This window comes from Pongo pygmaeus, chromosome 1, assembly GCF_028885625.2.
Source record: "Pongo pygmaeus isolate AG05252 chromosome 1, NHGRI_mPonPyg2-v2.0_pri, whole genome shotgun sequence".
Classification (NCBI taxonomy): Eukaryota; Metazoa; Chordata; class Mammalia; order Primates; family Hominidae; genus Pongo; species Pongo pygmaeus.
Genome location: NC_072373.2, coordinates 49,753,585 through 49,825,673, shown reverse-complemented (window position 1 = coordinate 49,825,673; position 72,089 = coordinate 49,753,585). Strand labels below are relative to the sequence as shown.

General features: G+C 36.9%; 1 pseudogene; it reads left to right on the top strand.

Moving 5' to 3' along the window:
- The first annotated feature begins 25,876 nt into the window (after window positions 1-25,876).
- Window positions 25,877-52,641, top strand: LOC129036294 (2-iminobutanoate/2-iminopropanoate deaminase-like; annotated as a pseudogene).
- Window positions 52,642-72,089: the final 19,448 nt, after the last annotated feature.

Here is a 72,089-nt window from a genome sequence, read left to right as displayed (position 1 = left end):
ATGTTGGATAATATTATAAAGAAAAGACTATAAAGACTCAAAATTGATCTACAGATTCATTGCAATTCCAATGAAAATCCAAGCTGGCTACATGGTTTATTTGTGCATTTTTGGAGGAAGGGTAAATATTGGAAAGCTGTTTAATGTAATGGAAAGACAAAGGTACTAGAATAGCCAAAATAATTTTGAAAAAGAAAAACAAAGTTAAGGACTCACAATACCTAGTTTCAAGACTTACTATAAGTCAAAAGTAATAAAGATAATGTGTTATTGGTAAAAAGATATACACAATGGTCAGCAGTAAAGAAGTCTAGAAATAAATCCACATATATATAGCCAACTGGCTTTTTAGAAAAGGACAAAGGCAATTCCATGATGTTAGAAAAGCCGCACATCCTAATGAAAAGGATATAAGCCTGGACATAAACCTGTATGCAAATGTTTATAGCAGCTTTATTAAAAATGAACAAAAAAAGCCATTCTTCAACTTGTGAATGAATAAACAAACCATGTGATATCTATATAATGGAAACTGTTTGGCAATAAAATGGGACAAACTTGATCCACACAAAAACATGGATGAATCTTAAATGCATTTTCTAAGGCAAAACAATAGAAACTGAAAGCAAATTCGTGGTTGGCAAAAAGGTTGGATGTGGAGAGGGGCCGATTGCAAAGAGGCAGAATGAGAGATGGTGATGAAGAAAATGTTGCAAATTATGACTGTGATGATGGAAACACGAGTCTACAGATTTACCAAAAAACCACAGAACTGTCCATCACAAACAATGATATTTTTTACCATATGTCAGTTAGGGAAAATCAACAGGAAATAGGTTGAATCCAAAATGGAATAACCATAACAATTGAACATCACCAGTAATAAGATATATCAACAGCCTGTTTTTCCTGATAGATTCACTGGGAAGGGCACGCTGTATCTGTGCTATTCTTACCAAAAATGCGTAACCTCAATCAAATCATGGGAAAACATCAGGTAAACCCAAAACGACGTTATGTTTTACGTAATATCTGACCAGTGCGTTTCAAAAGTGTCAAGATCACAAAACACAAAGACTAACAAGCTCTCACAGATTATTGGAGACTAAGGAGAAAAAACAATTAACCACAATGTGAGATCCTGGGTTGGATCTCAGAAAACTAAAAACAAAGATGATAGTGGAAAAACTGATGAAATCTGAATAAAGTCCACAGTTTAGTTAATAGCATTGTTACTAATTATAATTTCTTTATTTTGATAATTTTTCTAACTTTATATGAAAGGTTAAAATCAGACGAATCTGGGCAAAATGTATGCAGGAACTTTGTGTACTATTTTTGCAAACCTGTAAGACTACAATTATTTCAAATTATTATGTTTTTATTTAAAAAATTTAAATATATTCTGAGGCTGTACTTAGTTTTACCTTAATGTTCACTAGACTTCAGTACCAACACAATTGGCATATTGATATATATATAATTGTTCTGAGGAAAGCTTGTTTGATTTGGTGATTTTCTGTATTTTTACTAAGAAATGGAAGTATTTCCATTTCAAGTAAATTGGTACAAGAGCCAAATTCAGTGAAAATGATATTAATTTTCCCCCAGAAACCACTAGCGCCTCAGAAGAGTAGACAAAAGCTTGGGAAGTCTTTTGAGAGCTTCCTAAAATCAGACTTTTATAATGGCACAAATGCTTTGGATAAGGATTCTTTGTATCCTTTCTCAAAGGACTTTTTGATTATTCAATTAGGGAAGTGAGGGCAAGCATTTTTTTGGAGAAGTCACAGTGTACATTTACAACACAGCTTTCAACATCATTGGTAGGAATTTGTAATCTTGAAAAATGCATGGAAGTCTCAATGCACTTGATAAAGGTCTTTGGGAGACAATATAATGGAATTATTAACACAGTCCAATCAGAGTCTATCTCTTACTTATGGGCATGTATGTGTACTGTGGCAAATATTTTGGTATCCTGGGTATCTTTAGTTCAATCCCCAGAATATTAAACAATTCCCAGGCTTCGATTTTCTGTAAATGTTCAAGATCATCTAATAGCAATGATGTGAACTGCTCTGACAGACAGGTAATAAAAACTATGCTAATGAATTTGTAGTATAAAATCTCTCTAGGTGGTCTTTATTCTTGTTGAATCTTTAACTCATTTTCCTAAATATTTAAACAAGTCACTTTTATAACTCTACAGACCCTACTAAGAAATTGGCATCTCTGACCTGATCTGCAGATATTCTTGAGCTTCTTTATCTTTATTGGGTTGGCCTGTTATATTATGTTATGCAGAAATGACCAGTATTTCTATTAACAGCTACTCCTTTAATTATTCTCCCACGCATTGATGAAAGTCACTAGTGAAATCTTTCTCTGGCCTTCAAAGTGTTATATTTGGTTTTGTGTAGAAAGATTGTTGAAGAGTATCAATTTCAAGTTCACATTATAATGATCAGGCCAAGTAGTATTTTTTTAAATCTCCAAAATTAGAAATGCCCATCTCTTACATTACAAGCAGCCACATTCTCATAAGGCTCTTAAGATCAACGATGAGACATGAGCAAGGAGAGGTAAGGCATTTCAATTATATCAGAACTGTTTTAATGCCTTAGCTTTAAGGGCCCCCCAATCAGCAAGTACCACAACGTGCGTCTTTTTGGTGACTCCTATTTTATCTCCTTTGCCTAGAAAGGATATCTACACATGAATTTAGAAAACAGGATAGGCCTCAATCACTTCAGCTACACACAAACCAAATTCTTTTAAGCACAGAGTCTCAAAAGTTTCTGAGTGGAGATCTTATGCAACTGTTGGTTTAAAATGCACTAAAGAATTTATACTTTCATTTTCTGGAGCGTTCTTTTTAATTGAGATCTTATGCTTGATACTAGAATACCTACTGGGATAGAAAAAAAAAAAGATTGAAAAGCAAACACTGAATCACTATACTTTTTTACATGAAATACATATCAAGATTAATTATAACTTAAAAACTTCATCTGCAACTGCAGCAACTCAGAGAAATAGGATACTAACAGCATCACTGATTCCAGCATAGACAGCATAACAATAATTCTAGAGAAAATCGAGTGCGGTAGAAGGCAATCCTCATTAGCTATTTGTCATGGCAGGTTACATCCCATGCTGTCAGGTCTCCTTGAATACTCACTTACAATTGAAACCCAGAAGTTGCCCAGCAAAAGGGAGAACATGTTCAGCTTTATAAAGGTAACTTCCATTTGCAAACAATAAACCCCAATCATATAATACTTAGCAGGATTTTACTATAAATTCAATTCTAATTATATTCAATGCAAGATTCAATTTTGTTTCATATTGCATGTTGTTTGTTTTTCACTTAAATTAGAGCCTGTGCTCCCAGGGATGTTATATCTTCAGTAATCTCATACCTCAAAATGGCTACTTCTAACCATCTCAGCTTCAGCAAATCTCTTGAACTCTTTCTTGAATGATCGATCTTCAGCAAATGCATAACACCTGCTAAGAAGACTTTTTTCTTCTAATATTTAAATCCAAATATTCAATTTATTTAAAAGAGAACTTTATATGTGCCTAATTATTTACCCTCAAATTACCAAAGAGAAAAAATGGTAAAGGTTATTTACTCATCAGGAAAGCTTTTGAGTCACCAATACATTTTCAGAAAACTTTTAATGATGTTTAATACACGAAAATGCTTTTTTTGTGAAACTTCAAAACCCGGTTCACATGAAACTACCCTATGATTAAAATAATCTCTAAACTTGTAAGCAAGAATCTATTTAACCCACAAGTCTATTTCTTTTCTCCCTATTTTCTAATCAAATTCTAAAATGTTGTGCAAAGATACAGTGGAAATATCTACTGTTTTGAGAGCAGTCTCATTCAATAACGTGCAGACCTACAATACCCCTCTCGTATGCATTTCGAACTTAGAAAAATCTGACTTCTGAACCAATAGTTCCAGTTCAAATTTTGAGATAAACAATACTAATCCCTGGACTTTAAAACCTAGTATTTAGGAAATGTGGGTGAACTAATGGAATTAACCCAAATGTATAAAGAAACTTGAAAGATGCTGATGGAGACCCCTAAAGTAGAGGTCACATACGTATGCAGGCACTCCATTTCTGAGCCTTCTTAATTAATCTACTATTTTCTCCAGAGCTGGGATTTTCTACTTTTAATGCAATAGCAAAATAACAATTCAGCATGTTCCCAGAGTACAAACAAGGATTGTGCTGATGTAATATTTACAACTGCATCTTCTCTGTGTTCTTCTTTTATCTCTTCCTCAGCTCTGGGTCTTTTATCAGTCAGTCAGCTAAGGTCAGACTCACCTCAATGGCTCAGCACACCAGTCTTGTTTCCATTACCTTTGGAGGCAGAAAATCTGAATCTTTACAATGCTGACCTTACTGTTTTACAAGCTATTGATTATGGCTATCAAATTTCAGCAGTTCACTGGGGTCAGTCTCTGGAAAAAGAAAAGGCAGAAAGAGAAGCCACATTCCTCTCCCTCTTCTGACTGCACTGACTTCTCCATTAGTTAGATTTTGGTGTAATTAGAATGAATCACTGCCAGACGCAGCTCCTGTCTATTCTAGACCGCCACTCTTGATTCACCTAGATTTTTGGCCATACATCAGAGAACACATCTGGTATGTAATGAGGAATGTACAGAGTGGAAAGGGGAGGTCAGCGAGAAGCGAATGGGCCCTCTCTAGGAATGATTATAGAGTTACTGACACACAAATAAATGGCATGTATCACAATCCACAACTCTTAGGAAGTGTAAATCTCATATTTGACATACCCTTTGGCAAGAGATAGACTTTATGAATCTTTTTCACATCAGTAGAGCAGTTTTATACAAGGATACCCTGTCCTGACATAATTCTCAACCTCAAATGCTTTTCTTATCAGGAATACATTTTTTCACTGTAATTTTTTTCAATACATTAGGCCTTCAATATAATAATCGTTACACCACAGTACTTTTGCCTCATATATTATTTTCTCCCCTTGACTACTTTCTTTCTAATCTTGTGATTCTTTTACTAATATTGCCATTTATTGAATGCTCACAATATTCTGGCACTGTGCTAAGTGATTTATTTAGTTATCTCATTTAAACCTCAACAATACTGAGATAGTTCTGTTATTGTCTTTGCTTCATGGATGAGAAGGCTGAGATAAAGCAAGCTTAAGTGATTTTGATGACGATCACATAAAAATTAAGTGGTAGAAATCAGACTTGAACCCAGGAAATATGTCTCTGAACCTATAAGCTTAACCACTGCGCCAGATTGGCTCCTTTTCATTAAAGAAACAAGTGAATGAACCAGCCAACTACCCACCCACCAACTCTGTGCCTGTCTCTTTGCTTGATACTGAGAATACAAAGGTGACTCTCTCATTGTCCCAATTCTTAAGTACATCACAGAATAACAGCATGTGCCAAAATAGCTTCATTATAAGAATATAACTAGAATAAAATAGCTAATATTTGTCACTCAATATATGCCAGATACTGTTTGAAATACTTGACCTACCTTATCTAATATAAACCTGATAACTCCAAGGTAGGTATTATTGTGATCCCCATTTCATAGATAAGAAAAGCCAAACACAGGAAAGTGTGGATGCTTGGAAAAGACAGCCAGCTATGATGGGGTAGATCTGAGATACAAAGTCAGGTGGAAAGAGCCACAAGATATGCAGATAGTGGGCAACATTTTGTAAAGGAAAATGTGTCTCTTCAGTTAAAAAAAAAAAATCAGGGAAGTCTTCGTAGCAGCGATGGCATTTGATCAAGACCTTGAATCATAAGAAAAGGCAATAAAATGAGCTAAGACATTAATGTAGAAAAACCTAGGGCAAATACTGAGAATAGTAAATAGTTCAGAGGAAACCATGACTGAGTGTATGATTAATAAAGACCATACTATGTATATTTCCATCCTCATAGTATCCTTGAATCATTGCTACAATGTAACAAAATGGTAAGTGGGCTACAGAATTTAAGTTGTAACTCACCTACAAAAACAGAGGGAAACATGCTTTTAAAAAACTATTAAACACATTTTTCACATTAGAGCTTGATTCTAACATGCATTTTAGTGACATGGCCATCCAGTGTCTTCCAATCATTGTCATTGTCACTGGTATACTCTTGGGACAGATTTTCTTGCCTCAGTTTTTATTATGCACCATATCAGTCAAGGTCCCAACAAAAAATAAATGGCACAGTCAAAATGGGATGGCTTGAGAAGAGTTTGTTTTCATAAAAACTATTATAAAGTTGTGAGTAGAGTGTGGAGGCACCACTAGGGATAGTGCAGAAACCTGGAACTAACAGCAATGGAGTATTCCATCCCCCCTTGCATAAAGGCATGAGGAAAGGGAGAGGTGAAGAGCCCAAAATGAAGAAGAGCTAGTAGACGAGGCAACCCTGAGGACAACAGTGTCCTTCAGTGGAAGGAAAGAGATACTTGAAAGGAGCCAAGGGAATAAGGGAACACCTGATTTTTCCCCCACCTTTAAACCTAAGTGTTGGGGACTGGACTTCCTATTGGCCCAAGCGAACCAGAAACCATATGGCATAAGCACCATGGTTGTTGTCTCTGTAAGTCAGCAGGTCAGAAGGGCAGAAGAAAGATATTAGTACATCTACATACAATTTTGTTCTGCACATTGTCAACTTTTCAGGAATAAATGATTTAAATCATCATTAAAATATGCCCCTGACTCAGATGGAATCTTTTAGATTGTTACAAAATATCACTTGAACTTAGTAAATACACCTTAACAAATGACTTTTTATACTTTCAGAGTAAATATATGCCCCAGGTACTAGGATATTCAAGTAATTATGTTGTAAATCCTCATTCAGACAAAAGAAACTCCAAGAAGAGTCATTTGATATTTATTTTAACGGTTTGAAGGGTTTTTGAAATAGGTTGAAACAGTTTTACATGAAAACTTCCATTTAGGTCAGTGAATTAGAAACTTGGTTACACATTGAAATCACCTGGGAAGCTTTGACAATTACTGATGCCTGGGACCCAGGCCTGGAAAGTCTGTTCTAACTGGTCTGAATTCCAGCCTGGGCAACAGAAGTTCTAGATGTTCCCCAGTAGAGTCTAATGTGCAATCAAGACTGAGAGCCACTGATTTAGTCCATAATGATAACTAACAGGTGGTCTTTTTATCAGCCTTTTACAATATGATCTTATTGTTCCTGTTTACTCAGTAAGACATTTGTCCTCTTCAAAATTAATCATAAGGCAATTAACCGTATGGTTAGTTAACTGAACCATTTAATAAATTAAAATCACTACATGAACCTTGCCAGTTTCCCTTTATTTACCCTCCATGTCAACATCATCTGAATCAAGCAATTATATTGTACATGGATAGCCTACATTTTATCTTAAAGTTGCTAAGGAAACAAGTTATATATTTATATAATGCTAATCTGAAGAGGAACCAGTAAATGTTATTGCAAATATTAACATTTATTTTGTAGTTTTTTCTTTTGAAAAACTCAGGGGCAGGCAGATCTCACAAAATGTTTTATTGACTATAGGAGCATTTTTCCTGCATTGACAATGCAGTCCCATGTAGCACACTTCATCACTGCTAGATAAGGTTCCATATAAGAGAAAAAGCAGCAGTCCAGCGTAGAAGTTAGAAGCTGGACTCTGAGTTTGAATCTGACTCCATCGCTTTCTAGCCATGCAATTTTTGCCAAGTCACTTTTCTGCTTTTGTAAAGCTAAAATAATAATGCTCACCTCACAGGGTTATTAAGAGAGTTACCGGAGTTGATATGGGTAAAAGCACACAGCACAGTATCTAGCCCATACGAAGAGTTACATGTGTTAGCCATTATTAACAGCCATGCAACCTGGGGTGACTTATGTGCTAGGAAAATGTCTTTTTCTCCAATAGAAATTTCCTCTCAGTGATATATCAGTTTACCAATTAGGCTTTAGTTAACATGCAAAGGTCATTCATACAGCTAATTCTTGGCTTTAGAAAGTATATGAAAAAAATCAATAAATACACAATTAAAAAGAAAAGGAATTAGAGTTTTCATATTTCCATTTCCATCTCTCTTAGGAGCCTTCTTGATAAATACTCATTGATACTGCAATCAATAAAGGGAAGGATTTGGAGATCACACCTGCCAAAAAAAAGGCAGAAAATGGGGAGAAAGTTCACCTAAGTTCTCTGCAATGTAAAAGAATAACGTTAATTTCTAATCAAATATTTAGTTGAATGAGGGTGATTCAAAAATTGCCTTGGTTATAATGAGCTGAAGGTTTTCTCTTTGACAGGGGACAAGTTCCTGCCCCATCTGCATTCAGGTGGTTTATGTTGTTCTTACCTAATGAGATATAAGATATCTCCTAAATATTGACACATTAGAGGCATGCTTCACTCAGCATGAAGGTTTGAGACATCAAGGATACCTTGAGCATCCTCAGATTCCAGCAACTTGTCAGACAAATTAGCACCTTTTCAACCAAGGGTAAAATTGAGTTTCACATTTCTTCCTGGTGGGGGGAAAAGAACGAAGGAGAAAATCACTCTGGTTTCATACTTTCTTTGTTAAGACAAATACAGAGAGCCTTATCATCTCTGTACAGCTCTCCCTGACCTCCTGATTTTTAATTCATTGGTTTCAAATGATCCTTGACAGTTAAGATCCTTTTGTCAACGCCTCTGTGCTTACTGCAGAAGACAGACACTGTGGCTTTTATTAGTCAAGCTATTTCTCTTTTTATGAATTTAACAAACTACTCTTAAAGAAAAATTAACCTTTTGTTAACAGATGCTGAAAAATAGATTTTAAATTTTTAAAAATTTTACAGGCATTTAAAAAATTTACTTGAGTCCAGTTTATGAGCCGAGTTAACCACTTTAAGAAGTGAGAAGATGACACTAACAGCTTTAAAATTCCTCTGGGGAAGCTTCAGAAAACTGCTATCCTGTAATTCTGAATAAAATGTACCATGTTTGTTCTTCCTTTCTTTTTCCTACAAATAACCTTTAATTTCATGAGGTGGAAAGAAATACATGAAAAATGCCTTGAAAAATATTGTTTGTTATTGTCATTGTTGTAAAACCATATCTTTATCTTTCTAGAGCTTAATATTATTGAACCCCCAAGCTCCAGAAGAACTTTAAAAAAATTTCCCCCAGAAAAAGAATCTCTTTGTGGCAAATTAACCCCCAAACATCCAACAATTAATGAACTTAAAAAAAAAATCCAACTACTGGGTATCTACCCAAAGGAAAAGAAATGATTATATCAAAAATACATTTGTACTCATATGTTTATTGCAGTACTATTTGCAATAGCAAAGACATGGAACCAACCTAACATTAACAGATTACTGGGTTTTTAAAATGTGGTATAAATACACAAAGGAATTGTACTCAGTCATAAAAGAGAATGTGATCATGTCTTTGGCAGCAACATGGACAGAACTGGAGGCCATTAAGTGAAATAGGTCAGAAACAGAAAGTCAAATACTGCATGTTCTTATTTATAAGTGGGATCTAAATAATGTGTACACATGACTATAGAGTGTGGAATAATAGACACTGGAAACACAGAAGAGTGGAGAGGAGGGGTGAGAAATTACCTAAAGGGTACAATGTACACTGTTCATATGATGGTTACACTAAAAGCCCAGACTTCACCACTAGTTAATATACCTATGTAACAAAACTGCAGTTGTACCCCCTAAATATATACAAATTTTTAAAAAGCTGGCATAAACAGGGAGGACATGACAGGTGGTGTTTCTCTGACACACAGTTTGGTCAGTTTGCTCTGGGGGAAGAAGAATGAGTAGTCACTACAATCAGTATCTATTCTCATGAAAATACTTTTTTCAGTGGGACCCAAAACTATCAAAGCTAGTAGGATAATGGACAAAACACAGAAGAGGCCAAAGAGATGATAGAAGAAAAATCACAGAATTAGAGAACTAGAAGACATCTGAGACTTCATCTGAGAGATCATCTCCTCTAGTTCCCTCATTTTTCAGACAGTAGGAAACTAGATCCATTTAGTGGCTTTCCCATAGTCACATTCTTACTTCAGCTGCCAAAACAATATCATTTCATTTATCAGCAATGCTTCTGGGATTGGCAGCAACAACAAGGACACCACTAGTTGCAGTAAAACAGTATATGTACATCAGTGGTGGGTGTTCCAAACCACAGACCCTGGCAGAGAAGACAAGCAGTCTCAGGGCACCAGAGCATGCAACAGCTCTGTCAAGGAGGGCTCCTCAGTGAAGGAGGAGGATGGAGGGCCTCTTTGCTGCCTGCAGCTTCTGGAGTATCCGTGAGCTACTTTAAAGACATACAGTACTTAGAAGACAGCTACTTCATTGCCCAGGAAATTTAACTGTATTCTTGCCATTTTTCTGCCCTCCTATTGAGTTCCCTGATTGATTCAACCTGTGAACCCAGGTGTTATTCAGATGATAAAATATAGCATTAGGAGAGATCACTTGAGAAATTTAATTCATCACACAGATGCTGGAAATGATTGACTTTTTTGTACTCTTAAAAAGGAGTTGTATATAGAAAGACCATTACCAACCACTACAAAAACACACTTAAGTACACAGACCAATGACACTATAAAGCAACCACACAAACAATAACCAAAATACGGTTACAATAATATACAGCTAACATATTTTTTTAGCTGCATAATAACCAGCTAACACAAAACAACAGGATGAAATCCACCCATATCAATACTAACCTTGAATGTAAATGGGCTAAATGCCCCATTTAAAAGGTACAGAGTTGCAAGCTGGATAAAGAAGCAAGACCCAATGGTATGCTGCCTGCAAGAAACCCATCTTGCATGCAATGACACCCATCGGCTCAAAATAAAGGGGTGGAGAAAAATCTACCAAGCAAATGGAAAACAGAAAAAAGCAAGGGTTGCAATCTTAATGTCAGACAAAACAGACTTTACACCAAAAAAGGTTAAAAACTACAATGCATTACATAATGGTAAAGGGTTCAATTCACCAAGAAGACCTGACTGTCCTAAGTATATATGCACCCAACACAGGAGCACCCAGATTCATAAAGCAAGTTCTTAGAGACCTTCAAAAAGACTTAGACTCCCACACAATAATAGAGGGAGACTTCAATGCCCTACAGAGAGTATTAGACAGACTATCAAAACAGAAAATTAACAAAGATATTCAAGACCTAAATTCAGCACTGTATCAAATGGATCTGATAGACACCTAGAGAACTCTCCACCCAAAAAACAACAGAATATACATTCTTCTCATTGATGCATGGCACATACTCAAAAATCAACCACATAATCAGACATAAAACACTCCTCAGCAAATGCAAAAGAACTGAAATCATAACAGCCACTCTGTTGGACCACAGTGCAATAAAATTAGAAATCAAGACTAAGAAATTTACTCAAAATCATGTAATTACATAGAAATTGAATTACTTGCTCCTGATTGACTTCTGAGTAAATAATGCAATTTAGGCAGAAATCAAGAAGTTCTTTGAAACTAATGAGAACAAAGATACAAATACCAGAATTCCTGGGATGCTGCCAAGGCAGTGTCAAGAGGAAAATTTATAGCATAAATGCCCACATCAAAAAGTTAGAAAGATCTCAAGTTAACAACCTAACATCACAACTAAAAGGACTAGAGAAACAAGAGCAAATGAACCTTAAATCTAGCAGAAGACAAGAAATAACCAAAATTAGAGCTGAACTGAAGGAGACTGAGACACCAAAAAAACCATTCAAAAGATCAACAAATACAAGAGTTGTGGGGTTTTTTTTGAAACAAGTTAATAAAATAAGCCACTAGCTAGACTAATAAATAAGAAAAGACAGAAGGTCCAAATAAAAACAATTAGAAATGACAATTGGATATTACCACTGACTCCACAGAAATACAAATAATTGGCCGGGCATGGTGGCTTACGCCTGTAATCCCAAAACTTTTGGAGGCTGAGGTGGGTGGATCGCCTGAGGTCAGGAGTTCGAGACTAGCCTGGCTAACATGTGAAAACATGTCTTTACTAAAAACACAAAAATTAGCAGGTTGTGATGGTGGCCACTTGTAATCCCAGCTACTCAGGCGGAGGCTGCAGTGAGCCAGATCATGCCACTGCACTCCAGCCTGTGTGACTGAGCGAGACTCGGTTTCAAAAAAAAAAAGGAAAAAAGAAATACAAATAATCATCATCAGAGAATATTATGAACACTCTATGCACACAAACTAGAAAATCTGGAAGAAATGGTTAAATTCCTGGATACACATACCATCCCAAAACTGAGCCAGAAAGAAATTGAATCCCTGAACAGACCAATAATGAGCTCCAAAATCAAATCAGTAATGTATAGCCTATCAACCAACACAAGCCCAGGACCAGATGGATTCACTGCAAAATTCTACCAGATGTACAAAGAGCTGGTACCATTCCTACTGAAACTATTTCAAAAAATTAAAGAGAAGGGATTCCTCCCCAATTCATTCTACAAAGCCAGCATCATCCTGACACCAAAACTTGGCAAAGACATAACAAAAAAAGAAAACTTCATTCCAATAACCTTGATGAATATCAATGCAAAAATCCTCAACAAAATACTGGCAAACCAAATCCAGCAGCACATCAAAAAACATGTCCACCATGATGAAGTAGGCTTCATCACTGGGATGCAAGGTTGGTTCCACATATGCAAATCAATAAACATGATTCCTCAAATAAACAGAACTAAAGGCAAAAATGACATGATCATCTCAATAGATGCAGAGAAGGCTTTTGATAAAATTCAACTTCGTTTTATGTTAAAAACTCTCAATAAACTAGATACTGAAGGAACATACCTCAAAATAATAAGAGCCATCTATGACAAACTCACAGCCAACATCATCCTGAATGGGCAAAAGCTGGAAGCATTCCCCTGGAAAGCCAGCACAAAACAAGGATGCCCCCTCTCATATTCAACATGATATTGGAAGTCCTAGCCAGAGCAATCTGGCAAGACAAAGAAATAAAGTGCATCCAAATTAGAAGAGAGGGAGTCAAACTATCTGTTTGCAGACTACGTGATTCTATATCTAGAAAACCCGAGTCTCAACCCAAAAGCTCCTTAAGCTGATAAACAACTTTAGTAAAGGCTCAGTATACAAAATCAATGTACAAAAGTCACCAGCATTCCTACGCACCAAAAACCATCAAGCCAAGAGCCAACTCAAGAATGCAATCCCATTCACAACTGCCACAGAAAGAATAAAATGCCTAGGAATACAGCTAACCAGAGAGGTAAAGGATCTCTACAATGAGAACTACAAAACACTGCTCAAAGAAATCAGAGATGACACAAGCCAATGGAAAAACATTCCATGCTCATGAATAAAAAGAATCAATATCATTAAAATGGCCATACTGGCCAAAACAATTTATAGATTCAATGTTATTCCTATCAAACTACCAATAACATCCTTCATCGAACCAGAAAAAAAAACTATTTTAAAATTAATATGGAACCAAAAAAGAGCTCAAATAGCCAAGGCAATCCTAAGCAAAAAGAATAAAGCTGGAGGCATCATGCTACCCAACTTCAAACTATACTACAGGGCTATAGTAACCAAAACAGCATGATACTGGTTTTATAAAAAGAAAAGACAGACACATAGACCAATGGAACAGGATAGAGAGTCCAGAAATAAGGCCACACACCTACAAATCTGTTTTTTGACAAAGTTGACAAAAACAAGCAATGGAGAAATGACTCTCTATTCAATAAATGGTGCTGGGATAACTGGCAACTGTATGCAGAAGATTGAAATTGGACCCCTTCCTTACACCATATACAAAAATCTACTCAAGATGGATCAAAGACTTAAATATAAAACCCAAAAACTATAAAAACCCTGAAAGACAACCTAGGCAATACCATTCTGGACACACGAATAGGCAAAGATTTCATAACAAAGATGCCAAAAGCAATTGCAACAAAGGAAAAATTGACAAATTGTATCTAATTAAACTAAAGAGCTTCTGCACAGCAAAAGAAACTATCAACAGATTAAACAGACAACCTACAGAATGAAAGAAAATTTTTTCAAACTATACATCTAACAAAGGTCTAATATCCAGCATCTGTAAGAAACTTAAACAACTCTACAAGAAAAAAAAACAAAACAAAACATAAAAATGTGGTCAAGGACATGAACAGACACTTTTCAAAAGAAGACATACATGTGGCCAACCAGCATATGAAAGAAAGTACAAGATCACTGATCATTAAAGAAATGCAAATCAAAACCACAATAAGATACCATCTCACACCAGTCAAAATGGCTATTATTAAAAAGTCAAAAAATAACAGGTGCCCGCAAGGTTGTGGGAGAAAAAAGAATGCTTATACTCTGTTGGTGCAAGTGTAAATTAGGACAACCATTATGGAAAAGAGTATGGCAATTCTTCAAAGACCTAAAAACAGAAATATCATTTGACCTAGCAATTCCATTGCTAAGTATATACCCAAAGGGATATAAATTGTCCTGTCATAAAGACCCATGCACAAGTATGTTCAATGCAGCACTATTCACAATAGCAAAGACATGGAATCAACCTAAACACCCATTAATGGTAGATTGGATTTAAAAAAAATGTGATACATATACACCATGGAATACTATGCAGCCTTAAAAAAAGAATGAGATCATGTCGTTTTCAGGAACATTAATGGAGCTGGAGGACATTACCCTTATCAGACTTACACAGGAACAGAAACCAAATACCGCATGTTCTCACTTACTAGTGGGAGCTAAATGATGAGAACACATGGACTCATAGAGGGGAACAACACACACTGAGGCCTACTACTAGGGGGTGGAGGGTGGAAGGAGGGAGAGGATCATGAAGAATAATTAATGCATACTAGGCTTAATACCTGAGTGACAAAATAATCCGTACAACAAACCCCTGTTATGTGAATTTTCCATATACCACAAACCTGCACACATACCCCTGAGCTTAAAATAAAAGTTAAAAAAATTAAAAGGAGAATCTTAAACATGGAGTAAAAAGATTGTAATTTTTGTAATTTGCAATTCAAATGAAACCAACATGTACTGGGTGCCTACTTTATGCCAGGAATGGTGCTAAGAGTTGTCATTTAGAGTATTTTATGCCAACTGTAGAATAACACTGTGTCAGTCTTATTATTACCCAGAAGAAGTCTGGTGAAGTCCAGTAATACATCAAAAGTCATACACATAACAAGTCAGTGAACTGGAATTTTCTCCCCCAGATCTTCTACCGTGAGTCCAGAGCTTCTCTACCATCTTATACTGAAGAGGAATATGGAATAAACAAGAGTATATTAACTATGAAGTAAGGTAGTTCTGGATCCAAATCTGGGTTTGAAACTCACTAACCACAAGACCATGGGTTAGCAACTTAACCTCTCTATTTTCCTGTGTCCTCTTTATAAAATAGGGAAAATACAACCTATCTTAAAGAGCTGTTCTAAGGATTATATTACTTTAATTCTATGACTTATGGCAACTAATATAGCAAAATATCTGGCAGGTATATTTTGGGCCATTTTGTTAATTAGACTGAAAAACTCTAGCACTGAAAACAGTATTTAGCATTTAGTATGTGCTCAATAAATCTTTGTGAAACGAATGAAAATAAAATCATCTAGTACACAGTAAGAGCTCAATAAATGACAACTATTGTTATATAAAGGGTGGAGAAAATTTGCTTTGATGTCCTCCTGTTTGCAGAAGTATCTTCTCCTGACAATAAATAACTTAAAGGTTTTTGTTTTTTTTTTTTTTGAGACGGAGTCTTGCCCTGTCACCCAGGCTGCAGTGCGCTGGCATGATCTCGGCTCACTGCAAGCTCCACCTCCCAGGTTCATGCCATTCTCCTACCTCAGCCTCCTGAGTAGCTGGGATTACAGGCACCTGCCACCACTCCCGGCTAACGTTTTATTTTTTTATTTTTTTTATTTTTAGTAGAGACGTGGTGTCACCATGTTAGTCTGGATGGTCTTGATCTCCTGACCTCATGATCCACCCACCTTGGCCTCCCAAAGTGCTGGGATTACAGGCGTGAGCCACTGCGCCTGGCCAACTTAAAAGTTTTAAAATTAACTCTTTTCTAACAGACAGTCTTCAAATGGGGAAAAAATATCCTATTCTCAACATTTACCAAAAAGTGGAAGCAGGACAGAAGATTGTGTCTGAGTGGACAGTGAGGTGGTGAAATTGAAACTATTTTGCTAGTAATATGGTTATTCCAGATAGCATTTGGAAAGGTCCTAACAAACAAGAAATTTATAGCAAAATTAAGGATGATTTCTAGACACTGGAAAAAGCAATTGGAACAACGGGGCTTAAATCAATTCACAAAATCATTTAACAGAAGGGTAGTGGTGCAATATTGACCAACACACTCACCATTCATTCAGTCATTCATTCATCTACAATGCTAATTAATCTAGACCAACCCTACTTTACATGACACTGTTAGAACCTGAAAATGCAATATGAAAAGCACGGCTCTCTTATTAAATTATCCGGTAATCCAATAAGAGAGACAAGGAGCCAACAACACCTCAGCCATCTGGAAAAATGCAGGAAAGCTACCCCAGAGAAAGCAATGTACACACTAAATTTTGAAAGATAAGTAACTTTTCAAGGGAACAAACTAGGAGTTTGCACACTGGCAAAGAAATACATTATAAGAGAAGTCAGCATGTGCATACAACTACAAATAAGTCCAAAAGCTGAAAGCTAACATTGGAGGAGCTACTGGACAGAGATGAGTTTAACTAGTTATACAAGGTCTACACATAAACAGATGAGCCTATAGATATGGCTCATCTATATTAAGGAGGTAGTCTGCTGTACTCAGTCTACCAACCTAAATGTTAATCTCATTCAGAAACACCCTCAGAGACACACCCAGAACAACGTTAGATTAAATGTGTGATCACCCTGTGGTCCCGTTAAGTTAACACATAAGAGACAGACCAATGTGGATTGGAATAGTGAACTTAACCCACACCTTATATAGTGGGCAGTATTAGGATAGGAGTGGAGGCGCTTAGAGAGAACAGAAGGGATTGAGTCAAGGTAGAAGAGATCAACGACAGCAGCAAAACTCTAGAGGCTTAAGCAGAAGGTTTAAGATGAGCAGTGTTGACACACAGCAATTGGTAGGGTGATATCATCCATTTGAAAGTGAAATTTTAGAGTGATGGGCTGTGTGCCATGCTCTATAGATTTTGCTCTATACAGATGTGGGATACTTGACAAGGATTATTGTGATAACTAATTCAGGTTAAAGTTTTAGCACTACCCCAGTACATAGTAAGAAATACATAAATGATTTTGATTGGGATTTTTGGCCCCTTTCTTTTCTTCATCTCCTTTATTCCATCAGCTACCTAGCAACAGTCATTTTTCTTGGATTTTTCCTCTTTCTTAACCACTTTCTTTCCTTCTAAGATATCATTTCTTGTCTGAATCACTGTTAATATTGTCTTTAACCAGTTTCCATTTCTCGATCCACTCAAATTCATACTACCACCAGATTGATCTTCAAAATCATCACTCATTTTGAGTCATTTTTAAAACTCCTAACATTAAATCCCATTGCTTTTCACATCATTACATCGCATTTCAGCTCACTACTCTAAAATTTCACTCTCTAATGGGTGATACTACCCTATCTCTTGCTGTGTGCCAACACTGCTCATCTCAAGCCCTCTGCTTTAGCCTCTAGAGTTTTTCTGCTGTTGTTGATCTCTTCTACCTTGACTCAATTCCTCCTCTTCTCTCTAAGTACCTCCACTCCTATTCTAATATTGCCTACTCTTTAAGGCTAAAGTCAGGTTCACTATTCCAATCCACATTGGTCTGCCCCTTATGTGTTAAATTGACTGGACCACATGGTACCCACACATTTGATCTAACATTATTCTGGGTGTGTCTCTGAGGGGGATGAGATTAACATTTGGATTGGTAGACTGAGTACAGCAGATTGCCTTCCTAATTACTGATGAGCCTCATCCATTCAATTGAAGGCCCTAATAGAAGAAAAAGGTGAATAAGAAAGAATTCCTCCTGCCTGACTTGCTTGAGTTAAAAATTGGCCTTTTCTGGCTTGCAGAGTTAGACAGAAACATTGGCTCTTCTTGGATCTCGAGTCTGCCAGCTTCCAGCTCTCCTGGTTCTTCAGACTCTGACTGAAACTTTTACCACTGGCTCTCCTCCTGCATGCCCAGCTTGCCAACTGGAGATCTTTTTGGTTGTTGTTATAGACAACAGACTGGTCTTGAATGCCTGAGCTCAAGCGATCCTCTTGCCTCAGCCTCCTGAGTAGGTGTGCATCACTGCCCCTAGCCCTAAACTATAGATAGCTCTTAAAGACTTCATAGCCTCCATAATCATGTGAGCCAATTTCTTATTATAAATGTGTATGTATATATATATATATGTATACACACACATGCATGCACACACACACATTCTGTTGGTTCTGCTTCCCTTAGAAAACCCTAATATACATACCTTAATTAATGTTTAGCAAAATATATGTACTACTTCTCCAACAAGGTTATAAGCCCTTTGAGGCTGGAACCATTCTTATACTTCTTAGGATATTAATTAGCTCAGTGTTATTCATACATTTGGCACCAAAAAAAAAAAAACCAACTACATTGATTTACAATGATAATTTCAACAGTTGATATGTCAAAATAAAAGGGATTAAAAAGCTTTTAGACGGGAAAAAGCAAAGGCTAATTTTAGATAAAGTTGGCAGTTGATATTAGAATCCTATCAAGAGGGGTTAAAAATATTCTAATTTGGCTTCTGACCCAGTCGACCATGAGAAGTGCTATCCTAGTAAAATGCTTCTAAGATTATAATAACATTTCCTGTTTGAAATGGGTAAGAAGTAAATGTGCCTGGGAAAATTTTGACCCTTTTACTTTCTATTATACCTAGAATAAGTACATCAAGCAGTTACAGACATACTTCAAAGATATTGCAGGTTCAGTTCTACATCACCATAATAAAGTGAACACTGGGTAATAAAGTGAGTCAAACAATTTTTTTTGGTTTCCCAGTGCATATAAAATGATGTTTATACATACTGTATTCTATTAAGTCTGCATTTTTACTGGGCTAATCTTATAATTATGACATCATTATATTCAAAGTTGCTAATTGTTAAAAAAAAAAAAAAGAAAGGAAGGAAAAGAAAAGAAAGGAGAGGAGAGAGGAGGGAGGGGAGGGGAAGGGAAAGGGTTTAAGGAAAGGAAGAAGGAAGGAAGGAAGGAAGGAAAGAAGGAAGAAAGGAAGGAAGGAGACAAAACAAAAAACAAACAAACAACAAACAAACACAAAACAACAACAACAACAAAAAAAACATATGGTATACTATGTCTCACTCTGCTGCCCAGGCTGGAGTGCAGTCATGCAATCTCGGCTCACTGCAACCTCTGCCACCTGGGTTCGAGAGTCTCTTGTCTCAGCCTCCTGAGTAGCTGGGATTACAGGCACCCACCACCATACCCAGCTAATTTTTTTATTTTTAGTAGAGTTGAGGTTTCACCATGTTGGCCAGGCTGGTCTTGAACTCCTGACCTCAGGTGATCTGCAAGCCTCAGCCTCCCAAAGTGCTGAGATTACAGGTGTGAGCCACCATGCCTGGCCTGGTACAGCAATGTTAAAAAGTCATTATCCAACAACTAAATGTAAGGTGTCTTAGACTTGATCCTGGACCTGAAAATGGACATTAGTGAGACAAGCAGCAAATTTAATTGAGATCTGAAGATGAGTCATAGAATTAAATCAACATGAATTCCCTGATTTTGATAATTGTACTAGGCTTAAGTAAGATGTTAACATCTGGAAAAGCTAGGTAAAGGATATATGAGAATTCTTTGTACCATTTTTGCAACATTTGTATAAGTCTAAAATTATTTCAAACTTCAAAATGAAAAGTTAAAATTTAAAAAAATTAAATCACAGACAAAGCCATAGATATTTTAAGTGATCACATTAGACATTGCATAATTTAGACCACTCAATCCAGAGCTGCTCACCTCAGGGAGGTTAACCACAGCTGAATAAATTCATTAATATATTTTCCCTTAATTTGCCACATCCTACTTCGTGAGTCTGAAGTATTTGAGTTGAGTTCACTTCCAATCCCATAAAAAGGGAAGAGGAAACCTGTTTAAAGTGGGAAGCAATTGTACTCTAACTGGCTGCTGGGGGTGTGCTACCTCCAGGAAACAGAAAGCCCCACCCCTTTCTGTTTGCATATTCTAAGCACTTGCAAATAAAAAGCCACAGCAGTGTGAAAATTCCTGAGGAATTTCAAAATGTCATTATTGATAGGAAACCAAATAAAGAGAGTCATATCAGAAACATATAAGTAATTTCTTTTCCTATTGCCCTTCTTTGGTATCAACGCGTTTTAGCCATGCTATTTCTGGCTAGAAAATTTATAGCCAAAACCAGGATATTCATCTTCTCTTGGTTTCAGGTAACACAATCAGACTCCTAAAATATCATGTCATGCTGTCCATTATGTTCTATAAACCAACAATCAAACAGTTGAAATTTCTGTCCATCATTTTGTAGCATACAAAGTTTTCACAAGTTTTTTTTGCATGTTGTTGAAGGAATTAAATCAATGGTGGCACTAGAGAACTTCTCAAGCCTCTCCCCATCCCCTGCTCCCCCTCCTCTGTTTTAGAAGGCAGTAGGTGTTGTTTTATGGCATCTGCACTATCGACATTACAGCTCATCAACCCTCTGTCTGATCCTAACATTAGCCAGAAACACTTGGGTAGTGTTATATGTTTTAAAGAACAACATGAGATGATTTGTTAACTAGATCAAGAAATACAACCTCTTAAACTGTGGGTTCTTACTTGTGCTATTTTGACACAACCAATGCTACAAATTTCTATCCTGTGACAGAGTGCACTAGCTAATGGTCAATCTTAGAAAAATAAAGCATCAAGGGAAGTCTTCTAAGTGAAACCTTAGCAAAGGTTAATTATCTTTACAGTCATCTGTCCTATCATGATTTAAATGTGCTGGGTAGAGCTGGGGAAGATTACGTTTTGAGAAAATAAAGTAAAAGAGTCAAAGTTGCATTTTGAAAGATGGCAAAACGCTAAGGGTGTTACAAAATGCTTCATGGTTCTCACCTAGGTGTGGATATTGAGTAAGGTCAAGAGCTGTAAAACCTTTGCACACAGCTTTGTCTGTACTCAGATGAAGATAGTTAGAACAGCTGCAAGCAAATCATAAAATAAGGGAATCGGTCTTGGATGGCCTTGTATTATTCCTGCTCCACGCTTCCCAGAATGGCACCTTCTCTCACTGCAGAAGAGCTGTGCCTCTCTGTTCCCAGAGCCTTGCCCCTATCAAAACTAGGACGAATCTGATACCTGTATTTACTTCCCCACACGTATCCCTTTATACTAAGATGTTAAACTCTTCTAGATGTGTTAAGACTTTTAATTCTGTGAAATAAAAAGCTTTGCTTTCTTTTAAAACGGTGCCAGTATTTAGAGAGAAAAAAAAACCATAGTTCTGCTGAGAAATCAAGCATTCCTTTCTAACTTCAGAAGGCAAAGTAGACACGCATTGCTTCTTTTAGGGAACTAGAGGAGCAAAATCATAAAGAGACGCTCCCTAAATCCTTTTATGAAGCAAATCTTAACCCCTCCCTTTCCCTGTTATTCCCCAGTTCTTTTCTTCATACTAACTCGCCTCTCCAGGGGCCATCCGGACAAGAGTCTTGCTTCTCCTACAGCAGAGACTGTACGTTGTAACTCTCAGCTGCACCTTCATATTTTATCATACAGCTTTCCTTCTCTTTCAAATGCCCTAGAGCTCAATGAATCTATAGATCAAGGTAGGGAAAAAAGAAAGGGAAAACCTGGGATCTGCTCAAAAACTTCTGATTTGTGGGCAGAGGCTCCTAGGAGAAGATTTGTAAGACAGAGGCAGACAAGTTCACACCTCAGATCATAAAAAGGTATTTGAGGTCAAAGTAGCCCCTGTTGTGGAAGAGTAATATAAAAATTTTACCCAAAAAAGTACACACAAAATATACCTGAGTGGCAGTCGTGGTGGAAGTGAGGATGAAATAGAACAGGTTATTTGGAAAATGTTGTTGGATTATGAAGAAAAATCTACACAGTGACAATGTGACTGTGTAAAATTTTCACAATTTCGTTTTTTTATTTTGAAAAAATTGTAGAAATTATCTAATTCAGCTTCCCACACAAAGCGGGGTGGGGAATCTTATATTCTAATTAAAAACATTTACTTCAGAACTTGGGTAATGTTACATCATATAAAGAACAACAAGAGGTGGTTTGTTGGAGGAGAGGAGGTATAAGCCTTTTAGTAGCTGTGCATTCTCAGGCAAAAATTTATCTTCTCTGGGACTCCAAGAAAACGAGAGCTATTTGAACCCAGTTAGCCTTTAAGATTCTGTGGTGATTCCCACCAAATAGTGTTTAATTTACACTAATTTATAAGCTATTACAATGGCATTTATAAATTTCATTAAGTATATGTTAGACAATGTACATTTTAGTTCTATATAAAAACACCTTCATAGTTTAAAGTTCATTACTTTGAGTATCATTGTATACTTATATTGCAAAATCCACAATCAAAACAAAAATAATCTATATTGTAATGCTGTCTTATCAACACATTAATGACGTTGTGTCCATGACAATAAATGATGACGTTCACATTTCCAAGAGGCTCTTGGAGACCCCCCCACCCTGTGAGTTTGTGAATTTTCACCCAGCATTGTGATACCACCAACGTGGAGTCTCTCCTATTCCGTCTCCCCTCTGCCCTTTATCAAAGGGGCCACAGATCCACCAAAAAGAAAAAAAGAAAAAAGCCACACTTCGCTACAGAATGTCTCCTTTATTGAATATGTATCCTTTGTTGAAGAATGAAAAGCAGCAAGTTGTTCAGACAGATAAACAGGAAGAGAGAATAAAAAATCTACATGTGCGTGATATCGGACTTCCATTTTCATAGGATACTGACTGTAATTCACTCACAAAATAGCCTCTCCAATTCTAACTGAGCAAGTCTAGCTAAACATGGCAATTTTAAAGCTTTTTAAGGAGCTAATTAATTCATTTGTTGATTAAATACAAATAAGGTCCACTTTTATTTTCTTAGCCTCAGGCCTGGGCTCTCAGAAGGCTGGTAAGCCTGCATAATAACTTCATGTGAATTTAATTTTTTCAGGCTACTTTGAAACAGTTACATAACTAATTCATATTAGTCATCTCGGAGAAATCTCAGACCAAGTTTTCATGTGTAAAGAGGCACCCCTGCTAATCCTGCTTTCCTCTGGATCATAGCCTATGTGAAGGAGTTGAGAATTCTGCCACTATAGGTTGATGCTTGACCTTTGGGATTTTTCTGTGGATCTGCTACTGGTAAGTTAATATAAATTAGTGTACAACCAAAGTCTCAGAAATTTGAGCGCATTTATAAATTTGAAATTAAATTTAGTCTATAGAGAAAAATGAAGCTGATTTTGACTCACGTCTCATTTGGAAATGGCCTAATACCCTAGCAACCTCCTTCTGACTATCCTGCTTTCCCCTGATGTAGCCTGAGTTAACTCCAATTGGGGAGTAACATTTGGCCTTTCACACTGTAGTTGCTAATGAACAACTCACTCCAGATATATTGGGAAACTCAAAGAAGTCACGTTATGTAGTCAGTAAGTTGCCTTTGTCAATGAATAATTCTATAAGCATTGCAGACAACAATACAAAATGGCTTAGATAGTAACCTAGAATTCACCTGACTCAGCATAATCAGTGTAGCTTTTGAAAGGGAGAAATTGCTTTTACAAGCTCTATTACATTGAGAAAATTAGTCTTAGGGACTTTCTTCACTCTATCCTAAGCCAATCTTACTCTCTTATTTTCCCTTTTCTTTACTGCCCTGCTTTCTGTTCAGCCACTATCCAGGCCTATCTCCATGAATAGCAAAGCACTAAATTGGCAGAGAACAATGAACATACCTTGTAGGCCAAGCAAACTGGGAAATAACCTTATTCATTAGGTAAAAGCGCTACCTTTCCCCCTTGGAGAAAATTGTGCCATGACTCTATTATTCCAGCCTGCATTTCTAGCAAATATCTAAATCTAAAGCAATGTTCCTTCTCTGTGAGTTCTATGAATAAAAATATTTATTCTTTTTTTATACTATGACTAAAGAGTCTACGAGTTCAGTTTCAATTCACCTAGAATGTTCAGTGTTTTATACTGCATGAGAGCAGAATTTATTTAATATGTTTACAGCTGGGTAATAGTTTATAGCATAGGATGGAAATAGGAAATTGTATCCTATGCTTTTAGACAAGCACTTTGAAGCCAGAATCCATTCATTCAAGCACCGTAAAATGATAAACCAATATATCAATGCATCTTAGAGATGGACAGTGGGAGCTCCATATCCTGGGAGTATCCTGAGCTCCTGGAGAGATTCAGATGTGTTCCCATCTGCAGCCAACTTTCAAATACCTGGGGCAGACATCTAAGCCACTTTATTTATTAAGGTGTAACTGACCTGGACTAAGGAACCAAAACAGGCTTCCCTGAAGAAGTGATATTCACGATCTCAACAATGAATAGGAGTTAAAAGTAAAAGATGACAAAGGAGTGGTGGGGATTTCCAGATACAGAGAACAAGATCTGCAAAAGTCCTGTAGTGAGCAGGAACATGGCACATTCTTAGAGTCTGAGAGGAAGCCGGACCACAAAGAAGAAAAGTGATAGTTTCAAGAAGACAGTAGAGATACAGGTAGTGGCCAATGCATGGCTTTGTGGGACACCGCTCCCTGGGAATGAGGACACACTTGACTTATATCTTGTCTCTCCCTTATCATTGTGTTCCTTTGGACTTAGCAACCCAGCCATGAGCTGTTTTCATCGTAAATGATTAGAAATTCCAAAGGTCACTGCAGTAGTATTTGCCTTAGGTACCATATGTGACAGCTGAAGCTAAAAGGTGCTGGGCATCTGTATCCAGAAAAGCTGCTGGATGCCTCCAACTAATCATTGGACTTTAGTGCCATCTAAGAAGGCAAATCAGACACCAACTAGTGGGGGATAAGATTTCTGAGCTATTGGCTCATGTCTTTTCCCCAGCAGTTTTTCTTTTACCTCCAAGCAGTTTGGGCTCTGTGCTCTTTGCCTCAGGGAAGGGATATGGCAAGCAGGAGAAAAAAATAAAACCTAGGAAGGAATATGCCTTCTAAATATATATATCTTTAGGGAGACCTAAAGAACTAGATTTAGGCTAGTTAAATTTAATTTTAAGTAAATTAACTTGGATAAATTTTAAAATGTGGTCCTCAGCCACACTAGCCACATTCCAAGTGTTCAATAGTCACTTGTGGCTATTGGCTACTTGTATCGATCAGCACAGATATAGAACACTTTCATCATCATATATGCTATACTGGACAGTGCTGGACTACAGCAGAGACAAAATATTTGTGAGAAGCAGAGAGGCAAGAGGAAGACTTCTCTTCCAATAAACTATCAACTAGTATCTTTAAGATAGCAGGAAAAAGACATTTATGCTCCCTTCTCTCAGCAATCATCTTAAAACAACACCAAAAATGAGAAACTGAAATATAAATTCCATCATCGGTAAAACTATGAGCTGCCATATCCCCAAACCACAATACATGAGGAAAGTCAGCAAGGATCTATCATGTATGTGGGAAGACACCAAGAGAAGACATCTGTGGCTGCGATTGTCAAAGAAAGCCTACAGAACCTAGTGCTCAAAGTAGGTGATCTAAGCTGAAGGGTGAATACAATAAGCCCTGTCTTTGAATGAGAATTTGGGGGGACTGGTGGAGAGAACCTCTTAGGATCAATTTGGCAACGTGAAGAAGCTGAGAGTGTGGAGCTGAACAGGGACACACAGATGCTTTTCTTTGCTGAAGGGCACCTGCCAGTAGGCAGGGTATGAGGTGAGGGACTCTTTACAGAGAGCCTCCATGTAAGTGTAGATCTCCTTCAATGGTGGGGAAATCAGTTTAAGAACTCACTCAACCACATAAACTTGTGCCACAAGAAAATTTCTTAAGAACCACAGAGAGTACTGCTAGCTTAGGACACTGCCCCAGACCGTACCTACAAATCTAAAAAGATTTGGATCAGGAAGGATTCTTCTCATTTAAAGATTAATGATAAGAATGGGACAGGCAAAGATCTGTCTTTGTCCTTTCAGCCTGCTATAACAAAAATGTCTTAGACTGGATAACGTACAAACAACAGAATTTATTGCTCACAGTTCTGGAGTGTGAAAAGTCCAAGATGAAGGCTTTGGTGGATTCAGTGTCTGGTGAGGGCTCACCCACTGCTCGAATGATGGCTCTCTGGAGCCTCTTTTATAAGGGTACTAATCCCATTTATCAGGGTGGAGCCCCCATGACTTAATCACTTCCCAAAGGCCCTACCTGTTAATACTATCACACTAGGTATTAGGTTCCAACATATGAATTTTGGGAGGGACACCAACATTCAGACCATAGCAATATCTGCACACAGATAATACAAGAAAAAAAAATAAAGGTAAAAAAGGAGCAGAAAAAATAAATAGTGAAGAAAGAAAATACACCAGAAAAATGTTGCCATGTCACAGATGAAAATTGAGACCCAATGTATTTCTATTCACTAAGAACAAAAGAAAAAAAATACTTCTGGAAAACAAGAACTAAAGCAGGGTTCAGAAAAGACACATCAAGAAGATGAAAGATAAGCACTTAGAGCACTCAGGAAAAATTGGAAGGAAAACATTCATCACGTAAATGAAAGTCATGATGGAAACAAAAGGTAGAAGAATATGCACTGCATAGAACACTGTAGGGGCCGTGGGGTACCAAATGTTTTTTCTGAGACGGAGTCTTGCTCTGTCACCCAGGCTGGAGTACAGTGGTGCAATCTCGGCTCACTGCAACCTCCTCCTCCTGGGTTCAAGCAATTCTCCTGGCTCAGCCTCCCAAGTAGCTGGGACCACAGGCATGCACCACCATGCCCAGCTAATTTTTCATTTTTAGTAGAGATGAGGTTTCACCACGTTGGCCAGGCTAGTCTCAAACTCCTGACCTCAGGTGATCCGCCTGCCTCAGCCTCCCAAAGTGCTGGGTGAGCCACCATACCTGGCCACCAAATATTCCTTAAGTGTGAAAAATCAGATGGAAATAAAGACATCGTTTTTAAAAAATGGAGAGAAACAATCACTATGAGAGACAGAAGAGATAAATTATACATAATTAGTGTCACCAATAGAGAATAAAACAAACAGAAAAAGATACAAAAAATATAATTTGAGGAAAAATTTCTATGCTCAGGAAAATTATTAGTCAGAATTATTAATATTAATTATTGTTTATTAATAATTATTTTATTTATTAAATGAAAGATATTAAGTGACTTTTTTTTTGAGAAAGAGTCTCTCTCCATCGCCCAGGCTGGAGTGTAGTGGTGCAACATCAGCTCACTGCAACCTCCACCTCCCGGATTCAAGCAATTCTCCTACCTCAGCCTCTTGAGTAGCCTCTTGAGTGGGATTACAGGTGTACATCACCACGCCCAGCTAATTTTTGTAGTTTCAGTAGCAATGGGGTTTCACCATGTTGGCCCAGCTGGTCTCGAACTCCTGACCTCAAGTGAACTGCCCTCCTTAATGCATGTACAGTGTAGCAGATACTGTCGTGTCCCCTCTAATGTTCCTTGGGCCTCTCAGTGTTCTCTGACTTCCAACTGCCAGTGCCTGTCACATCTTCATGCCTGATGGCATCCCTCCAACACTGGAAGGCTGCTCTGCTCATGCACAAGGCAGGCCTAAAGTGTCAGGGAATTCACATTAATTATTAATAAAATATTGTATTATATCTTAATAGTGCTTAATAGAGCCAAATTAATCACCTCCCAAAGGCCCTACCTGTTACTACTATCACACTAGGTATTCGGTTCCAACATATGAATTTTGAGAAGGATACAAGCATGGTGACCATTGTTAATAATAATGTACTGTATTCTTAAAAATTGCTAAGATAGTAGATTTTTTAAGCATTCTCACCATAAAATAAATAATAAGCATGTGAGGTTATATATATTAGCTTAATTTAACCACTCCACAATGAATACACATTTTAAAATGTCGTGTTGTATATCATAAATACACACCATTTTTATTTGTCAACTTAAAAAATAATTTTTCAAAGACTTATAAAGTAATAATACGAAGGCAGTGTGATATTAGAGCAAGGATAGACCAAAAAAAAAATGAAACAGACAAGAGAAACCAGAGACAGACTAACACGTATGCTATAGCTGCTTAATTTATTATAAAATTAGCATTGCAGAGCAGCATAGAAAGAATGATGTGTTCAATTCATGGTGCTGGGTCAATTAGGTATTCTTATGGAAAACAATTAAAACTTGACAGCTAACTTAACAGCTAACCATATATTTTTAAAAAGTGATTTCAAATAGATTACAGACATGAATATGAAGGGCAAAACAATATATAAAACAAAATGTAGAATATTTTCAAGATTTTGGAGCAGAGAAATATTTATTTTAAATAGAACACAAAAATACCAGTATTAAAGAAAATTTAATAAATGACACCAGTTAAATAAAGAACATTTATTCATTTTAAAAAAAACAGTAAAAGAGTGTAAAAACACGCCACAAAGTTGGAGAACGTATTTATAACACGAATAACTTTTAAAAGTTCCTATCCAGAATATTTAAACAAATTGTATAAATTAATAAGAAAATAACAGACAACCTAATAGAAAAATTCTCCCCTCAACCCTCCACCAAAAAAAAAAAAAATCCCTTGTCAGGTACTTCTCAAAAGAAAAAATATCCCACTGGTCAGTTGACATGAAAACTTCATAAATGATCACTGATTTGAGACTTAAAACAACAATAAGGTAACACTACAGGTCCACAAGAATGGCTAAAATTAAAATGGCTGACAATACCAAGAGCTGAAGTAGAAGATATAGAGCAATAATTAATCTCATACTTTGCTTGTGGTACTTTGAAAACCAGTTTGGTTTTGTTGAAAATATACTTACCTTATAATCAACAATTCCATTCCTAGCAGATTCCCTAAAATAAGAGTTAGCAAACTAAAGCCCTCAAGTCAAATCCAGCCTACAGCCTGTTTTAGTAAATAAAGTTTTATTGGAACAGACTTGCCTATTCCCTTAGGTATGGGTGCTTCTTCACAAATTTGGGTAGTTGTAACAAAAAAACCCATAGGACCTGCAAAGTCTAAAATATTTACTCTCTGGGGCCCTCTACAGAAAAAGCTTGCCAACCCATGCCCTAAAGAAATGCGTGTGCATATATACGCAACAGAAGATTGAGCAAACATGTTACACAACATTTTTCTTAATAGCCCCAAACTAGAAGCAACTCCAGCATCCATTATCCAAGAGTAGAATGGATAAATAAATCATGGGATACTCATGTAAATATTAGAATACTATACAGCAATAATAATGTACAAACTTCAGTTATTACTAACAATATATATGAGTAAATCACATCACAAAATTTAAACACAAAATAATTCATACTTTATGAGTCCATTTATATAAAGTCCAGAGGCAGGTAACACTGAATCAGTTGTTGTTTTGTTTTGTCTATCCTTGCTCTAATACCACACTGCCTTCCTATGATTACTTTATAAGGCTGTGAAAAATTATTTTTACATTGACAAAAATGGCATATATTTATGGTATACATGACATTTTAAAATAAGTGTTCATTGTGGGATGGTTAAATCAAACTAATTAACATATATATCAGTATTTAGGCATCCTCATTTAGTCGGCAAAGAAAAGCAAATAAGCAAGTACTATAAAAGTTGGAATCACCGGTGTCCTTTAGTGGAAAGGAATGTATTGGGATTAGGAAGGGACACGCAGGGAGCTTCAGAATGCTGGCGACTTTCTGATAATTGTTTGTTTTATAATTGTTTCAGCTGTTTACTTATAATATGTATTCTATACTGTTATATAATTTTCAGAGTAAAACAACTTTAAAAAAAAAGTGTGGAGACTTAATAAGCACTGTTTGGTGGGTGCCACTTGTCATTCATGAGCTTTACTCTGGGGTGATTTGCTGGTTCATTTTAGAGACACCCTGTTACGTAGGATCTTTAGGTCTTTCCTCTCAGGCTGCTCTGGTTCTCCAGCAAAGACTCTTCCAACTTCCTGCCTGAGGGGTGACACCTGGACTACCAGAATTCTGCGATCCCAAGCAAGCTAAGGAGAGCTGAAGACTGTCAGCATTCAGAGCGCATAGGGTTACTGGATACCGTGCGATGGTGGAGTATCCACTTTCACAGCTGCGCCTGGAGTCCTTCTGCCCAGGCATGGTGTCACCCTCTTCAGAGGATAAGCCACAGAGTATTTGTGGGAACTGAAAATGGACAGTTACCCAGCAGCAAAGGGCAGAAAAAGGCATCTTCAAATCTACTTCTTAAACAGTTTTCAGTAAATTCTTACTTTATCTCTCTACACCCTTTTATTTCTACCTTATACCCAGTACTGAGCATTTCTGAGCCTTTTGGGAATTCTACCTGTAACTGGGCCTGAGCTGAGAAGCCTGAGATTTGGCTTCCTTTGGTGTAAGTCAGTTGTCCCTCATCTGTTTGCTTTCTAACATTCACACAGACTCTGCCTACTCTCATCCTCTCCATCTTGTTGGTTATATTTTTTACAAATCTCTTTATTGTATTTTTCACTGAGGTTTCAAAAGAAATAAAATTAGATGCATGTATTCAATCTACCATCTTTGCACAGATGGAGTTTGATTTGTTAATCTCTAAAATGAACATCAAGGGCAATCAGGCAGGGGAAAGAAATAAAGGGTATTCAGTTAGGAAAAGAGGAAGTCAAATTGTCCCTGTTTGCAGATGACATGATTGTATATTTAGAAAACCCCATCATCTCAGCCCAAAATCTCCTTAAGCTGATAAGCAACTTGAGCAAAGTCTCAGGATACAAAATCAATGTGCAAAAATCACAAGCACTCCTATACACCAATAACAGACAAACAGAGAGCCAAATCATGAGTGAACTCCCATTCACAGTTGCTTCAAAGAGAATAAAATACCTAGGAATCCAACTTACAAGGGATGTGAAGGACCTCTTCAAGGAGAACTACAAACCACTGCTCAATGAAATAAAAGAGGATACAAACAAATGGAAGAACATTCCATGCTCACGGATAGGAAGAATCAATATCGTGAAAATGGCCATACTGCCCAAGGTAATTTATAGATTCAATGCCATCCCCATCAAGCTACCAATGACTTTCTTCACAGAATTGGAAAAAACTACTTTAAAGTTCATATGGAACCAAAAAAGAGCCTGCATTGCTTAGACAATCCTAAGCCAAAAGAACAAAGCTGGAGGCATCATGCTACCTGACTTCAAACTATACTACAAGGCTACAGTAACCAAAACAGCATGGTACTGGTACCAAAACAGAGATATAGAACAATGGAACAGAACAGAGCCCTCAGATATAATACCACACATCTACAACCATCTTATCTTTGACAAACCTGACAAAAACAAGAAATGGGGAAAGGATTCCCTATTTAATAAATGGTGCTGAGAAAACAGGCTAGCCATATGGAGAAAGCTGAAACTGGATCTCTTCCTTACACCTTATACAAAAATTAATTCAAGATAGATTAAGGACTTAAATGTTAGACCTAAAATCATAAAAACCCTAGAAGAAAACCTAGGCAATACCATTCAGCACATAGGCATGGGCAAGGACTTCATGTCTAAAACACCAAAAGCAATGGCAACAAAAGCCAAAATTGACAAATAGGATCTAATTAAACTAAAGGGCTTCTGCACAGCAAAAGAAACTACTATCAGAGTGAACAGGCAACCTACAGAATGGGAGAAAATTTTTGCAATCTACTTATCTGACAAAGGGCTAATATCCAGAATCTACAAAGAACACAAACAAATTTACAAGAAAAAAACAAACAACCCCATCAACAAGTAGGCAAAGGATATGAACAGACACATCTCAAAAGAAGACATTTATGCAGCCAACAGACACATGAAAAAATACTCATCATCACTGGCCATCAGAGAAATGCAAATCAAAACCACAATGAGATAACATCTCACACCAGTTAGAATGGTGATCATTAAAAAGTCAGAAAACAACAGGTGCTGGAGAGGATGTGGAGAAATAGGAACACTTTTACACTGTTTGTGGGACTGTAAACTAGTTCAACCATTGTGGAAGACAGTGTGGTGATTCCTCAAGGATCTAGAACTAGAAATACCATTTGACCCAGCCATCCCATTACTGGGTATACACCCAAAGGATTATAAATCATGCTGCTATAAAGGCACATGCACATGTATGTTTATTGCAGTACTATTCACAATAGCAAAGACTTGGAACCAACCCAAATGCCCATCAATGATAGACTGGATTAAGAAAATGTAGCACATATACACCATGGAATACTATGCAGCCGTAAAAAATGATGATTTCATGTCCTTTGTAGGGACAATGATGAAGCTGGAAACCATCATTCTCAGCAAACTATCGCAAGGACAAAAAACCAAACACCGCATGTTCTCACTCATAGGTGGGAATTGAACAATGAGAACACTTGGACATAGGAAGGGGAACATCACATACCGGGGCCTGTTGTGGGGCGGGGGGATGGGGGAGAGAAAGCATTAGGAGATATACCTAATGTAAATGATGAGTTAATGGGTGCAGCACACAAACATGGCACATGTATACATATGTAACAAACCTGCATGCTGTGCACATATACCCTAGAACTTAAAGTATAATTTAAAAAAAAAAAAAAGGAAAAAAAAAAGAACACCTGGAACTCTTAAACAAAACAAAAAAAATGCATGTCCATGAGTGATCAGTAAAACATTCAGTAGGTTGTGTGAGCCAAAGGCCAAATTACTTTTTAAAAATAGTGCTTTGTTTCTATAATGTGAGGCTGGTATTTCTAATTACCAAATCACCTACTATTATTAGTAGAAAATATTTGAGATACATATATACCACCTAATGCTCCCTGGAAAATCTGCTTACATGGTTAGGACTAGTGAAAACAAGGGATTCTGAATGTAAAAGATCATGTAATCGGATTTAATTGCTCTCTGTTGGTGCAAACCAATTTAGGATAAACTGGGAATTCATAAATAAAAATTAATATAACATTGCCAATTTTGAGTGACTAAGGTGGACCAAGTCCTTTACAAAGGCACCACTATGAGATATTTACCATGATAACAATTTTGGAGATGAGAAAATAGAGACTTAATGTGACTTCCTCAGAGTCATATTTCTCTAAGGAAGTTACTAAAATTTCATTCCTTATGTATATAATTTGAAAGCTTCTTTTTTTTTTACTACTATAGCATGAATAAAGTACACAAATATTTAAAAAAATAAAAATAAAAATAAATAAAATGAACATCAAAATAACTATCTTGTAGGGTTGGCATAACTATTAAAAGTGATTTATGTATGTAAAGCAAACAGTTTCTTTCCTGTGGCTGTTAAAATAGAAGATCTTAAATACAGATAAAACCACAACATCCATACATACACACCACACACACACACAGACACACAGACACACACACATACACACACACCCTCACCTCCTCCTCCTTCCCAGGAAGATCATGTAAATTAAATCAAAGGTAGAATTCAGATGTGGATTATTCAGATATGAAGCTTACTCTAAGGGTGGGCATTCTTAGTCCATGATGAGAAAATATAATTGACTACAGGAACCCTGAGGATATTTAGGTAAGAAGCATCAAACTTTCTCTTAAAAGATACTATTAAAACAGGACACACATTCATAGATATTGGGATTTGAATAGGACGATATTAGTAAGCATTAATAGAATGTGCTCTATTGCTTGACTTGTAAAATCTAGTCGTAAAAGAAGATCACAGTTTCCTGTTAATTAGGACCACCTACAGTGTTGGAAACCTTTCTGGATGATCAAAGAGGTGGCATACTTAACCCAGGAGATGTTGACAAGCTCTTCAGCTAGTTAGCATAACGTAACTTTCGACTAAGTGCTTGATGTACAAGCTCCTTTATGCTCTGCCATAGTTTGGGTTTAATAGTTTGTGAAGTGATATTCCTTGCATAAACAAACGACAGTTACTGGAAATTTCATTTGTACTAGTGCCTTGTCCCTGTGTCAATTAATTTTCAATATACTTTTGCAATATTTCTTTCAATTATAAGAATGATAAAATAAGATATTAAGAATGTTATTTTCATTTTTGAGTCTGCAACACAATATATAAAGATCTTGAAGGGGACGGGCTCAGATTACATAGGAAATCATCTATTTCCCCCTTGCCTACTTCACAACAACTGAAATAGTGGTCCTTAATGTTAAACTTCAGGGAATTGAGAAAAATGCCTTCTTAGTAAGGGGCCTCAGATCAATGACTTCCTGAGCTTGAAAGACATTTTTTTAAAGCCTCTGGTCTATATAAATAGGAAGCATAATAGAAAGATCATTTCCTTTGGATCAGATAAACATGAGCTCGAATCCCCACTCTATCACTTATATATCTGCATGCTTTGAGAGATTTTACTTCATCCCTGTGTGTGTACAAATATGGTTCATAATACCAACTTCCAGGGTTGTGTGGAGGCAAAAAGAAGAAAATGCCCATAAACGACCCAACACATTCGGGCCCTTAAGAATTTGTAGCTCCTACTAATAAACAGGTGCTCAATCTGCATTCTTTTTTTCGCTTAAACTAAAAACAAAATTTCTTATCAAGGAAAGTGTCGGTGTATTGGTAGAAAAAGAAATACAGTATCTGAAATAAATTTATATATGGTATCCTTAAAATGATTCCCCTTCCTTCAACCTACTAACATCTATTAGTCAATTAAACTCACTTTACTAACAAACATCTATTGAGCACTTAGGTGCCTAACTCAGCTCAAGAAGCTGGAGCTGTGCTTGGAGACCCTTGAACATCCCTGACTCAGCAGATCGAAGGGGCTTTCTGGACACTTTCTTCGTGGCGATGCGCCCTTTTTCCACTTCCACAGGGAATTGGTATCTGTTATTTTCCATACTCATGAGGTAATTTACAGCAAGAGAAGGGAGCGAGAGTATATTTTCTCCTTACATTTTGCACTATATTGTGAGAATGTTTTGATTTCTTGTTGCTCTGTCATTTCTCTGCTGGAGTATAGAGTATGGGCCAAATGAAGAAGTAAAAGGGTAAAGAGTGGATAACGAAACTGCAGATCATTTTGGGTATTAAAAAGGGGGCAAGGCAACCCAAAGAGAGAAGCATTGATCAGGTGGTGTTCATGAAACGTCTTCCCTGCCTCCTCGGCCCTGCCCGCCCCACTCTGCCCTGCTTCTGCAGTTCAGGGACCAGAGGTTAAGGTGTGCGGAGGAGTTTGTCAGGAAATGAGGCCGGAGGAGCAGGCTCCGGCCAGGCTGGGGAGATTAGCCTTCATCCTCTGGCATCAGAGAGCCAGCAGAGGTCTTTAAGCAGGGAAGGCATGTGATCAGATCAGCTTTTCAGGATGATAACTCTTGATTGTGGAAAATGGACTGTGGGGGAAGAGACGTGTTAAGAGACCCAATTAGGAGGCTGTTGCCTTATTGGCCTTTCTTTTACAATAACTATATGTTATTCTGTAAAGTGTCTCTAAGGACCACAAAGTGTTGTAACTTTTAATGTTTATTTAATATTCAACACGATTTTACTCCTAAGCATTCTCCTTCACTCCTCATTAGTATATGTTTAAATGCTATCCTAATAAAAAAATTCAACATAAACTTTAAGATATTTATGGTGCTCTCAACTATTCTAAAGTAATTAAATGAATAAAATATGCATGTTTACTTTGCATATGTTAGAGAAGTCTTGATTTTGAATTTAAAAAATATATAAAGACTTGTTTCCTTCCTGTTCCATTGGATAATTTATTTTCCAACATAAAACTAATATAGGTTTAGATATTGACTAGGATCTTTATTAAGTTGTACAGTATCAAATTATCTTACACTAGTTATCTTCATTGATAGCGCTCTATAACCAGTTTAAATAAATGTATGTGTATATATATACGTACACATCTTTGAGAAACCCTTTGGGATTTGAATAGGACGATATTAGTAGGCATTAGTAGAATGTGCTCTATTGCTTGACTTGTAAAACCTAGTCTTTTACGACTAGATTTTACGACTGAACCTAAACCATCTAAATAAGATTACTAGCAGACTTAGCTCAAGTTGCACTTTGGAAATTCATTCTTTTTAGAATTTGTAAAGTATTCATAAAAGCTGAAAAAATGTGCAGAAATTTGCATTGATGGATGTTTTCTTATCCTCCATCAGGAAATGATGTACTTGAAACTCATTATAGAGCTTCATAGAAACTCGACTGAACGTGCTTTGGGCTTTGTGCTCATCAGCACATACCGAGTTGACTGCATAATTCATATCTCTTGTGTCACATTTAATGTATAACATGTATTTCCTGTTAATTATGAAAATAAAAACACATCATATATTCTAAGAGCATAATTACAAAAACGCTGCAAAAAGTTATGTTTGAAGTCTATTAGCAAATTTCTCTTTAGAAGATATAAAATGGAAGAGTTATTTTCTCTTGCTTTTTGAAAATCAGTTTAACAATGCTTCCCTTTTTTTCTTCCACCTGACTTTACAGAATGATATAGAGGAGCCATAACATAGGAAACAGGAAATAATAGAGACAGAGGAGTTACCAACTCTATCATCTCGAAACATTTAGACAAATAAATAAAATGAACTCAGGACTTTCCAGGACAGAACCAAGATTGTTCTGTGGATATGAAGACCAAAGCAATTCACTGAGTAGTGATTAATTATTTTTTCTCTTTTAGAGGCATTTTTAAAATATGTTTGTAGTACGTGGAAAAACAAAATTCCATAAAGGCCCTGATCCTATTAGCCTCCCAAAGTCAAAATTATCTTAGATAACATCTCCCTTTATAAAGAGGAAATATATTATGTAATCAAAATTCTAACTACTTAATAATCATAATCTGGCTTGAGAAAACTTTTAAAGTATCATATAGGTCTCATAAATCTTGAACTGCATGTGAAGTTATCAAGCATACTGCAGTTTAAGCTTTCACACCTGCAAAATATACAATCTAAGCTCTAACTGTATGAGGCAGCCATCATTCTTTGGCTCTTTGGTTACTAATTAAATAGGCATGATATTAAAAATTAATTAGCTACATAATTAATATTGCATACTTGTCACAGGTAGTTATTGTGCATCTTTTCCCTGGACTCACAGGAGAGAAACTTTTTGGCATTAAACTTTGGTAGGTTAATTTGATTCACTGCTTAAGAACATAAACTGGATTGTTAGATTGGCTGATGAGACAGACTTTGAGTTTTCTAAAATGACTCACTTTTGCTACCAAAAATCCTATCTAAGAAAATGATGTGACTTGTTTATTAATGCAGACATTTATACATTTATTTATGGATTCATTAATTTATCTACAAGTGCCATGAGAAATTAACATGATTTATTAAAACGAATATAAAAATTTCTATTTGCAGGAATGGTTTATAGGCTTTATCTGGTCAATAGCGTCCAATCTGTTGGCATTAGCTGCCTACCATACTCATACAAGTTCAGCAAATAATACTATTAAAAATAGCTGTTATTATTATTATCATAGTAATAAGTTTCCAAAAGTGAAGAATGGGGAGGGTGGTCTGTGTGCCCAGTATTTGAAGACCTTGAATAAACGATTACATAAAGACCTCAAATAAACTATTACAGACAGTGTTAGAGAAGCTTACACAAAGAACAGTGGAGGCACCAAAAAAAGAGGAACCCATTCTCTTTGTTGAGTCATGGAAGGAATATCTCATGATGATTCCAGATGCCCCAGAAGAATTCCAGTAGCTGGGATTAGTGAGCAGTGGGATACCTGACCTAGGACCTGAGGACAGAGGTCTGGGCTTGAGATATAGATTTATGAGTCAAATGATTCTTGAAAGATGTGGAATATTGTCTAGGTCGACTAAGATGGAAGAGCATCCCAGGCAAAGACATTAATTTGACCAAAAGAACATCCTTATTGACTTATTTTAGATTTCATCATGATAGAAGCATTAGATGTATTTCCTAGGTGAAGAGAGGAAATAATAAAGCATTAGAAACCTGATTGGCTAGAATGAAACATTAAATTATGATTTTATTTATTTATTTATTTTTTAAGGAGACGGAGTCTCACTCTGTTGCCCAGGCTGGAATGCAGTGGCACGATCTCAGCTCACTGCCAACCTCCGCCACCCTGGTTCAAGCGATTCTCGTTCCTCAGCCTCCCACGTAGCCGGGATTACAGGCATGCGCCACCATGTCCGGCTAATTTTTTGTATTTTTAGTAGAGATGAGGTTTCACCATGTTGTCCAGGCTGTTCTCAAACTCCTGAACTCAGGTGATCCACCCACCTCAGCCTCTCAAAGTGCTGGGATTACAGGCGTGAGCCACTGCGCCTGGCAATTTTATGTTTTATTAATTTATTTCTCAGAGATAAAGTATGTCACCAAACTTACATATTTCATATTTGTATTGCACATTTACATTTTTTAGTTATCCTAGTTAATTTAAACAACTCTAAAATTCTCTTACTCAGTAAATGATCTGAAGCAGATATTTCCTTAATTCAATGATATCTGCTACTTTGTGATCATTATAAATTTGATACACATTTGAAGTAATAACTCTAGTATATCACTTTTGTTTAATAATGAAAAAATCAGAATGACATTTTAATAAAGATTTTCAAATCCACTTATATACTTAGATGTTCCCAATTAATGGCATTCTTAAATATGTGTAGCACAAATACACAAGCCTTTAGGGTTCCCTTAAGTATGTTAAGGCATAGTTAAAAAAAAAAAACTTAGTTATTTTTATTAGACAAAATTGTGTTTCTGAGCCTGGGTGAACTGCTTAAAATTCCATATAAGTTCTACTTCTTTTCAACTGAAAAAAACATATTCTCCCATAGGGATGTGGTAAGAATAAAATGGAGATAAAGCAAGTACAACATGTAAGTGCTAATAAATTGTGACTGTACCATTATTAGAGTATATTATTATGGAATGGTGTATATGCTCTATACAAGAAGACAAAAAAGTACTGAAATCACGCAATTACATTCTCAAATTTAAATGTAACACACATTAGTTGAGGATCTATAGTTCCTGCTTTTAAGGAATTTATAATTGAGTGATGTAATCAAAAAAAGATGTCAAGGTTCATTTGCATTAAGAAAACAACTAGTGTACATGGTATTGTCTAATTGAAACCTGGCCTATCAGCATTTTACAAATAATGGCTTTTGTAACACACAGAAAATATTAATAAAATCTAATTTAAATTTCTTTAGAGAGCAGCTTTTTAAAATAATTTTAAAATTATGGAATTAATTATTTGATTGGCTCAAGTAGTGCATTTTAAAGGGTTTATCATATCTGTTTATAAATGGTTAATTATCTCTTTGACTCAAAGAGTTTCATTTTAAAGCTCCAAATGAGACTGTCACTCTCATTCGCCAAATGAGAGACAGATTGCAGTTAGGAATATTCTCATTTGTTTCAGAATGAAATCCTCTAGCCCATTTTTTCCTTTTTCATCCTTCTTCCTGCAAAGATTTATTTTCTAATTTGTTTCCTCTTTTTCCCATGATTGATCATTTAGGGCTTGTTATTTCACATTCATTAAGACCTAGCTGAGTGCAGAGCATACCCTGCGGAGGACATTGAGGAATTTAGCTCAGTAGCTACTGGTTGAAGTGGAGTTTATTTTGCTGTTGTTCTGCTGTTGTGGGATTAAGAGGTTTATTTCACTCATCGCTTTTCTCTATCTTGTCTGTTAACATGTTGGTAAACTTTCATAAATGCTTTGAGTATTCCCTGTACCAAAGATTAGGCAGACAGTAAGAGACAATAATTATAAAGCAATGAGATAAGGAATTATTCCCAAGCATGGGCTGATAAAGCATAGAAGATGGGCTCAACCCACCTGGAGACAAGCTGAGGGGAAGGTATTTTGAAGGACATGACACTTAGGGTCTTAGAAATGAATAGATATTACCCAGAAGTGTGAAGTGTATGTGTGTGTTTGTGTGGATATAAGCTGGGGTTGGGAGCCGGGTGGGCTTTTCCGCAAAGTAGAAATGCATGAGCAAAAGGCACACACAGACATGAAACAGCATGATGCTTTTGCTGTTTGGTGGAACTGAAACTGGAGAAGTGAGTAGGTATGCATCAGATTATGAAAAGCATTGTATGAAATGTTGGGATGTATAAATCATGTCATGTATTTTTAGAGAAAGAGAGAAATAGCAGGAACCTACACTTACAAATGCCCAATCCCACCTCCAGAGGTTCAACAAAGTATGTCCAAAAGTTCAAGAAAAGAAACATGCCATATTTATTTTTCCTCTATTTATATTTATTCCCTAGGTGATAGTGTTTAATCTTCTGACCTTGAATACCATACGTATGGACTTAACTCCCACATATTCATCTCCAGCCTCACCCTGTTCCCTGAACTCCAAACACATCCAACTGCCTACTTGATATTCCCAATCAGATGTCGAATGAAGACCTCAAACTTAAGTCCAATACAGAAATCCCATCACCACCTCCCAAACTGTTCCTCCTACTGTTCTTCTCATCTCATTAAATTAAAACTCCAACCTTCTAGTTGCTCAAGATAAAAGATTTCCTCTCATCTCCTTACCTGACCTATCAGGATATCTTGCTGGCTCCTTTCTGAAATATAACAAGAAACCAAAAGTTTCTCACCTCCATTGCTACCAACCCAGTTAGAGCAACTATCATCTCTCACCTAGATTATTCCAGCAGTCTCCCAACTGAGCCCCCTGCTTGTAGGCTTGCCCTTCTAGAGCTGATTCTGCCCACATGGCTCCTTCCAGGGGCTCCCCACCACACTTAAAGCCCGGAGTCCTTACCATGGCCTGAGACGACTCTTGCCCTGGCCCCTGCTACCTCTCTGACCTTATCGCCTTCCCCTCTACGCATTGCTGACTCCACTCCAGCCTTACCAGCCCTCCCTTGCTGTTCCTCAGACACACCTCTCACATCACTGCCTCCAGAGGCATTCACTTGCTATTCTCTCTGCCCAGAGAGCGCTTCCCATCATGCCTCTTTCTCATTTCTTTCAGGTCCCTTTTGAAATATCATCTTATTGTTGACTTCTGGTCCACTCTGTATAAAACAGCAATAGCTCCCTGCACGTGTACGCACGCGCACGGGCACACACACACACAGATGCACATGGACGCACACATACAGAGAAAGAAAAGAAACAGCTGACTATCTCCTGTAAACTGCTTTATTTTACCACAGTTTTTCCCATCATCTGCCTGTATATGTATGTGTATGTATACATCTATATCTACACTCATAGTTTATCTACTGTCTCTTTCTCACCACTAGAATAAAAGTGCCATGTATACTGGCATTTGGAGCTATTTCGTTTGCTACCAGATCCACAGCTCTTAAAATAATACAGTACTCAACAAATACTTGTTAAATGAATGAATGCCGCTGGGCGCAGTGGCTTGCGCCCATAATCCCAGCACTTTATGAGGCTGCAGTGGGCAGAACACTTGAGCTCAGGAGTTCAAGACCAGGCTGGCCAACATGGCAAAACCCTGTCTCTACATAAAAGAGAAAAATTAGCAGGGCATGGTGGTGCGCACCTGTAGTCCCAGCTACTCAGGATGTTGAAGTGAGAGGATCACTCGAGCCCAAGGAGATGGAGATTGCAACGAGCTGAGATTGTGCCACAGCACTTCAGCCTGGGTGACAGAGCAAGACCCTGTCTCAAAAAAAAAAAAAAAAAAAAAAAGAATGAATGTGAGGTTCCATCCCAAATGGATACTCTGGGTTCCTTCTGCCTCTATCCTCCTGCCTCCTACCCTTGCATCTCCAATTTATAAGCTTTCTAACAGCAGAAACCAAGTTTCATTCATCATTCATTCTTCATCTGTATATCTCAAGCATCTGGCACAGTCTCTGGTATATCTTGCCATTCAAAAAGAGACAAAAGTGGTTTCACTGAGGCGTATATACTTCTGAAACACAGTAACAATATGGTCTTCATTACTTTAGCCATAAATAACTTCTTTATCTTTTAGATCCGCTCCCTAATCACAACTCTCTCTCTAGCTTACCATTCTAATGATGAGGACAGCATGACTCAAGGCAATCCATGCAGGAAGATGAATCACAGCCTCTTGCCCAACACAGCAGCCCAAAGCCCACCTCTTCTCCTCCGTCACATGAGGCATGATTCTGCAAAGGGGACCAGAGGTAGATTTATTGTGAGGCTAACACAGTTTAAGTAACAGGGCTCCTCAATTTCAGACACCTTCTAAAGCTCCATGTTTAACCATCTATCCACAATTACTAAATCTAGTCATCTTAAAACTCTAAAAACCTGGTTGAAGTGGGAATTTTCCTAATACAAACAAAAAAGCAAATGTCACCCATCCTGCTTTGGAAGGTGCCTGTACCTGTCACCTTCTGACTTCTTACCTGCTTGGCCACATCTGTGTTCATCCTTCTACTTCAATTCTACCTTGTTTAGAAAGGTCTGACCTTGATATTTTTTAAACTTAGATTGGTTTTCATCTCTTTTCTTATGATTACATATAATAATTCTCATTTTCATTTTTCTTCAGAACTGGTTAACAAACTTATTTCTTAAAGATTTTGCTTCATACAATAATCAGATAATTTTTATTCTGCCAGGTTTCCTTGTGATTCATTTTTCTCATTCACTGAGTCATAGCGAGTTTCATACTATTGTTTTCTTTTCCTCCTTCTACATTTCTTTTTCTAACGTATAGGCTCGACCGTCAACTTCTCTCAGTGGAATCTCTGATTTACAGAGGAGTCTACCGTTCATCAGCTTTATCGTTCTTTCTCTGGACTGCTATTCGCTGTTATGTTTCCTTTCAAGGCCTGACACAGCACTTGACATTAGAGGCGCAAGATGAGTAAATGAAATGTAAATCTAAGGGAAATTACCTTTGAATGGCATATGGTTCCTGCTCCCAGAAGGAGTTCAAAGCTGCCTGTTCATTCATAAATTCAGAATCCCCAAATTGTATTATTCATAGATTCACCCACAACATAAAGTTGGTATAAATTTAACATGTATAGAGTGAAACTTAGAACCTGGCTTGCCCTGTGGACTTCATCTAGAGTCAAGAAACTCAGGGGAGTCTCAGTTTCTTTAAAAGATTTTTAAAAAGAAGAACTTCAGGTCTTCAGAGTAAAGAGCACTTAAATTTATAAGGTTACACATTCAGTCAGCCAGGATTTTACTTATTGATGTCCAAGGCTTAACAGGAATGAATCAAATGCCCTGACATCTAAAATGTGGGATTTCTGGTTGTCTCAGCATTTTACATCCCTATAAACTTCCTTCTAGAACATGACCTGTATTTTAACCAACTGATTTTTGTAGAATTTCAGGAGGGAAAAATGGTTTTACCTTAATAACTTACAAATCAACACAAAGAACTTCACATAGAGCTACCCTCACAATTTTCTCTGAAAGATCCCGTGTCTAATATATGCATAACACATTTCCTCATGTTAAGTAGAATGCTACATTCACGCTGTTCCATATTTCCTTGCCAGTCCTTTTCCACAGAGCCTCTAATTTGCCCAGAAATCAGTGAAATAATAGACACGAATGAATGAGACAGCCACTTCTCTCTGGGTCTTCTTTTCAACTGGGCCTGAGCCTAACATAAGGGAGTGACATCTTTTCTCACCAAGACACTTGAGATTTTTTTTTCTCCTTTCACTTCTGACTTAAAATTCATATCATTTAGAGTCTTGTCTTGAGCTGGGTCAGAGTGGGACAGGTACTACCAACAATAGGGCTTTGAGCCTGAGGTCTACTTTTTGCATTAAAAAGGGATATTAGTCAGAGTGAGGGAGAACTTAAAGTCATATTAACACCAAACTGGAAATTTCTCTTTGATTTACCCATAAAGAGTAGAAGAGACTTAAAAAGGGAATACTTCTCTCCATGTAATATCTGTGTTGTTCAATTTTGTGTCCATTAATTATTAAATATTCTTTATCAGAAATAAAAAATGGCCTTTGTAGTTACCCCCAATTTTCCTGATAATGTGAATTACTTTTTCAAGTAGCAAATGAAGAGACAAATTTCCTTTTTTAAAGGAAAGCAAAAGTGTCACCGCCATAAATATCGAAGGGGAGGGGAGGTTCTTGGGCTGTGGTTGATGAAGAGTCAGGGCACAATGAGCAGGCATGGGGTCCAGGGAGCAGGAGCAATGAAAAGACCAAAATGGGAAGAAGAATCTTATATCTCACTCTGCGGGGCCATGTGTTGAGCCACCTGTGAGTGGAGTGACGGTAGGCTGTTGGGGAATAGAGATCCCAACGTAGACACCTAGAGGTCAGAGCATCCTGGTGGTAGAAAGACTTGGAAATAAAAAGATGCCCATCTTCATGGGAGAGAACAAGAAACAGCAGCAATCAAGACAACTTCTAATTCATTCCCTACTCTCAACTATTTATTTCTTAACTCTCAGTCATCTTTGCATACCCTAGATGCCTCAATAACTCCCTTTCTGATGGCCTGCGTTACATAGCATGGACCAGGAAACCCCAGATTTTGTATTTCTCTACTCCATTCCAGGGAACCTCATGAGAATATAGAAATGATTAGTGACTATCCTTTTTTTACATCCTCCTTTCTCAGCATTATCCTATACACAGTAACCAAACAATACAGAGCCTCCCCAACCCCACCCTACAGGATTACGGTAGACTTCCTTTGGGGGAAAAAACTGTGGACACAAATTTAGCCAAGCTACTACTCTGTGACAATCAAACACAAGTTGATGAAGTTTTCACAAAAAGGAAACCAGCAGTTTGCCCAATGTCTAAAGTTTGGAGATGAAGAACAGAACTTAAAACTGGGAACTAGAGCTGCAGCAAGGAAGCAGGAACAAAATTTTAACCGAGTTAGGAGGTTTATTGAGACCTCTAGGCATCAGTTAGTCTTTTTTCTTATCTGGGACTGTGCTTGGGATACAATTCAACCATCTGGGGGTTGCTTCAATGAGCTTTGCACTCCAACACTTAAAGAAAAAAAATACCAGCTACTAATTGGAAGTGTTATTTGTGCACTCTTAAAAATTCTTTCCAAAATTAATGAGGGCATATAGTACATAAAGATGCACACAGGGAGGCAGGCAGCATCGGGAGACAGCTGAGCATCTCACATAAATGCAGCTGCTAAATAAGTTCATGACATGCATAAAAATGGCAATAGGGTTATAGCTGCAAGAACACCTCAGAGGGGCTTTAAACTCTTGAGCAAAATTTAAAAATTTTGCCTCAGACTTTCTGGTCTCTTGTAATATTAAACCGACTATTTGTGCCTGCATAAACAGTTCATTTCATTTTTCTCTTTAATTATGTATTGTGACTGCTGAATATTAATCTCACCCTTTTTAAAAGGAAAATGTATATTTTTGTCTGTCAGAGTTTTCATAAATCTTCAAGTTTGAAGCAGATTCATCCAATAATGCGTCACTAGCCCAGCTACCTCTGGTTACCAACAGTCTATATGAATAGGAGGCAGAATGAGAACAAGGAGACCCTGAACTCATTAAATGGTTTATGAATGGTTCCCATTTCCAGAAAAAGTATAAATTTGTTTTCCAGATCCACTCTCTCTCTCTACATGTGTCCATGATGAGAGAGGCAGGCATTCTTTTATCTTACGGAGATTTTTGTTTTATAGAAGATATAAAAAACAGAAGACAATTTGTAACAATGAATTTAATGCTTCCAATATTAAGCTACAGTATAAAGTAAATTCCTGCATTAATCTAAAATCATCTAAAAATTAATGCAACTATGAAGATAGCTATGACAACGTCCTATACCAACTCATGCCTGACCAGAAGTTATCCAAACATGTAATGAAGCAGTTTTTTCTGTCCATTTATAACTCAATAATTTACTTTTTCATTTAGAGTACACTTATGTCTGTTGAGTTCAGCTACCTTTTAGTCAACAAGTTTACCCCCCTTTTTCACCATGGCTACATATACAAATACTACGTGTCTCCAGACCCAGCAAAGACGGAAAGAAGGATGAGGGATGCAGCAAGAAAATACTCTATGAGAGCACACAAAAAGAGGTAAGTTTGTAGAGCATCGCAGAGTCAGACAGCTAGGCATGACAGAAAGAAAGGTTTAAAGATATAACTTTGGCTTTGGACCCAAGCCATAAATCAGGAAAGAAGAAAACTCATCTCCTATAACTTAGAATATGCAGACCACTTTTCAAATGCATGGTCAAGTTCTTTGCCAGTCTTTAAGGATTTGCAGACATAGTGCTTTCATGACTAACAAATGGTTTGTATAATTAAAACTGTTTTTTGAAAACCCTCTGAATTTCAAAGCACACAGAATTATCCTTCGCATAGTACTGCATCAGAACAATTAGGTAGAATTAGGCTGCATGTCAGTGCACAGATCATTTGTTTTATGATTAACTTAATTCACCATAATATTTACTTCCACTACTTACTCCTAAACAATATTGATCTGCTCTTTCCCAAAGCAGGTTATCCTGGTCTGGATCAAACCTGTCTCTGCTAGTAACAGTTTCTCTAGGAGACAGTTCTATTTTAAATGTTTCATAGGCCATCTAGTTATTTGTTCATTGTTAGGGATGGTGGGAGAGCTATAATAGACAAGCAGCCTCAGCTGGCCACTGGATGTAAGACTAGATCTGGCATTATTAAAAGGATAGACGGTATATTCTATGCCCTATGGAAAATAGTTTGATAATACATCTTGACCCAGAACTTATTAAAAAATCCATTACCTTTTTAATTCAAGTTCATAATACCCTTTGGAATTTCAATTTAGGCATTTCTTACCAAAATAATAGGTAGCTTTGTTACCGAACATGGGAGATAGAGTCTCTCATATTGACAACTCTCTTACATGAGGGTTATTAATTTATTATTGACAAATTCATGTTCTTACTCTTAAAAAAAAAAGGGGGGGGGGGTTTGCACATCTTTGCCTTCCAAGATCTTAGATCAACTCTGCCATTGCCTTGTGTTAATCTTACGGTGGTGCACCAATTCTATTTATTGGGCTGTTAATCTTTACCTAACAAGACCTGGCCCAATCCCTAAGATTGCTCATGAAATCCGCACCCTGAGGCCAGTTTGCTTTAAAAACAAGTACAAACGCAGGGAGAAGGGATAGCGTTATACACTCAGTTTGGACGATTACATCCCATTTGCAAAATCAAAGATCTTGTGAGGCCATGGGAAATCCAACCTCGGCCTCTTATCCTGCATCAGAAGCGCTAGTCAGGAACCCGACACCTGCTCCCCTCCTTCCGACACACTTGCAAGACAAACACATGCTCCATTAAAAATAACACCACTCTATTCTGGCATGTTTTCTTCCCAGGCGCCTTGCTTTAAAATGTGCTTGAGTTTGTCGCGGCGGGCGGGTGAGGATCTCCAATTACTGCGCCGCAGTGAGCTCCCAGAAGACAGACGGGCACACTGGCCGCTGCGTGCCACCACTCAGCACTTCTCTCGCCTTCTGAGGCCTTCTTCCCCCCAGTAGCAGGTCCTCGTGCCTTTTAGGTTCCTTCTTTGATATGCTAGCACAACGGAAAGCAGGGGGAGGCAATGCTGCACCTTGCCCCGTATTGGGAACTCTTTGGAGAACGCGGTGTTTGGTTTCAGGGCTTTCCAAACTGCTTCTCTAGCATTCTTTTAAAATCATCTGCTAGCAGAAATTTGTCTGACCATTGGGTGTTTTAATAATTGCTCTAGCTGTCCTGGGAACTGGGGAATCTGGTAAAGAGACACAGCGTGACGACACAGCGTTTGCTGATTATTTCACGCTAATTTGGACCATAAATTCCTCGAATAGATCCAGTCGGCCAATACATGATTTTTAGCACAGGCTGAGATTCTTCAAAGGGCTTCCATATATCACAATATATTGCTATTAAGAAAGGATCAAAACAGCAGGTACATCTCTATGGGAATTTAGTAAATATGTAAATTATTATTTAAATCACTGTAGCTGGCTGTAGGAGGAAAAAAATCAGTTTGTATCTTATAGATACAATGTAAGCCTCACTTTCATTTCTGTTTTTTTATTTTTGTTTTTATTTTTTCTGAATGGTCGGGTCGCTTTTCTTCATGTTTTAGCACGCCTTTCTCAGGAGGGTTACATCAAAGAGACTCTGTCCACCAAAATCTCCATTTGGCATGAGTACCCTAGAGAAACGATCAATGTCTTTTGGGGAAGAAGGGAGTACTTTAAACTATTAGCACTTAGAAATACATCAGCTTAACCATTCATCATTAAAATGGTTGAAAAAAAGTACCTTTTGCCTTTTGCCTTAATTTTTTCTTCATCAGTGCTCCTATGATATGTTACTATTACCATGATTATTTCCTGAAGAATGTGGTTTTCTTTCTTTTTTTTTTTTTTTTTTTTTTGAGACGGAGTCTCGCTCTATCTCCCAGGTTGGAGTGCAGTGGCACCATCTCGGCTCACTGCAAGCTCCGCCTCCCAGGTTCACGCCACTCTCCTGCCTCAGCCTCACGAGTAGCTGGGACTACAGGTGCCCGCCACCACGCCCGGCTAATTTTTTTGTATTTTTAGTAGAGAAGGGGTTTCACCGTGTTAGCCAGGATGGTCTCCATCTCCTGACCTCGTGATCCGCCCGCCTCGGCCTCCCAAAGTGCTGGGATTACAGGCGTGAGCCACTGCGCCCGGCCAAGAATGTGGTTTTCAACAAGTTTTTGGCCTTCTCCTTTTTTTCACCCTACAGTGTCCTTTTGGTGTTATAGAAGTGCTATCACCTATTCCTCTTCCAAGAAAAATTACTTAAAAAAATGGATTATTTATGCTTTCCCATTATTAATTTAGAGGACAAGATAGAAACATTCCAGTAGCTACAGAGAAGGTCAGAAATAGGTGAGATGCATTGGGGGTGAATCTTAAGCCTCTTTAAAGAAGGCTTAAGAAAATATTGAAAGTATGGGAAGTGGCATAGGGAAGAGGAAATTGTCAAGGGCAGGGCCACCGGGGTGGGCTGAGGTGATGTGTTAGGAAAGATGGGAGAGGTTCAAGAACCGGGAGGCCAGCCTTTGTTATTAAGTAAATATGTAAGACTAACACTACAGTACAAGAGACAAAAAGCTTCTTTGACTTTAGATATCTTTGGCTTTCGAATTTGATGTGTATGGTTTAAGATTCAGAAAGCTGATTAAAAGGTAAATAACCATCATTGAATATAATGCTGTAAGTTGTTTAAAAAATGAACTCTTGTTTTACCAGTATAGCTGATCAACATGAACAGAGAAACTGGTAATTGATAAATGCTGTGAAAGTCAGAAATACTCATATAGTGACAAAGAATATTGGAAAAGGAAAATATAATCTGAAGCTATTTCGTTAGCATATTTTCAAAAAGCATTCAACAATACCAGGTCTTCTGACAAGCCCAATCAAAACATTCCCATCAGAGTAGTGATTTTTTATAAGTCCTGCTATTGAAGGCAGTATTCTGGGGTCTTCTGCAGCCATGATTCAGAGCACTGGCCCCCAGTCCCTGCATATCCTGATGCTCTGAGAATCATGGTATAGGAGATTATTCATGAAGTGGCTAAGAGGATAGCAATAGCAATAGCTAACACTTGTATGATATTACTGTGGACCAGAAGGTTGTTCAAGCATTCCATGTATATTACTTCATGCACTCCCAGACCCTGCCAACAACTCTATGAGGTATATACTTCTATCGTCCCCATTTTCTGGATAAGGAGATGAGCCTCCAACAGCTTAAGGGGCTTGCCCATGGTCACACAAGTAGTTAAGTACCAAAGCTGGGATTCAAACCCAGGAATGCTGGCTGTAGAATCCGTGGTCTTTCCCACTATCCTATGTTGCTCTTCAAATTTGGCATAACCTTTAAATGTAGCAATTTGTCTTTAGAAGCTAAAGAATCATGAAAATAGTATTTTTGGTCCCATTGACTTGTCCACAATGCTATTTTTATCAAAATTAAAATTATATAGTGCATTGGCAAATATTTACTAAGCATTAATGAAAAGTCATATTGCTAACTTTTTTCTCTAAAATAAATGTTAAGTACTGTATAAAATGTATGTAAGGTGAGTTAACCCATACAACCAATGTATGAGCTAAAGTAAACTAAGTGATGTTTTATTCATTTTCGGGGTCAATATGCACCGCTGTATATTTTACCAAAATTATTAGGGGAATAGAAAAGAAAATAGAAAAGCAAATTTATCCTTATACTAATGTAATATTATGTTTTCCTCTTTCCTGTAATCAAATCTAAGGTTATGTATGAAGCATTCACCATACCTTATAATCAATGTCTTTATTGATCCTCAAAACTATTCTAATACATAGCTTATAGGAAATTTACATCACAGAAGGCTAAACATTGCAGCCCAGGTTTCTGTGAAGGTGAATGGTCATCTGGAATAAGTAATGTTGCTTGCCTCCATGTTACTGTCATAATAATAGTAATAAAAACTAGTAATAATATCAATAAATGTGTTTTTATTACTATTTGTCAGGCATTGTGCAGATATTATTTCATTTCATCCTGATAACCACCTTACCTGGTAGGTACTGTTATTATCCCCATTTTTATATAAAGGATTTTATTCAAAAATCAAACAGGTAATAAATGGCAAAGGCAGATTTGGGGGTTTTGTCGTTTGTTGTTGTTTTGGGATGGGGTCTCACTCTGTCACCCAGACTGGAGTGCAGTGGCACTATTGGCTCACTTCAGCCTCCATCTCCCTGGGCTCAGGAGATCCTCCCACTTCAGCCTCCCAAGTAGCTGGGACTCCAGATGCACACCACCAAGCCTGGCTAATTTTTGTATTTTTTGTAGAGACAGGGCTATTCCATGTTGCCCAAGCTGGTCTCAAACTCTTGAGTTCAAGCAATCTGCCCTCCTTGGCCTCCCAGAGTGCTGGGATTACAAGCATGAGCCATCACACTCACAGACGTGGATTCTGAAAGAGGAAATTCGACTGGGAAGCAGAGAGACTTCACCCCTAAAGTCTACTGGGTAGTACATGATGTGAACTTTGACACTGACTGAACTGTGTTAGAATTGTGGCTCTATTTATTAGCCGGTAACCTCAGACAAATCTCTGAGTCTCTATTTCCTAATTTATAAAATGAAGATCATATCACACTGTTGTTATAAGCATTAAATTTAAAAGCAGAGTCTATGACACCTATGATAGTAAACAAAACTATCTACCCTTTATTGAATGCTTATTGTATCTAGACTTTATGCTAAGTATTTTACAAATGTTATTTATTTAATCTTCCAATAACTTCATCAGGCAGGTTTTATTATTCCCAGTTTATAAGAAACAGATTTAGAGAATCTATGCAATCAGTCCAATGACATAGACAGTGAGACACAGAGTGGAAAAATGAATCCTGATCCACATTGCTCATGATCCACATTGCTCACATGGCACTGGGTCAGTCCACCAGGTAATATGGAGTTTATGCTCTTTCACAAGACTGCAGAAACTGATACTGGGAACCAGCATCACTGATATAAATCACAGGTCAAAACTGAGATTTGCCTGAGTTCAATACACTTCATAGTTCACACAAATATTTCAGTATAAATATGACTATCTCCTCTCTGTCCACTGTTGCAGGGTCTCTCATGTTTCTGCACATCTTGCAAGCAGAGCCACTACAATCTTTTCAGAATAGTGAATAGGTCAGTCAGGTGAGAAGCAAGCAGGAATGGTACAGGGAGTTCTCCTGGAGGGGCCACAAGACAGAAGCGTTAGCCAGGTCATCCTTAATCAGAAAGGAGATCAGCACCACGAAAGCCCCAGCGGCCATTGGGCCCTACAGTCAAGCTGTGTTAGTCAGGACAGACTTACATTTCAGGACACATAGGCATGGACCCTTCAAGTGGACAGCTTGTGCCAAGAGGGCTTGTTTAGCAAAAGAAGCTAAGCAAGAACATGAGTAAAATTCTGAAAGCTGCAGGTTGTGACTTCACTAATGCAGTAAAAACAACTGTTTTGTTGGCTGACATAAATGACTTCCCTACTGTCAATGAAATCTACAAACAGTATTTCAAGAGTAGTTTTCCTGCAAGTGCTGCTTACCTGGTTGCTGCTTTGCCCAAAGGAGGCTGAGTTGAAATTGAAGAACTGACCAAGCACCTCTGACAACGGCATGACTATAAGTGGCCCAGTGTTATTTAGTCTGAAATTTTTCACATCTTAATTTTTATAATTGATATAACATCTTAATTTTTAGAACTGATGAAAATGTGAGTTTGACTAAAATATCTGAAGTTACTATGGAAATACCATAGAATATGGAGAGCTAAGCACGAGTTGAAGATTAGATGATTAATCCAGTTACTGATGTAATAAATTATTATTATTTATACCCATATTACTGAATGTAGGAAAGAGATACTCATTACTCAAGAGCGACTCAAATAAATAAAAGAAAAATAATAGGTAGGAAAGATGAGTTATTTTTTCTAAGAAATAAACAACAGTACACCTAATTCAAGCTAATTTAATGATATGAAACATTTTGTTCTCATGTCAGATATGTGACTCTGCTTTTATTTGAGTAAAATTGAAGTATTTAAATTGGAATGGTAGAGGCCAAGAAGAAAGTGGACCAAAATTGTAGATAGATAATATTTTTCTAATGGAAATAAAATAGACATGCAGATTTAAAAAAACAGTGAATAAATTTTGAAATTAGACACAGTGTCCCCCTCCAGGGCAAAGGGCAGATTTACTTATAAACAGGAAGAACAAGTGTCTCCCTAAAAGTAAAGGACATGCGTAGTTACTGCCCATTATACAACATTAGGCTTCCTTAAGCTTAAAATCATGGTCCTGTAACATAACTCACTACAGGTGTAGGTGTTTACTGGTCCACTTCACATTGCCCTGTGAGTATTGGGGTTCACAGAACCAACACAAGGAAAATAATGGCTACTTGGCTACTGCATGGCTGTTAATAATAAACTATACTTTGTCGCTAATCCAGGGGTCATGAAACTGTAGCTGGCCAATTTGTTAGCTTGCAAGTATGGCAAAATCTCAGGCTCTTCACAGTTCTTGGCAACCTTCTCCCTACCTCAACACACACATTTGGAATATAAGCTCAGCTAAAACAGAGTCCTTGCCTATCTTTTTCACTGCTTTATCTGCAGTATGTAAAACATTTTCTGTTCACAGTAGATACTCAATAAATGTTTGTTAAATGACTAGAAGAGAATAAGGCATTCCTATTTATTCACCTAAAACTAAGCAATGATCAACTGTATCTGTAGACCTCTGTGCAAACAACTTATTAGACTGTTTTAACTGCTTGTATTTTATGTTACTTCTAAACTCTATATCGTAATGATTATGTTTGATCACCTGTATAAAAATTATGTAAGAATGTGCAATTCTTGCCACATAACTCATTATTTAAAAACTTAAAAACACCCAAGAAGTAATCTCTTAGATATCACTATCTAAGTGATACCTAGATCTGCTCACAGGTCTAGGAAATACTGCTTTGTACTATTGTCACTTGCACCCTTGCAGTAACCCCTGAGTCACCACAACAAGGATTCAAGAAGCCCCAGTATCGCCACAGAACTCCCTGGCTCCCCTTTAGGGATTAACAACATTCTTCCCCTTTCCACTGGTCACCTTGATCAGACTTTTCCAGTTCTCATCCTGTTCTCCATGGAGAACTTGGAATATAGGAGATACACAACATAGAATATGAAATATGGAAACCACTTGTCAAGAGTTTGATAAGTAGCAGAGATACGCTTCGCTCTAAGCAGTGTTGGTAAATGAATCAGTGTTCGCAGATACTTCAAACACATCAGAGCATGTAGACAGCTTTACTAACTGTATCACAACAGGTAAGCATAAGCCTGTACAGGAAAGGAAGTGGGGCAAAAAGAGATGTGAAAAGGAGGAAAGACAAAGAAAATGAAGGAGTGAGAGCTTAAAGGGGGAACATACAGTAGTACAGTAATAAGTCAAAGAGTTTAATTTCTCATTTCTCAGAGGTACCCATTTAAATTCAGTCTCCTCTAAATGCTTTTAAAATTGATAGGCACTTTTAAACATGAAAACAGCCAAAATGGGCCATTTTCTTACTGAGCTGCACGGACCATTTCTCACCAGGCTCCTCCAGCTACCTCCAACAATGTTCCCCATCAGCAAGCAGCTCCTGGGATTGGGTTACAGACAGGTCTGCAGCAACTGCCATAGCCTGCCATTTAAAACTACTGCAAAAGAATGTTTTCTTCTCTCTGGGCTTAGTCTGCAAGCCAAAGAAAAGCAAAAAAATCAACTTAAAAAATTTAATAGGTAGATATAGGTGAATTTATTTTAATATTTCAACTATTTTCTCTTTTTTCCTATTTTGAACTAAAATTTATAGGCCAGGAATCTTTCTTAGAACTTTAGTCCTTTAACAATTTCCCCTCCAGATCTAGCACAGACAGATTGTCTGATTGTCTCTTTTTTGTACTGAGTGCAAAACAAACAAGCTTCCATCACTGCAATTATCACTAGTGTTTCCCTAAATATAAGCTCAAGTTACCTATGTATTTTATTTATGGTTCACTTCTAAAACAATTTGGACAGCATACGGTTCATGAGATACAGTGTAAGAAACATTAGAAAATGAAATTTCCCTGTCTTAATTAATGAAGCATCCTGGTAGGATACTTTAGATTTATTAATAGTTAAACCACCTCATCGAGACATTCCATAAAATTGAAGATATGGAGACCCAACTATAGTGGTGATATCATTTGCTATTACTGTCAGAACAGAACTTAGGAAAGCATAGCCTTTGTTTAAAAACAGCTTGCAGTTACATGTACCATTTAATGCAGACTTATGGTCAGGTTAATGAATTTCCCAGTTCATACATACATTTTTACTAGGCTGCCTTCATCTGGGAAGGCATACATAAAAAAAGGAAATTATTGATTTTTTTCTCTTCATGTAACATAAAGTATAGATGAGTTATTTTAAGGAGTGAGTATATGACACTCTATATTTTCTGTGATGTAAATTAATGATATAAAGTTCCTAAAGGAATTACATTGATATATTTAATAATAATGCATCTTGCAATACTAAGTAGTTAAAGGAGGGGAAGAGAGAGGAAAGGGAGTATGAAGTATCTGTATAATGTCTTAATTCCACTTAAGTAATCATGTAAAACAGAAAAAAGGGGGAGCATGCAGGATAAATAGAGAAAAAAACATATTGTATATTTCAGTGAGAAAAGTACTTGATAAGCAGTGCGTTTGTATTTTTCAAATATATCTTTAGCCTAATGTTAAGACTCCTTAGAAAACAGCAGAATAATGGGAAACTCTTTTATATTAGACAAATAATTGCTATTATAACAGATTCTCTTGAAATTAATTTTCTCCTAAATAGTTAATATGTTCTACTATACGAATTTCTACTGCATTTGTAAATAACTTGCTTTACTTGCAGGGGTTAGGGGAAGCTGGAAAAGTTCCAAGACATTTTAAGCCTCTGCCCTTGGGAAGCCCACAGCCTCATGGTCTCTGGAATTGGCTAATTTCTCCTCCATCTTGCCCCATAACATATCTTGTATGTGTTATGTGCCTCTCCTCTCCCCTCAAATCCCACCTTCCTGCCCTCAACAGGGTACTATAAAAAGAGTACTTTGTGCTCCTTTCCTAAAGGTAAAACCAATGCATTTTGAAATAAAAATTCTTCATAGATGCTGTAGGTAATGGGTAGAGAAGAGCTCCCACCATCTTAGACTATTGCCTTCTCACCATTCCTGCTGGGGTCCTTCCCAAGCATTGATTGCTCTTTTGAAGAAAACTGCCTTTCTATTTCAGTTTTTAAAAATCAAAGGTTTCAGAAACAGATTCCCCCTGAATTCCTGCTCCACCACCGGGTAGCTCTGTGACCTTAATTAAGCTACTTTGCCTGCAGAATTTCAGTTTTCTCACCTGCAAAATAGGAATAATAAAAAGAGAAAGAGAGAGAGAGAACAGCAGAATAAGGGGAAGATTTAGTTTTTAAATTTTGAGAAAACATTTCTCAAATATTATAGCATTCTTCTCTTTCTCTTTTAAAAAAAGTTACTTCTAATGTGTATTTCCAAAGCTCCCCAAGAGTTTTTGTTCAGTTCACAATCTTTCAATTATTAAGCATTGGCCATCCCATGTATGCACTCTGAGTTTCCGCCTTCTTCCTCCTGCTTTGCTTGCTACTGATGCATTTGCCTGAATCACCATCACGTTCAGAGTTAAAGTAAGGAAAATAAACCAACAACTGCATTCAAAATCATAAGAACAGTAGCCAAACTATCATTTATGTTTCAAAAACACACTTCTCCTTAGAACCAGTTGCTATTCTTCACAAAACTTCAGTAATTTTCTTCTTCCTTTTACATTTTCTCAGAACCCACCTTCTCATCTCATGTCATTCCTGATAACCACACCATGCAACCAGTCTGCCCATTGGTTTCTGTCTCAAAGTAAATCCTTCTTTTATTCTTTTATTGCATCTTTTCTTTATTTGAAGCATCTTGCTTGTGACATAATATGTCACAATAAATTTCATCATCAAGAAAGCATCTCAAATGTAAGGACAACATTAACACATAATGAAAAACTAAATATATAGAAAAAAACTTATTTGAACCATTCATAAAAGCTATTTTTTCCTCTCCAGGCCATTTTAACACATTTTTATTTGCATTTTGCAATTTATATAGTTGCCAACTTAAGCTAAGCATACCCAGGAAGAGTTAGGTTTCAGTGGGTTCAAACTGGGAAATATCTATTTCAGCTTTTCAGCTCTGCTCACTCCAGGTAGGGATGCTAGACTCACACAAACCAACGAGCAGCCACATGGTGACCAAATGGACCATGCTTCTCAGCATCATTTCAAGATGGCACAAGGTGGGGTGTAAGATAGAGAGCAATGTTGCAGGAACTGTGCTCTTTTCTCAAAGGTAAAACCAATGCATTTTGAAATAAAAGTTCTGAGTAGGTGGTATAGGTAACAGGCAGAGAAGAGCTCCTACCATCTTAGACTGTTGCCTTCTTCTCACCATTCCTGCTAGGGTCCTTCCCAAGCATTGGTTGCTCTTTTGAAGAAAACTGCCTTTCTAATCCAGTCTTTAAAAATCAAAGATGTTCACCTTCTTGCCCAAGTAATTCATGCCTAATCGTAATGCCAAGGAGAGTCTCAATTCAGGCATTTTGTGTTCTTCTCTCGCATTGGTGCTATCGTCCTGTGTTGTATGTATCGGGTGAAGAAAAAAGGCCCTCCACATGGAAGCAAGTTTGTCGGAAACTTGCTCAGAGCTGGTAATTGAGGATAAGGAGGCCTTCCTTTGGAGCCATGACCCTTTCCTCTCACTATGGGATGCATTCAGTGTAAAACTGGTTCATCTGTGACCAAATCCAAAAGGCTTAGTTATCAAACTAAATGATTTCTTTAAAAGTTATCCATGCATGAATTGACAGCACAGTGCCGCAAAAGCACTCCCAGATCACACAACATTGAAGTAGCATGTCCTACAGTGAAGAACTGGTTGGAGCTGGAAGGAGCCTGGGTTGTCATCCCAAGTCTATATCTGAAAAATGATGGACCTTAGATAAGTCAGTCACTGAGGACCAAGTCTCTCCTTTAAAATGCTGACAATAACGGATGCTGACTTCTAGCTTACAGTGGTGTTTTATGTAAAACACAATGACCTTTTGAGAAAATAAGACTCTAGGAAAGAAAAGAGCTCTGTAAACTCAGGATTCAAATACCATTAACAAGTATTCATTGATGTTATTAAAAACAGATTAGATCAATAATGTATCTAGCATCATCCAGAATAATTTATGAAAAGTAGTATATGGAGTCCCTATATCTCAAAACAAGTTGAAATTACTTAAAAGTGTCTTGATAGAGGTTTAAATTTTTAGGATAGGCTAGATTGCAATACGTTTGAAAGGATCCCTAAGGGCAGAAATTCTAGATTCCCAGTAGAAACCATACTCTGACTTCTTCATCAAATAGGGAATTTCCAAACCTACAGGGGAATAGAAAGGAAGTCCAGTACAGACTTGATTACTTTGTGCTCTTTACGTGATATTCTTTAGTTGCCGCACTGATATGTTTAAGACGTATTAGGCACAATTCTGTGCCTTTTGGGGGTTTGAGGGAGGACTCTTTAAAGTGAATGTATCACCACATTTGATCAATTCACGGGGAGAGTGGACCATACACATGATGGCTTTAGATATATTCTTAAATGAGATAGTACACTATAATGCAATCTGGTCTAGTGCAAGATTTGGCAATCTTTCAGAAGAGAGGAGTGACAAATTGCTGAGTACTGGCCTTGGGGGAAAGAAGGAGTTTAACTAGAGAAAGCAAGAGGCACAAAGAAGGTCCCTTTGCTAAGAAACACCTCGCTGATTTGTGTTTCATTTGCATTAAACATTCTCCTCGTAAAATACAAATATTCCTCGAGGAGGAGTTACTTTGATCAGCTCAATTTCTGGCTTGATATGGATGAGTCGGAAACTGAGAGGAGTTTTGCTATGGGACTGGTGGAGTATGGGAGGAAAGATCATTTGGAACATGAGTCACTTTAAAGGCAGCCAGATCTGATGGATGTAATGCTTACGGGACTGTGAACAGCCCAGAGCAGCAATGAGAGGGGGCACCAGGAAGAGGAAGGGGAGTCAAACTGTGGGAGATGTACTTTATCAACCAGGCAATATTTTCTAGTACAACTGGCTGGGGGTGTTGAACATTATTCCCCGTGATTCCTTGGTCTCCATTGTGGTAGGATACTGACTCTTATTCTGTTTGAAAGAACACAAAGTAAAGAGTTCAAAGACATGGGCTTGGCTTTCTCAGTGTGAGTAGTCCATTTGCCACATTTCTTTTGCCTGACTCATCCTGTACCTCTGCCAGATAGAATGATTGAGACCTGCTCCTGCCACTCTTACCAGGGCATTTTGAGAATAAATGAGTAAATTTCTTTGTTAAGCAAATTTGATGCCCAAATCTGAGGAATGCTAAGATTTAAAATAGTAAGTGAAAACTTCATGAGACTGATGTTCTTGTAGCCTCTTTGGGCTAATAAGAGTAGGCTGGTTACATGCATATGTTTAAGAAATTAGAGTCTTGGTACTGTTAAAGCAAACTAAATATGGCCTGAGAAGGACTCTGTACTTCTACATTTGAGTCCTTGTGGACGAACCATAACCTAGCTTAATAGGCAGACAAAATTGAAAATTTAACGTAGTAGTATGCACCTGTAACAATAGCTGAGTGCTGGCCAATCCCAGTGGCCGTACTTCAACCACTTATACACTGCTGGGTGTTCAAACTGTGTTCAAATAAGGCAAAACCTGAGCTGTAACCAATCCAGCTGTTCTGTACCTCACTTCCAATTTCCGTATATCATTTCCCCTTTTTGTCTATAAATCTTCTTCCACCTAGTGGCTCGCTGGAGTCTCTGTGAATCTGCTGTGATTCTGGGGGGGCTGCCCAATGTGCAAATTGTTCATTGCTCAATTAAACTCCTTGACATTTAATTCAGCTGAAGTTTTTCTCTTATCAGTACTTACAAACAATATTCTTAGAAAAAAAATAAAGTTGTCTTCTGCATAATAGAAAGCAAACATAATTTTATTAGGGATCTAGAACCCTTTCTGGGAAGTCACAGAGAATGGGATCAGCAGAAGAGGACTGATACTTCATGTCAGGTAGACTCCTAAGATCGTATTCATTATCTCATGTAATTCACTGTAATCTAAAAGAAATGCTATTAGCATACCTATTTAATAGATTAGGAAACTGAGGCATAATGAATATCTGGCCCAGATACCATAGCCTGTAAATGCTGAAGCCAGAATTCAAATACAGATACTGTGACTTTTTCGTTAAAGGGTTAGATCACAAATATTTTTAGCGTTGCAGGTCACACAGCCTGCAGATCACAGCCATTCAATTCTGCCATGGCAGTGAGAAAGTAGACAGACAATATGGCAATGAATGAGTGTGGCTATGTCAATAAAACTTTATTTACAAAAACAGGTAGGTGGCTATCTGGATTTGGCTCCTGGCCCTAATGTGTCAACCCCACCTATTGACCATTATTATATGATACTGCCTCTTACTATATACAATCTCAAGCTGAAATTATTTGGTTGCTTCTGCATGTTGGTTGTTATTTAGTACACACTGACCTCTTTGTTATTCTGTTAAGTAGCCCAAGATCATGATGTATTGAAAATATATGGCTTCCTTTTGTGAAAGCTTAGGTTTTACCAATCATCTGTTGGGGCATCTCATCATTTATCTCTTAGAAATAGAAACACAGAGGCTATATTTTATACCTGCTCGGTCATCTAAGGCTCTTGACTAGCAAGAAAACACACTCTGTTGACTCAAAATCCTGCCCCACATAGAGCATCCAGCTTGATTGTTAGGGTATTTGTTTCTAAAGATCAAGCAACAATGTAATACACTCTGATGATCCAGAACAGACGTGGGGATAAAGTCTAAGCTGAAAATATTCCTGGGGAACTTAAACTAGGATCAGAGGCATTTCCACCAGGCATGTGGCAAGTTGGAGTTTGGAAAATGTGCTCTGTCTTGTATGATTTCAGTGTCCCACTGAGCTCCCCACCTTTGACATAGTTGCAATGAGAGAAAGTTGGATTTACAAGTGGTATTGACCTCGTTGCCAAGGGAAGTAAAGTAGATTTGGTTCCACTCTCCATCCCTAAATGTGACGGCAGGGAAAGGGCCCCCGCAAAAAAAAAAAAAAAAAAAAAAAAAATGAAGCTGACCCCAGGATGCTTGCTACAATTTGGTTCTTGTGTATTTGTATCTCTTTTCTTCACTACCTCTACTTTGAAGATGATTGTATTCATTTTGTTTAGGTGCTATATTCCATGCCTAAATCCCAGAGAAGGCATTAACAACAAAGTGTTCATACTGACAAACTGACAAAGATGTTGGCCTATTCACCAGTCCCTAAATCATATGAGCATTTAACTGTTATAGTTAGGTTTGTGGGTTCTCTTTTCTCTATTCATATTCTATTTCTCTCTCCCTCCCTCTGTCCCTCTTTCTCTTAGTCACTACCTAGTTACCTTGTTTCTATAGCTACTAATAGCAGAGCTACCCTCGAAACTATAATGGAGTTTGCCTCTCCTATTCTTATGTTAAAGAAAATAGAAAATTGAGTACTTCAAAACTTAGTGAATTTCTGCTTTTTAATTGCTCTGCTTCTGATGGAAAATCCACTTTACCCTACCTGATTTTATATCACTGGAAATGGGACTGTCATCATATCTACATTTAGATTATGGGACAGATAGATTTATCTTTTTTGAACTGAATTCTAGAAAATAAACCATTGTTCTCATTTCCAAAAGGAAGTAGTAGATAATAAAATCTACATGTATTTGCACAATTTTTTTAGATACTCTGAATTAAGAGAAAATGCATTATTCACTTTAGCAATTCCAACTTTCAATTAAATTTTCCTTTTAAAAATAGTGCCACTGGATGTATTACAAGTAAACGTGTCCCCATTTTTTGCCTGGAGGCAGAAAATGTTTAACAAATTTATGATAAAGCAATTTTTTTTCTATCAATCAATCCCTAGAGGGCATTAACTGCTCTTAGGGAGTTCATTGCAGAAGATGACACAACCGACGTGCACAAAAAAACAGTAAGCATGCTGTGAAGTGGAGGAGGAAATGGAACACTCTAACATCACATCCCGGTCATACCAAGGTCCATTGACCCTGTATTCATTCCAGATAATTAATTTACCACACATTAAACCTCAATGTGAAGAAGGCTGTTGTGCATCGTGTCGGAATAAAAAGTGTTATTGATTTAGGATTTTTATTGTATCATGTGCTGACAGAAAAAACAACAACAATCAAGTTATATCTCATAGATGGAACAAACCTGTGCTGAAGGACGAAATTGCTAAATAAGTGCACTCTGGAACACACTTAGCTGAAGCGGCACTGCCTGAAAGGGGTTCTGCAGGGTGAACTAGGAGGCATAATTAGAACCAACTGAAGTGTCTAATATTGATAGATAAGCACTCTAGAAATCAAATTTTGGGATGTGCTAATGATCCTCTTTACAGTAAAGGTCTAAAATAGCCCACTGCCCTCTGCCAAATCCAACCATTAATATTTATTAAATAAAATATGAGTGTACCATTAATTTTAAACAACTGACATGAATCGAAGCTTTCTCCTATTTGAAGCACAAAAATTATAAGGCTGAGGCCACACAAGATTGAAGTCATGATGTTTTATAGATACTGAAAGAACTGGTTATTGATTTTAAAAATCAAGTGGCCTCATTAACTAATATAACTTGCATATGGCGAGAAAGAAAAGACAATGAACAAAAATGTTCGGGTTCAAATCCCCAGTAACCAAGAGCAAGTCACTTCTCTGAAGGCACAACAGTCACATCTGTAAAGCAGAAATAGTAACACCCACTCTACTTACTCACAGGGCTAATAAAATAAATGAGATAATGCATGAAAGTGATTGCAAATATTATTCAGTTCTATTCAACTATGGTATTGAAATTATTTTACTTCAATAACATATTTTTTGCTGTTACTTTCAGTGGCAAAAACCACAATTACTTTTGCATCAACCTAATATTTGAAAAAATGATTTTTAAAAAGAATGCAATGATAAGGAGGAGCTTTTCCCCTTGGGTGACACATTCTAAACATTTTTTTTTAACATATCACAAATCTTCTCCATTTTTCCTAGGTGGCTTACAAAAACTTAATTTAGCCTGAAAGTACTTATTTGAGGTTTTAAAAAAGGTAGGACAAGTTGGAGGTGCAAAAATCAGTGACACAGTGCAAAATAATCTTTAGAAGCCATTAACTACTCTTAAAAATGTGAACACCCATGATTTCACGGGACAAAGCAACATGACCTGAATTCTTTCTCTAATTCAAGGCACTCTACGTGTATTAATAGGCCTTCCTCACATATAATAACCAAAATATTTTTTCTTGTTTTGTATACCATCCAAATACCTTTTTCACATGTAGCATTTTCAAATCTACAGTAGAAAGTCGATTGATGGGATGGACCATCAATAGGTAGTTATACTGATCCCTCACAAGTTATTCCTATAATAAAAATAGAATTGCTATAAGCTTCATTGTTCAATATGATACCCACTAGCCACATGTGGATATTTAAATGTAAATTAATTAAAATTATAAAACTGAAAATTCAGTTCCTCAGTTAGCCTAGCCATATTTCAGGTGCTCAATAGCCACACTAGTCACACAATAGCTGACTAGTGCTTTCTGCATTGGACAGTGCAAATATAGAATATGTCTATCCTCACAGAAAGTTCCAGTAGACTGCACTACTATAGAGGGTCTTTGAAATCAGAGACCCAGCTCAGAGACCCAGCTCACATCTCTGGATATCAAACCTTTTTTTTTTTTTTTTTTTTTTTTGGCATAAGCTATCCCCACTCTTTTTTTTTTTTTTCAGTTGCCGAAATTCAAATCTGTTTTTATTTTTTTAATTTTATTTTACTATTATTATACTTTAAGTTTTAGGGTACATGTGCACAATGTGCAGGTTAGTTACATATACCTAATGCTAAATGACGAGCTATCCTCACTCTTAACCAAGGAACACTGTGAAGTCCTGCTCTTCCAGCTCCTTGAAATCTGAGTTTCTTGCAGGGTGTGAAACAGTTAAATTGTTTTGCTTTGTTTTTTACCACCAGTCTCAGCACCTAGTTGGAGGACCATGCTTATGAGGGTAGTAGAATTTATGCAGTGCAAAAAAATGTAGAAATAAAAGAGAAAAACTGAGTGAACAAAGGGTCTGCCTAGGTTTTCTGGGGTCCACCTTCCAAATGGGATCCTAAAACTTAGGTGACTTTTCTGTTGGAAAGGTAAATACACTTCACTTAATGGGTAAATTGTTATGTCCACCATATTAACAGACTCAGTGGAATCACAGGGAAATTTTAAAACTTGCAGAAGAATAAGAATCAATATATGATCAAAGTAGCTGAGAAGACCTAAGCACCTACTAGCCCATAAGGCTAGAGAAAGTATACCTGTTGGCATAACCAGATGCACAATTTCAGAGTAAGCAGAAAAGAACTAGCATTTATTAAACACCTAGTATGTATTCATAGTAACCTTATGAAATGGGTAGAATAAATATCATTTAACAGAATAGAAAACTGAGGTTTAGAGTATAATTCTCCAAAAGTCACACAGCTATTAAGTGATGTATATATAATTTAAATTTACATCTATCTAGCTTCAGTGCTCTTGTTTTTTCCATTATACTTTAAAGATCTTCAAAGAGAATAATATTAGTAGTAAAGGCTGAGGCTCCTGCCTTCTAATCATGGATGGAATCAAAACTTAAGACTCCTCAGAGGGCAGTTGGCCAAGAACAAAATATAACATAAGGTGAAAACTTAAAGACAATCAAACCTAGTATGCAGAAAGAGCTCACAAATATGTAGAGTGCTAAGTGGCAGTACACTTCAGTAGCAAAGGAGTTTACATAACAAAGGTTGTAAGGCTTGTGGAATAATATTCACATGCTATTCAAATACAGAAGGGAACTTTTATTGCAGCTAAATATGAAGATTAACACAGAGCCCAAGAAAATCTAATAAGGAAGAAAGGTGGAAGAAGCTGGAATGAATACCTGATTCCACATGCATATGGAAAGACAATGTAATCCCTAGTGAGTGGACACAGAAATGTATAAAACAAAAACAATAATTTATATGCCTAAACTATCTCTGAAATATGCAGATTAACCACGGCAGTTTGAGGATCTTCTCAAGTAATTTATATTTTCCAAATTGAAAATTCCTTTTCTGCTTCAAGCCATGATAGAGTAACTGGAACAGGAGTTGCTTTTCCACTGTAAAAAAAAAAAAAAATTAGAAAATTGGACAAAATACACAAAACAACTGTTTTCAGAGAGCAGACAGCAAAAAAACATAAGGCTGTGTCCCTGAGAGAACAGAAACAAAAATGATAAGCCCTATGATTGCCCCAGATTACTATCTAGGTATTATTTTCGAATTGTAATGCAGAAGGGGGGAACTCAAGCAGATCATAGTAGTATTGCAGAGTTGAGTTGATAGAAAATAGAGTTTAGAAAGGCTGATGTGGCTGGAGTTTTAAGGGCACAGAACCAGACAGCGAAAGAATCAACCTGAACTGTGATAACCTGCCAAAGCAAAATTTAACATTCTTTAAAAGAAGACACAAAATTAAGTACTAAATAAATAACATTTATTGTGTCCAACATTTAAAAAAATAACTAGAGATATAGTGATGCAAAAAGTTATAATCCATAACCAAGAGAGAGATCAGTCAATAAAAGCAGACCCTCAAATGACAGAGATGATGAAATCAGCAGACAAGGACATGAAAGTAACTACTATAAATATGTCCTAGCATTTAAAAGAAAACATGTTTAAAACAACATGTTTAAAAGAATATAATTGAGAAATGGAAGATATTAGAAAGAACTAAATAAACCTTAAAGTGCTGAAAATTAAAATATCTAAATTGAAAAATTACATAAACAGAAGATTAAACACTGCAGAAGAAAAGATTAATGCATTTAAAGATATAGCAGTAAATTCTATCCAAACTATGTCACAGAAAAAAAAAAAAAAGACTAGAGAAATACTTAACTAAGCCTCAATAACCTGTGGAATAGTATTATATTAAGTGGTCTAATGTATTTAGGCATAACTCATTTTGTTGCATTTTTTGTGCTTTGCAAATATTATGTTTTTTACAAATTGAAGATCTGTGGCAACCGCTTGTCAAGTATGTCTATTGGGGTCATTTTTCCAACGGCATGTGCTCACATCTTGTCTCCATGTCACATTTTGATACATCTCACAATATTTCAGATGTTTTCATTATTATTATATCTGTTATGATTTGTGATCAGTGATTATTTTATGTTACTTTTCTAAGTGGTTTGTGTACCACAAACTGTACCCACATAAGACAGCAAATTTAACTGATAAATGTGTGTGTTCTGACTGTTTCACAGACAAGCTATTCTCTATCTCTCTCTCTCTTTTTAGGCCTCCCTATTCCCGGAAACAAAACAATATTGAAACTAGGCCAATTGATATCCCTACAATGATGTCTAAATGTTCAGTTGAAAAGAAGAGCCCCACATCTCCCACTTTAAATCAAAAGCTAGAAATGATTAAGCTTAGTGAGGAAGGCATGTTGAAAACCAGGAGAGGCCAAAAGCTAAGCCTATTGTGCCAGTTAGCCAAGTTGTGAATGCAAAGGAAAAGTCCTTGAAGGAAATTAAAAATGCTACTCCAGTGAACACATGAATGGTAAGAAAGCAAAACAGCCTCACTGCTGAGATGAACAAAGTTTGAGTGGTCTGGATAGATGACCAATCCAGCCAAAAAAAAAAAATCCCATTAATCCAAAACCTAATCCAGAGCAAGGACCTAACTCTCTTCAATTCTGTGAAGGCTGAGAGAGGTGAGGAAGCTGCAGAAGAAATGTTTGAAGCTAGCAGAGGTTGGTTCATAAAGTTTAAGGAAAGAAGATGTCTCTATAACATAAAACAAGCAGCAAGTGCTGATGTAGAAGCTACAGCATGTTATCCATAAGATCTAGCTAAGATAATTGATGAAGGTGGCCACACTAAAAAACAGATTTTTAACATAAACAAAACAGTCTTCTCTTGAAGAAAGACATCATCTAGGACTTTCACAACTATAAAGGAGAAGTCAATGTTTGGCTTCAAAGCTTCAAAGGACAATCTGACTCTCTTGTTCAGGGCTAATGCAGCTGGTGACTGTAAAGTGAAGCCAATGCTCATTTACCATTCCAAAAATCCCAGGGCTCTTAAGAACTATGCTAAATCTACTCCACCTGTGCTCTATAAATGGAACAACAAAGTCTGGATGACAGCACATCTGTTTACAGCTTAGTTTACTGAATATGTTAAGCCCACTGTTGAGACCTACTTCTCGGAAAAAAGAATTCTTTCAAAATATTACTGCTCATTAACCATGCCCCTGGACATCCAAGAGCTTTGATGGAGATCAGTGTTGTTTTCGTGCCTGCTAACACAAAATCCATTCTGTAACCCATGAATCAAGGAGTAATTTCAACTATCAAATCTTATTATTTAGGAAATACATGTTGTAAGACTATAGTTGCCATAGATAGTGATTTCTCTGATGGATCTAGACAAAGTTAATTGAAAACCTTCTGGAAAGAATTCGTCATTCTAGATGTCATTGAGAACATCTGTGATTCATAAGCGATCAAAAGATCAACATTAACGGGAGTTTGAAAGAAGTTGATTCCAATCCTCACGGATGATTTTGAGGGGTTCAAGACTTCAGTGGAGGAAGTCACTGCAAATGTGGTGGAAACAGCAAGAGAACTAGAAGTAGAGCCTGAAGATGAGACTGAATTGCTGCAATCTAATGATAAAATTTGAATGGGTGGCTTCTTATGGTATCTTATGGAGCAAAGTGTCTTAGGGTTTCCTGTGAAGGAATCTACTCCTGGTGAAAAGGCTGTGAACATTGTTGAAATAACAACAAAGGATTTAGAAGATTCCATACACTTAGTTGATAAAGCAGCAGCAGGGTTTGAGTGGATTGATTCCAATGATGAAAGAAGTTCTACTATGAGTAAAATGTTATCAAGCAGCATCGCATGCTACAGAGAAATCTATGGTGAAAGAAGGAGTCAACAATGTGGAAAACTTCATTTTTGTCTTATTTTTAAAAACTGCCACAGCCACCCCAACATTCAGCAGCCACTACCCTGATCAGTCAGTTGGCCATCAACATCGAAGCAAGACTCTCCACCAGCAAAAAGATTATGACTTTCTGAAGCTTGGATAATTCTTAGCATATTTTAGCAATAAAGTATTTTTTCATTAAGATAAATACATCTTTTTTAGACATAATACTATTATACACTTAATAGACTATATTATAGTGTAAACATAACTTTTATATGCACTGGGAAACCAAAAATTTGTGTGATTTGTTTTATTGGAACATCAGCTTTATTGCAGTGGTCATGAATCAAACCCACAATATCTCCTGGGGTATGCCCGTATATAATTAGAAAAGGAAGGGAAGACAAAGAAAATGTATGATGGAATAATGGAAGAAATGTTTCCAAATTTGATGAATACTATAAATCCACAGGCTCAAAAATCTCAATGAACCTCAAGCAGGGTAAACAAACAAACACACCAAGGTATATCATAATCAAATTGCTGAAAGCCAATGATAAGAGAATATCTTAAAAGCAGAGACAAAGACATATTACACATAGAAGAACAAAGATAAAAATAATCTCACTCTTCTCATTAAAAATGATGCAAGCTAGAGGACAATAGAACAATATATTTACAGTAGTGGATTTTTTTTTTCAGGAAGACAACCTAGAATTCAATATCCAGAAAAAAAATAACTTTCAAAAATGAAGGCTATGGGGAAAATCTTTATGACACTGGATTTGGCAATAATTTCGTGGATCTGACACCAAAAATACAGGCAACAAAAGAAAACAATAGATACATTGGACTTCATCAAAATTAAGAACTTTTGTGCATAAATGAGTACTATCAAGAAAGAGAAAAAAACAACCTAATGAATAGGAAAAAAATATTTGCAAATTATATGTTTCATGAGGGATTAATATTAATATATAAATAACTTCTAAAACTCAACAACAAAAACCAAACAACAATAAAGAAGAACACAAAAAAAGAAACAATTTGGATGAGCAATACAAAGTAAAAAATTAGCTATAATCCTCTCATCTAAAGATTACTACAATTATATTTTTATGTAAAATCTTTTTCTGCACATTTACAGGTTTAATAATAATGGAAACATTTTAATAGTGTATAATTTTTTTATTAAACCATAAACATATTTTCCTATTATTAAAAAAAGGCTAAATAATGATGTAGGCTGGGCACTGTAGCTCATGCTTATAATCCCAGCACTTTGGGAGGCTGAGGTGGGTGGATCACCTGAGGTCAGGACTTTGAGACCAGCCTGGCCAACATGGTGAAATCCCGTCTTTACTAAAAAATACAAAAATTAGCTGGGCATGATGGCGGGTGCCTGTAATCCCAGCTACTCAGAAAGCTGAGGCAGGAGAATCGCTAGAACACAGGAAGTGGAGGTTGCAGTGAGCCAAGATCGTGCCATCGCACTCCAGCCTGGGCGACAAGAGCAAACCTCTGTCTCAAAAATAAATAAATAAATAAATATGTATTCAGATAAGCAGTAGCTGAGAAAATTTTATATCAGCAGACCTGCATTGTCAGAAATGTTAAAGGAAGTTGTTCAGTAGAAAGAAAATGCCACATGATGGAAACTTAGCTTTACACAAAGAAATAAAGAGTGTCAAAAAAACTAAATATATAGATAAATATGAACGATGGTTCTTCCCAGTTTTAATTGGCTTTACATTGAAGAACTCACTTTGAATATGTTAGATCAAAAATACATAAACTTGTGTTACTCCATCTGACCATGTGTTATTTATTCATTAATTTATTTATTCATTTAATAAGTACTATTCTGGGAGGTCCACTATTTTTGGCACTGGCTGTTCAATAGAGAATAAAAAGACAAGGTCCCTGCATTCACAGAGCTTCTAATCTTCATGGTCCAGCAACATCAATCAGCTTTGTAGTTCTACCACATTCTCCAGAGTTTCTTGTTCACCTGTTTCTGCTCTTCTCAAATAATTTGTGTCCTCTAGCTGTCTCCATTTCCTCACTTTAGGATTCACTCCTCACTCTCTCAATTAGATTGCTACCCTACCAAAAGTATTCCTAATAAGATGATGTCTTGGATGGATTCCCTCCAGAAGTAGAGTCTGAGTTGAGTATTTTTCTGCAAATGATTTATTCGTGGAATGCTCTCAAGAGAACGGAGTGAGAGAAACACAATAGGGCAGAGAAGAAAATAATCTAAGCAAGAATGTCTTATCAACTGGAGACGAGCTTCAGCCAATCCATAGGGAGTTCTATGAATTGCCCTACAGAAGCAAGAGAGAAAAACTTTTCTATCTATAAAAGTCATGCATTGGCTGCAGAAAACAGAGAGAATGTAATGGACAAGAGTAGTATACTGAAACTGACTTGTTTCAAGAGCTAGCAAGAGCCAATTTTTAAATCTCTCAAAATTTTGCAAGCTGGCTGTTAAACATAGCCATTATTAGTAATTAAATTACAGGTACATAAATGTACAATTAAATAAAGTATATAAAAACATAGGTAATAGCTACTCAAAACTCATCACTTCCTATTTTATTATATTTTACTCATGTTCTTGAGGTTAATTACATCTATTGTATTCTATAGATAAAAATTCTATATAATGGTGCGTCATGCACCAGTGAGTTTCTCTAACTCCAGATGTAGTGACATCATGTTGGTAGCTTGAAATTAAACATAATGAGGATATTTATGCTATAAACATTGATAAACACTACAAATTGGGGCTTGGTTTATTGTTTTATTGATCATCTATCTCACCTTTAAAAGGTGATGGAGAAAATGTTACTAAACTAATTACATTGTGAATAGCACAAAAAAATTAAGGAAATACTCTCGTAGGTATTTAAAAATATTATCTGGTTCAGCAAATTTATTCAGATCATTAATGAATGAGTAAAATTCTGACATCTACTTGTTTCATTTTATACTACTCATTAACATAAAAATATCAACCAGGATTTGCATAAGAGCTGCATTTGTTCACCAATTGAATATATCAGTAGGCTATGAATACAAGAGTTTGGGAGAAGGGGAGAGCATTCTATGCAAATCAATTGGCTATACAGAATTTTGATAAAGTATTTGATAATTTATTATTATTGGTAAATTGTATACTATAAAAGCTTTATACCAGTAACATTTATAATAAAAGGAAGAAGGGAGGGAAGAAGGAAAGAAAGGAAGAAGGGAAGGGAAAGGGGAAAAGGAAGGGGAAAGGAAGGGAAGGGAAGAAGGAAATAAATAGATAGATACAAAATAATTTTTTCCCAGAAAGCTGGTTTTTAAACATTTACCAGCACACTGTGCAGGTGGGGGTGGGAATGCAACTTCCCCCATTTGGACGAGGACGATTCTTTAGAAAAGACAGACATTGTGAGCCTTTAGCAAACAACATTCAAAGTATCAGAAGCATAGATGCAACTGCCTGGTAAAGGGAATCTGGGGTGGGGCACAACAGCATCCTCTGGATGGCTAATGACCTCTATGTTGTTAAATCCTACGGGCTCACGATTCCCAACCTTTTTAACAGCAATTGATAGTTGACCACTTCCTACTCTTTTAAACAGTCTTCTTTTGGATTTCTTGACATCACATCCTCTTAGCTTTTCTCCTTACCCTTTGGCCTTTTCCCCTCACACTGCTTTGCTTTCTCTCGTTAATTTAACGGTTGGAGTTTCTCCAGATTCAGTTCTAAGGCTTCTTCTTCTCATTCTCCATTCTCTTTCTAGACCTTCTAATCTACTTCC